This window comes from Drosophila mauritiana, unplaced genomic scaffold (assembly GCF_004382145.1).
Source record: "Drosophila mauritiana strain mau12 unplaced genomic scaffold, ASM438214v1 Y_03, whole genome shotgun sequence".
Classification (NCBI taxonomy): Eukaryota; Metazoa; Arthropoda; class Insecta; order Diptera; family Drosophilidae; genus Drosophila; species Drosophila mauritiana.
In genome coordinates, this window is record NW_022881542.1 from 71,738 (window position 1) to 143,826 (window position 72,089).

Here is a 72,089-nt window from a genome sequence, read left to right on the forward strand (position 1 = left end):
GGTCGAGAAGCTATTCCACCTCCTTACCAAAACAAGTGGCGAAGCAAAAGCCATCGTGGCGAAATCTCCTCTCACGAATGATGGTTTTGCTTCGGCTTGGGAGGCGCTTCGAGATCGGTTCCAAAATAAGCGACTTTTAGTCAACAGCCAGCTCAAGCTTCTTTTTAACTTGAGCTCAATTTCGCAAGAATCTGGTCATGCTCTAAAAGAGCTACAATCCACGATTCAGGGGTGTTTAACAGCACTAGAGCATTCCCAGGTATCCACAGAAAACTGGGATTGTCTCTTGGTTTTCCTTTGCGCGAGCAAACTGCCCAAGCAGACCCTGTCCTTATGGGAACAGTCGCTAACTGCCAAATCCGAGATCCCAGCTTGGGAAGAAATGAATGCCTTCCTGAGCGAAAGGTATCGGACATTGGAAGCCATCGAAGATATGAAACCGACTCAGGCAGTTCCAAAAAGGCTTCAATCCTTCGAGACAAAGGTCAGCACCAAACAGAAAGGGTGTGACTTATGTTCTAAGGAGAACCATCCGGTAAGATTGTGCCCGCGTTTTCTTCAAATGTCTGTTGACTCGCGCTCCGGGTATATCAAAAAGAAGCAGCTATGTCTGAATTGTTTTGCCAGAGGTCATCAGCTACGTGACTGCACAAGCACGCACAGGTGCTTTACATGTAAGGGCAGGCACCATACGCTGCTGCATCGCAGCCCCCCAAATTCCGAAAATGCGAGTTCCTCAACCTCGCCCCCTACACAGCAACTTCCGAGACCCTCTAGCAGAAATGCATCGGCAAGCACCTCAACGGTGCAAACTTTGTTCGCGTCCGGCACTTCAGCCGTCCTACTGAGCACAGCGATGATTGACGTGTGCCATTTGGGGACGAGCTACCGAGCCCGAGCCTTAATCGACTCGGGATCCGAGGCGACGTTCATTTCAGAACGCCTGTTCAACCTCATCAAGTTGCCATTCCGCAACACCCAGACCCAAGTCTCCGGGTTAAATCATTCAGTCTCCGCGAAATCCTCGAAGCTGTGTCACTTCGGGATTCGCTCTCCTACTAAGCCAGGTCTACAGTTAGACACTGAAGCGTACGTCCTTCCGGAGCTCTCAGGCAAACTGCCCTCCTATCCGATCCCTCGGAATTCTTTGAAGGACCTGCCCGCACTCCGCTGGGCAGATCCTACCTTTTTTGAGAGCTCTCAAATTGATGTACTGATCGGGGCTGACATTCTACCATCCATAATGATGGATGGCACCCGACAAAATATTTGCGGCTCGCTCCTGGGCCAAGAAACTATTTTCGGGTGGGTGCTAACGGGGCCGATTTCCAAGGGTAAGCCGAAACGGGTCGCATCCTTCACGACCCAGGTGCACCAAAAGGCGACCCTGATTCGCCCGAGATAAAGGGCGAAGCCAAGTCGATAATAAATCGATGGCAACACCTCAAGGCACAACATCAGCAGTTTAGTGCACGGTGGAAAGAGGAGTATCTCAAAGAACTCCATAAACGAAGCAAATGGCAATTTCCGACCAGGAACCTACAAGCCGACGATATGGTAGTTGTCAAGGAGGACAATCTACCACCGAACGAATGGCGGCTCGGCAGAATTGTTTCTGCCTTTCCAGGAGCCGACGATCGCATTCGAGTCGTTGAGATCCGTACGTCTCGCGGCACCATAAAACGCCCTGTCCACAAAGTAATTCTGCTACCGATGGAGGACAAAGAGTCCTCCGTTCCTAGGGATTAGGGCACTTCCCCCATTCCGGGGCCCAAATAGTAGTCGGCTCACACTAAGCTTTTTCATTTCTTTATTGGCAGACTTACTCACTTCCTCCAATAATGGCTCCTCGTCCTCGTGCCACCCAGTCGTTGGAGAGCAGACGTACTCGAGGTATTAAATCCTACCGCTGCCGAGTCTGCTCTGGAATCCATCCTCTTCGAAAGTGCACGAGGTTCCACAAACTGAGCGCTGAAAAGCGCCTTCGGGCAGTACTTATTAATAAGTACTGCTCGAACTGCCTCGCCCATCAGCACTCAGGAGGAGACTGTCGCAGCCAAGAGGGATGCAAGAAGTGTGGAGGAGACCACCACACCCTACTCCACATGCACGAGGTCCTCTCCGCTCCGAACCCGGCAGCTCTACCAGCTCCGACGCGCAGAGAGCGCCATCCCGCTGCACCTCGTCCGGTCCGGATTTCCCGCACTCCGCCACCAGTCGCCAACAATCGCCCGCGTCAGCAGCAGCAGAAGGCTGTCCCCATACTGCCCACAGCCATCGTCGTGCTGGACACGGGCTCGAAGACCTTCGAGACCGGGGCCATGATCGACCCATGCATGCCGGTGAGCAGCATCGACCGGTCGTTAGCGGCTGCGTTCCGGCTGCCCATCACTCGGCTGGGAGGCAACGAGGTCTGCTCGGTGACACTCCGGTCCCGAACAAGCACCTTCCGACTCAACGTCGTCCTGAAGATCGAACCCAGCCTAAGGATCCGGATACCCATCCGAGCTCTGAGCGACGCCGCCAGGGCCAAGTTTGACGGTGTTCGTCTCGCGGACGAGCGCTTCCACCGGCCGGCCTCCATCTCCCTCGTGTTGGGATCAGATGTATATGCCAATTTGATCCAACCGGGGTTCCTAAAAATTGATGATGGGTTGCCCGTCGCGCAGAACACGGTGTTCGGATGAACCGTTTCTGGCAACGTGCACGAAATGAAGAGGCCGATCCTGCTGTCTAGCCGGCCAGGGATACCTTTGCCTACGCAAGGGGGGGGAGAATGTTCACGCCGGAAGGGCGCAAACAGTTGAGCGGCAGTGTAAGCGGCCAATGCTTGCACTCAAAGCTCCTCCACGGCTCGCAAGCACCGCTGCTCGCGCTCTCCTTCTCTCCTCTCGCTCTCCTCCCTTTCCGCAAGGTATTCACCTCTCCGCGGTCCCGCGGTATTTCCACGGTTAGTGTTAAGGTAGTCTTAAGTTACAAGTGCGCGAATAAAGTACGGAATTTTCGTGAAGTCGATCCCGAGTGTTTCATTTCAGGGAGAATCAGCAGCAGCCGCAGCAACTACAACCACGGCAATTTTCCGCCCACTCCATTTCAATATGTGATTAAGGTTTCGGACATTATCTCGTCATGTTCGCTACTGAGTTTCTGTTGTTTCCTGGCGTCAAGTATTATTCTGTAAATCTCAGTTAGTGTCGAGTGAAGCCGTTCAACGGGAGAGTTACTAGAGGATTGTTGAAAGGACGTAACGTGCAGGTCAATGTTAAATTGAGTACAGAACTTATTGAACATATCACTAGCGAATTCTGCTCCCTGATCATAGATCAGCTTATTGGGAATACCAAATTGAGAAATGAACTGTTTTAAGGCTTTAACTATGTTAATACAATTCCTATTAGCTATAGGGTAGGCAGACGCAAACTTAGAAAATTTATCGATAATAGTAAGGTTATAATTTTTGTTAATGGTATAAATATCTATATGTAAGATGTCCAACGGTTTTGAAGGTAGTTCGGGTATTTGGTAGGTGATCTTCTGAGGTTGTCTGTCATATTTTAATTTTAAACATGTTTCGAATTTCTTAATTAACTGAGTTATTCTCTCTTTCATATGTGGGAAGAACTGTTGTCGTTTTATGTGTAAATATGTTTCATCGATCCCTCGATGGTTACTATTGCAGTGATAGTCGGTTATAAATTTTTCGATCTCCGTACTATCAGTTATTTCGGGGAGGAAGATCAAACATCTAATAAGTTTAAATACGTTATGGTTGACAGAGGCCTCTGGTCTACTGAGAGCATCAGCGATTACATTTTGAGAACCTTTCTTGTAGACGACTTCGAAATCGTACTCCTGAAGCTGGAGTCTCCAGGAGGACGTTGGTGTACCACATCTCGGCAGTTATTAACTCCAGACCGTTAGTTCCCATTTCAGAAAACCCTGCCGATCTGGATGTCCTCACATTTTCTCAATGGTGGTCCGCCTTCGTCGTTTGACGAGCCGGATATAACGGGCCTAAACTATAATCGGCTTGACTCTTGGCAGCGCATCTCCTTTCTTCAGGAAATATTTTGGTCGCGATGGAAGGAAGAGTACTTGAAGTTGCTCCAGCAGCGTTCCAAGTGGCGCACCCCAAAGCCTGGCGTAGCCGTGGACAACGTCGTTCTTGTTAAGGACGAGAATCTACCCCCAATGAGATGGCCTTTGGCGAGAGTCATGCAGCTGATTCCTGGCAGAGACGGCGTCGCTCGAGTTGCAGAATTGAGGACCGCGTCTGGAGTAATAAGGCGGGCAGTGAACAAGCTGTGTCTGCTTCCCCTTGAGGACTCTGTTGGAAGCCAAGCTTCCAATGGGGGGAGGATGTTGGGTCATGCAGCCGCCAAAACTGTGCAGTAGACTAAGCTCATATTCTGTAATATTATAAGCCAAATTAGGCAGTGGTAGCAGTTGCGATGCCCATAGTGCAAACCGCTGCTCTCGCACGCATTTATCTGTACGGCGCTCATTCCTTGTTTGTTGTTGTTAGCTACCTACGTTTAGCTTGGGCGCTGCATTTCGGCTGCCTGCCCCGCCAGTTGCCAATTCTTCGTGTTTCGGAAAAGACCAAACTTACGCATTCAATTATCGCTATCGTAAAGGAATAACTATTCGCAAAATAAAAACTGTCGTTATAAAAGCAAAATTTCTTCGGTTTTTTATTATTCGCAACAGCTATTGAAAAAGCTCAATAGCTAAACATTTGGTGACCCCTACGTAATGCACTTATCCCGTTTATAAATAAATATAAATACCTTAAATCGCAATCGGTTGGACAAGTGAGTGGAGATTTCGGTGATAGTGGCTGTGTTTAAGCGAGCTAGCATTGCATATATACATACATTGCTACATATATCGTTGCGTGCATTGACCCCGCTTGCATTTTCGGCATCTATTTTGTGCTCATCTTCCCGCTAAACCGAATCAAAGACGATTTGTTGCTATGCCCGCTGAAGGTGAAAAAACAGGGTGACCTTTTTAAAGCGCAAAGCCAATGCGCTGTTCAGCAGGTTCCAGAGGCTACAAACGTCGCTGTCTAATGAGACGCTTAGCGGATACGACGAACCCACTCTTTCTGTGAGGCTGGAGCAGATTGATGAGCTGCAAAGTGCCTTCAATGTTCTGCATACAGAACTGGAGGAATTGGACTTCGACGAAATTGGCAGTGAAATGAGCGAGTCTTTCGATGAATTCATCGTTGAATTTAAGGCTAGTGTGCGCGCGGAAATGGCCAAACGCAATGTGCATTTCGCGCCGCACTCAACGCTTGCGGAAGGTGTTGTGCCCCACCAGTGTAGTGGTCCTCAAACGCAGCCGATGCCGTTGCCGCCTGTGCAGCTGCCAACGTTTGGCGGAGGCTACGCAAACTGGGCTGATTTTTACTCCGTGTTCACGAGCATAATCGACAGCCATCCGGACCTCTCCAACATTGAAAAATTTCAACATCTGCGGTCATGTTTGAGGGATTCAGCGCTGGAAACTATCCGATCATTGGAGATTTCAAACAGCCATTACGAAGTGGCTTTAGAGTTGCTTCAAAAAAGGTTTGATAATCGGCGTCTCGTTTTTCAGGCGCACATCACCGAGATTCTGGGTTTAAAGGTAGTACGGAATGGTTCAGTAGCATCGCTTCGGGAATTGTCGGACAAGTTTAACGCTCAAATTCGTGCGTTGAAGGGTTTGGGCACCACTGAGCAAATCGCTGGCTGCATCATAGTGCAAGTGCTGCTGCAAAAGCTGGATGCGGCGAGCCAAGCTAAGTGGGAGGAGCGCTTGGAGGATCCGGTCTTTGCCAACCTTATTCGATGGCTGCATTACTGGAGCAGCGATGTAGGACTTTGGAGGCCGTGGATTGCGCCGTGGCAACCTATGCGCCAGGCGTTCAGGTGGGCAGAAATCGTTCGACGCTAGTTGCTACCACCCAAAATTCTCTTGGTTGCATGCTTTGCCATAGTGTAGAGCATGCCATATATTATTGCCCGCAATTTAGAGACTTAGCGCCAGTAGATCGTCTGCGCGAGGCAAAGAGACTAGCACTTTGCCTAAATTGCCTAAAGGCAGGTCATTAGCTACGGCAATGCAGCTCGAGCCGCTGCCGCACCTGTGGAATCAGGCATCACACGCTGCTCCATCTAGATGGTCGGCCTTCCTCGCAGCCACGTGTTCCGGTGTCTTCAAGCTCCCACACTGAGCCTTCTGCCCCGCTTTCGAATTCTTCTACTCTAATAGCCCAGGATCTCGGTAGTGACCTTGTGCTGCTATCCACTGCAACCGTTCTAGTGCAGAATCGATCGGGACTGTTCGTTCCCTGCAGGGCCTTGTTAGATTCTGGCTCTCAACTGCACTTGGTCACCTCTCGGTTTGCAAATCAACTGCAACTTAAGAGGTCGAGGTCGTCCGGCTCCGTCACTGGAATCGGGGATTCCAATTTCGGAACTGATGGAGTCTCGGTAGGAATTGCGATTCGGTCTGTCGCTTCGGACTTCTCAACGAGCATAACAGCAGTTATCGCTCCCAATATCACGGATCGCCAGCCAAGTTCTAATGTGGACATTGAGGACTGGAAGATTCCAGAAAACCTGCAGCTCGCCGACCCGGAATTTCATAAAGCTCAGCGTGTTTACATGTTAATAGGAGCTAGCCTGTTTTATGAGCTGCTGTGCGTAGGTCAGATAAAGTTGTTGCCAGGACTGCCCCTGCTTCAAAAAACTCGTCTGGGCTGGGTTGTGTCTGGAGGCTGCGCGCGCCCTTGCGGTAGCGCCTTAATAGCTTCACGCGTTCCTTCTTCAGCCAGCAAGGAGCTGTCAGGAGCTGACAGATGTCACGGCTTGGCGTTATGTTCCAACAGCGTTAAATCTGGCTGACATCTTATCCAGAGGATCCCTGCCGTCTGAGCTTAGCGAATCGTCACTCTGGGCGCATGGACCCGCCTATCTTACGGAGCCTGAAAGAGATTGGCCAACAGCTGTTTGCCCTGACAAACCGGTGCTTGAGCTTCGTCGAAGTGTGTTCATCGTAAAGTCGCCGTACGTGGATGTAATTGCTAGCTCCAAATTCGCAAATTCTTACCCCTCACTGCAACGAGTATTTGCATACATTTACAAATTTTGTAATGGAATTCGTCATCCTAGGCTCACCGTCGCACACATTCAAGAGGGTACTCATATGATGCTGCGGTTGGTGCAGCGCGCGCATTTATGGGAGGACCTGCAGTCCCTAAAAACGCTGGGAAGAGTTTCGTCGTCTAGTCCCATATCATCGCTCTCGCCGTTCCTGGATCAATTTGGACTTCTTAGAGTAGGCGGTCGCCTGCATCAGATGTTTTCGGAGTAAGCCGCAGCTGATGGCTATGTTTCGAAAAATTCGTCAACTACCGTCTGCAGCAGGATCGTGCCGAAGCTCTGTTTGATAAGACCACTAAGGGTAGGCAGTGCACCAAATTTGGAGGATTCAAATCTTTAATTTCCGTTCTTCCCATTTTTCAGATGGTTATATTGACTATATATATATATTATATATTCACAGCACTTTCTTAATAGAATACTTTATCTCTTGTTCCTCCATATATGTAGATTAAAAAGCGGTTTCGAAGCACTTTAACAGCTAGCTTATATTTAACTGCATTGATTTTTGTAATGTTGTTTTTTTTTTTGGTTGGTTTTGCTGGTTAGATTTCCGTGCTCTTATGTTTTATTCTAAATTTTCTAAGAGGATTTGTTATTCAATATTTTTAGGTTATGTGTTTTGTTTAGTAGTGAAAGTGTAAGTATTATATATGTCGGAGCACAATTATTATTCTCCATTTCGCGCAGCGAGTTTCGAACGCACCGAAGATCTACACACAATTAATTTGTGTCACTCACTTCTTCTCCGTGCTAACCTTCGAACCACACTCGGCGACAGCGACCACACGCTGCCGCCGCGCTGTAACGGGAGATGCCAAAGCTACAAAAATACAGCCGACCAATAGCAACGCAGTATGCATTAATGTAATATGATGAAATACCAATGATTTCCCCGAAATGATGAAATTACTGTATTTCTAGAATATTCTAACACATAATACAATATGATGACATACCAATGATTTCCCCGAGCTGATGGAATTATTATTCTTGTGAAATATTCTAGCACATCACCAGCTTACAAAATATGCGCCGACACGGCCATCCTGACCTTTACACGTCCTCGTGAAATATTACCAAAATGATTCGTTCTCTACATTTTATTGTAAAACTATTTTTACATCATTTTTAAAATAAATATTAGCAATTGACAAATCAAATTTCCAAATTAAATTTCCAATAAAAATTTTTTCTTTAACATAATTATTTTCTTCATATTCATATTAATGCGCAACACGCCATGATCAAGACATTTGCCTTGCACTTGTTCTTACATTATACTTAAAATTTCATTATTAGCCCTTCAGGCATCATACTGTTCTTTCAACAGCTTCAATCATTTCAACAGCTTCAATAATTTCGCTACTGTCTCTTTCAACAGCTTCAACATTTCGCTACTGTCTCTTTCAAATTCATGCTGTTCTTGCCAATTTCGCTACTGTCTTTTCAACAGCTTCAATCTATGTCTCGCTGACTTTATTCGTGACTTCATATTTTTATTATTTTATATTTCTATTTTTGTCAGTGACCTGAGCATATACTGTCTCAGTCTAACAATTCAGTATTGAAAAGGCCCTCTGAACTTCGGGCTTAATTTTGTTTGATGCCTCTCTTCATTCTTTAACAATACAAAATCTCCACTTGAATCTATCACTTTAGCTTTGTTTTTATCAAATTCGCCTTGTTATATGCTGCTGCAGCTGAAATACTCTGAACTGCACGTGCTCTTACTTCTGCTAGATCAACCTCATCTACCTCATCGCAAGGTGGAACCCCCAACGGCCGAGCAACTTTGCCAATAAACAATTCTAAAGGGCTTGCCTTTGTCACTCGACTAACCGTACAGTTTAATGCTAACTGAACCTCACCTAATGTCTCGACTGCGGTTAGTAAGTTTTTTAAGGTGCTCATAATGCGTTCTACTTGACCATTTGCTCTACTTGCACCAGTCGCAATCAAGTGCAAATTTATTTTCTGTTGCTCACAGAAGTCACTAAATCTACTGCTGGCAAAACACCTACCCTGATCTGCAATATATATATGCAATATATAGCCGACGTCACTGCACTTACGCAATTCTCTGCGTCAATTTTATGCGTGTGAGTTAAATAAACAAATTGGATGAAGGCTAGCTTGAATTTTTCCCGAGGAGGTCTTTGACATTTTACACGTAAGCAGTTTTCAACGAATTTTCGAATATATTTAGACATGTTATCGAACCGGTAATAGTCATAGGCCTTATCTAACGTCTTTTCCCATCCCAATTGCATGATTGACTCATGAATTTGGTTTATAACAGACCATCTAAATACCTTTGGAACAATTGATAACGATCGAGTTCTACCATTTCGCTGAATTTTTCTATATAATATTCCTCCTCTTAACTCATAAATTTTTGCAACGTCCTCAGCCAGGGAATTGTCTTTCAATTTATTTACAATATTCACTATTTCGAAATCTTGACGCTGTTCAGCCAAAAGCCAATTACTTGATATTTCAGCCAAATTAATTCGTTTTTCAAGAACTTTGGGAGTTGTAATACTCAAATCAGCTGAAGGCACATTTCTTGAAAAGAAGTCAACATGCGCCATTCGTGTGCCTTCCCTATATTGTAAATCAAATGTAAATGATTGTAAATAAGACCACCATCTCTGTACTCTTGGAGATAGGTCATGTTTTGTCCTTGAGGGCTTAAGAGAGTTACAGTCAGTAAAGACAACAAAGTTTCTACCCAGTAAATAATGGCGAAAATGTTTCATTGCTAAAACAACAGCAAGAGTCTCCAGTTCATATGAGTGGTAACGTGACTTAGCCGGAGAAGCTGCCTTACTAAAATATTCAACGACATGAGACTTGTTGTTAATTTTGTGTAATAAGATGGTACCGTATCCACGAGAACTTGCATCTGTATGCAACTCGATGGGATGCTGCGGATCAAAAATTACTAAAACTGGCTTCTGGGTAAGAATAGAAATAACCTTTTGTCTTATTTCTTTGTGCTCTGGCTTTCAAATAAATTCATTCCTTTCTGAAGGTAAAATATATAACGGCTTCATAAAACAAGAAAATCCTTGCATAAATTGTCGAAAGTAAGACGCTAATCCTATAAATTGTCGCAATGCAGGGACCGACTGAGGAGGTGGTAAAGCAGTTAACGCTGCAATTTTAAGCGAATTTGGCCGGATTTCACCTGCACTCACTTCGTATCCCAAATATTGAACTTTTGACTTTAAAAAAGAACATTTATTTATATTGAATGAAAATCCAGCTTTTGTCAGACAATCAAGAGTAATCTGCAACATTTCTAAAGCTTCACTTTTCGTTGAAGCAGCCACCATTACATCGTCCATATAAACGACAACAAATTTATTTGCAAGGTTTCCGAGAGCTTGCATCACTGTACGCTGGAAAACAGATGGAGCATTTCTGAGCCCAAACGGCATTGCCAAGAATTCATATTGTCCATCTGGGGTGACAAAAGCTGTACACTCTACTGAATCTGGGTGTAATGGAATTTAATAATATCCACTTGCCATGTCCAAACATGAAAAATATTTCGCTCCATGAAGTCTCGCTATGTGGTCTGATAAAAGGGGCAAGGGGTATCTGTCTGATACCGTATTAGGATTTAATTCTCTATAATCAACACACAAACGATGAGAGCCGTCCTTTTTGTTGACTAACATTATGGGACTTGCAAAAGGTGAACAGCTTAGTTTTATAATGTTACACTCTAATAATTCATTAATTTTGTCTCGCACTAATTCCCTTTCATTTGGGCTAAGTCTATATGGTCGTCTTTGAACAGTTCTTTTTGGGTCAACTAATTTAATTTTCATTTCACCTGAGCTAACTCTGAGCTTTTCCACTAAACTTTTTAGTTTATCTCTGTTTTCACCAACAAGATCAGTATTTAACTCAGAAAATTTCTCATTATTAGAACAATAGTTTACAGTTTTTGCTCTGACAATTTCAAATTTACCAGGTGATATTATAACATTAAATTCTGGAAACAATACTTCGCGACCAATAATTATGTCATTTTTCAAATATATGTCATTCAAGACATAAAACATTATTTCGATACAATGATTGTTAATTATTACGTTACTATGTATCTGCAATGTGCTACAAATGCTACCATTGCCAATACCTTTCAACATCACTACATTGTTAATTCTTTTACCAACTAATTTGCTACTTAGCTTTTGTTTAATTTAAGAACATTCCGCTCCAGGGTCAAACGTTGTTGAAAATGTCTCGCCTTGATGAACCATCTCTCCCTTGGGTTCAACAACCTCGCATAGTTCCAACCTTTTCTCTTGATGCGTGCCTTTGTCCTTTTTGGGCTTGCTGCAGTGTGTTGAAATATGACCGCGCTCGCCACAATTAAAACAAGTCACATCCGATTTTTGACGGTGACCAAAAGGGTTCCTGTCGTTGCTGTCCTTGGCATTAGATGAAAATTGCTGCTGCTGTTTAGCTCTACATTCGATCATCTTGTGACCGAGTTTTCCACAGAAATGGCATCTCATTGTTGAAAGTCGCTGGCGCTTTATGTCAGCTGGAGGCATTTCTTCTTTCGGAGTTTTCTTTCGTTTATTAAACGTAAATGCTTTAAGCTCAGTTTGTAATTCACTTCTTGTGCGCACATTTGAAGTAAATGTTTATCTTTACATGAGCCAACTTAGCAAGCGTCACAGAAACAGCTATTTCCTCCACATCCATCTCACGCCACTTCGTAATAAGCGACGTCATCATGCGACTAGCATAATTGGAGAGGCATTCGCCGTCAGTTGGACAACCTGCTAGCATTGCTAAAAACATAGCAGCTGGAGTTTCCACACTAGCAAAACGTTGCACGAAAAGTTCTTTAATCTCAGACCAAGTTATTTCCGGATAGCATATTTGAGCAAACCACTGCGACGCGCTTCCTTCCATCGCTGCACTTAAAGCCATAACTAACGCGCTGCCTTTTATAATTGATTCAGACAAAATTATATTTGCCGTAGAGCACCTCGACGTTGCGTCTGCGCCAACAAGGTCCGCGTTGAATTTAGGTAACACCACAATATTTTTGTTTGTTGCTTCGGATGCCCTTGATTTTATTGCTTTAACAAGTTCGATCAAGTTTTTATTTTGCATTTCCATTAAAACGCGCCATGGCCCATCTATGGTGTTAGGTAGCGAGCCAGAGCCCACTTCTGATGTCGGAGCACAATTATTACTTTCCATTTCACGCAGCGAGTTTCGAAGGCACCGAAGGTCTACACACAATTAATTTGTGTTACTTACTTCTTCTCCGTGCTAACCTTCGAACCACACTCGGCGCTGAAACGGGAGATGCTAAGGCTACAAAAATACGGCCGACCAATAGCAACGCAGTATGCAATAATGCAATATGATGAAATACCAATGATTTCCCAAAATGATGAAATTACTATTCTTGTGGAATATTCTATGATGAAAATACTATTCTTGTGGAATATTCTATGATGAAAATACTATTCTTGTGAAATATTCTAAATATTCTAAAAAAAGATGACATTACATTGAGAAATAAATATTTCATTAAAATAATAATTATTTTTTAATTTCAAAAAAAAATTTTATTAATCTATATATATAAAAATGAAACCCGTTTCGCGTTGTCACGGCATCACGTGTGAACGGCTGAACCGATTTCGATAATTCTTTTTTTTAAATGTTTGTGGAAGTCCAAGGATGGTTCTTACGGAAAAAAATATTAAGAAAATCTCTCAGAAATATTAAAAAGGATTCATTTAATTTTGCACATTTTAAAAAACGCGCGTTCAGTGTTGGCTAATGAATTTTCACCACCACATTTATGGGTGATTTTGCGACCAGCCGCGTACGGTCACACCATTGGCAAAGCACAAACAAAATACGTACATTTCTGCTAGAAGAATTACAAATCAGTTGATTCCGTTACTAATGAAGATGAAGTTGTAAATTATCCAACAGAATTTTTAAATTCGCTGGAATTGCCCGGGTTACCACCTCATAATCTGCAATTAAAAATCGGATCAGTAATTATTATGTTACGGAACATAAACCAGCCACGTCTGTGTAATGGCACCCGGCTTGCGGTGAAGAAATTATTGAACAACGTCATCGAAGCCACAATTTTGAATCCCTATGATACCAAACGATATGTCATCCAGCTTTAAGCGTTTACAGTTTCCAGTGCGGCTTGCATTTGCAATGTCAATAAATAACTCACAAGGGCAGTCGCTAAGTGTATGTGGCATCAATCTAAAAAATCCATGTTTTTCACATGGCCAATTATATGTCGCCTGTTCCCGTGTCGGAAAACCATCAGCACTATTTATTTACGCTCCAGAACATAAAACTAAAAATATAGTGTACCAAAAAGCATTAGATTAAAGAAACAGCAGCATTAGAATAGAGAGAAACAGTGAAGGGTATAGAGGCTATTAGTTGTTTTCTAGAGCGCGCGTGGTGTTAAGCTCAGTATTTACTTCAAAATGCCAAGTTGTTCAATAGCGATTTGTAAAAATTTAAGTGGAATTATTGAATCCTTTGGAATAAACACTATTATGAAAATATATATTTTGTTTTGTATTTAATAAAATTGGGTCCTTTTCAGATATGGCGAGACCAGGGAAATAGGGATTAATTTATATATGGAGGATATTATAGATTCCAGTTTAAATTGAATAGGTACTCATACCTAAGATAGGTCAACTATACAAAATAAAGTAGTGCATCAAAGCTAAGCTAATGCGGTACGAAGTTCGCCGGGTCAGCTAGTAAATAATAAAAATAATAATATTTCATAATAATAAATTATAAAAAATAATAATACGAAATAGAAAATAAAAATTAATAAAATAAATAATAATATTAAAACTGTTTCTTACAAAAGTCATATCTGGAGGCGCGAAGTGCGGACACAAGCACTCAACAATCACTGCCTTATTAATTTTTCTCACTTCGCAATTCTAATATAATGTCATTTTCGAAATTTAATTTGTGATGTACAAAGCTTTATTTAAATAATAATAACGTTAAGGCAATGCAAAATAATAATTTTTCGCATGGTGCCAATTGATAAAAAATAATATAGATTTAAAGTCAACGAACTTCTAAGGTGAAGGGCATATTTTGTCAAATTTACAATGCATGAGCATACGTGTGCACACATACAGTTGTCTGCTATCACTGTATGCGTAGAAAAGAGCTGTTTGCTGTAGCGCTCTCCGCTCTTTCTCACTCGAACAAAAACTCGAAAGAGCCTGGAGCCACCTCTAGAGCCACTGCCAAAAAATCGCGTGCCAAAAAATTGTATGGCGTTACGCATCTTGTTAATCTAGTGTCTTTGATTTAACCCAAGAGAAAAATACGTTATGGTAAACAATAAACAGTTTTTATCTTGCATTGACGTTTATTCCAAATTCTCCTCTTTAATAGAAATTAATAGTAGAGATTGGCTCGAAGCTAAGCGAGCTATACTTTTAGTGTTTACCAATATGGGTAAACCAGTACAAATCAAGGCAGATAAAGATTTAAGCTTTAAAGTGCGCAGCTTTACAATCAGAAGGCGTAAAAATTGCATAACTAATAGTAAGAATGGAATTTCTGAAGTTGAGAGGTTCTATAAAACAATAAATGAGAAACTAAGGATAGTTCATACAAAAATAATAGAAAATAAGTTAACCAAAATCGAAACCATACTTTATACATACAATCATAAAACTAAGCATTCACAACTGGAAGAACTCCAGCCGATATCTTAATGTACGCAGGAACACCTGCTTACGATACCCAGGAAAATAAAGTAGATAACATACTTAAGTTAAATGAATCACGAAACGAATTCGAAGTATATACTACCATTAGTAAAAACCAGGACAACAAACCCATTTACTACAACACTATGATGAAAAGTACAGAGGAAGAAAAATTACTCATTATAAATCGAAATATAAAAAGAAAAAGCAAATTAATAAAACTAAACATGATAATAATTCCAGCACAACCACAAACAAATCAAGATCCAACATAACTACACATTCTGGACGATCCCTTACTATTTGATTAAATGTATAACAACTTAGTAAAACAATCAGAAGAACATTAAACTCTACCCCAAGTTCAATATTTAGTAGAAAAATTAAAAAGAGTAATGAATGGCATAAGAGTAACAAAGCGCGGCAAACGCGGCTTAGCTAATTTTATGGGCACAATGTTAAAATACCTTTTTGGAACATTAGATCAAGCAGATAAAGAAGAGTTCGAATTAAAAATTTACAATTTATCCGAATATAGCGTCCAAGCTAAACAAGTAAATTGGAAGCTCTTTCTTATATATTTTTGCAGTGCGAGACTCTCAGTCAAGCGTGGAACACATTCATGCAGGCGTTCCACAGGGAAGTGTGCTTGGACCCTTCCTGTATACCCTATACGCTGCTGACATGCCAACACCCGTCAACAACAGCGATGAAGCGTCCCCTGCTCAGCTGATTCTGGCCACCTACGCTGATGACACCGCCATGATTGCGTCGCAATTATCCTTGCAATTCGCTTCCAATGCAGTTCAGGAATGGAAATGGATGTGTGCAGTCAAGTTATTGAAAGGGACTTAAACGTTGTGCCATTGGGAGACCAAATAAACTTCCGACAGACTTAGCGCCAACCCGAACACGTTGGCGAATGATCTTGTCGACACTATTCCCTCCGACGTCTAAAGAGAATATATCCCCATGAACTCCTTACACGTAAGATAGCATAATCTCTCCACGGTACATTTGTATACACTATAATTAAGGAACAGAATCCATAATATCTTCTAAGCTACATACTAGGTTAAGTTCAGAAGGAACTGAACGATTCCTACTGAATAATGAACAATAATAAATGATTTAAACTCAAAAAAAAAGAAATCCATAATAAAACAAATAACACATTTCAAATAATAACAATTACTATTATAATAATCTTAGTTTTCATAATAATATTTTATTATATTTATAAATATAAGAACATACCTAAGAAAACTTTAATCAAGTACAAAAAACCAGCACCCACTCTTATCGAACCACCAAACACTGTAAACAATGATGTAACAGAATTTCAAAATAATACGAACCCTATTTTGTATCCTAAGTTATCCGCCTAAAGACGGGCTAATTTTTTAAGGATGGGGGTAGTATATGCGCCATAATATAACACTTGACTACAGACACACAACACATACATTACTACATAGCAACAGCCATACACCAAATCATTAGGATAGCATTAGGATATAAGTCATAAATTCAAGTATCCCAAAATAACCCCAATTTTGGTGAAAATAATAAATACAGCTTGCCCTAATGTAAATATTACCATCCGCTTCCAAATCCGTTATTCCCACCAAAGGGTCAAAACCGCTTACGCAGCTCAAGTTCTCTGCTGATCAGTATCCATGCGCGATCCACTCAAGAGAGCGCCCAATTCATAGAAATACATAAGAGAGCCTCTTTACGCTCAATACATAAAGAAGTAAATAAGTCTCAGCCAAGGGTTTGCTAAGCCTTCGCTTCGCAACTTACAATAAGATTTAATTCTTTCTTCGAATTAGGCGTGAATTGTCTCCGATTCTACTTTTGTAATTTTTTTTGAATAAAGATTATATTTTTTTCTTAATAAATTACCGTGGATTCGTTATTATATATAATACTAAATAAAACAAATTCATTAGTAAGTATTACTTAGTAATTCATGCTGGCCCTGTCTTACAGTCCGACTTGACCATTCAAATTCTGAAGTGGCGCTATTTCCGATACGTGTTCAGCGCCGATATCGAAAAAATGTATCGGCAGATCTGGGTAGATCCGAAACACACTCCATTCCAGCGAATACTTTTCCGTAAAAATAGAGGGGAAATCAGAGATTTCAAATTGAAAACAGTAACCTTTGGAGTCAATTGCGCGCCTTTCCTGGCCATCCGAGTACTGCAGCAGCTAGCAGCTGACGTAGAACTCAGCCATCCAAAAGCTAGCAATGTCATTCGAAATTTCATGTATGTGGATGACGTTCTAGCCGGAGCGGACTCCACTGAAGAAGCTCAGCTCATGGTTCAAGAGCTCCGAGACGCTCTGAATTCCGCCGTATTTCCATTGAGGAAATGGACCTCTAACCAAAAGGAAGTATTAGCGGCCATTCAGAGCAACCATCTTTTAAATACTGATTTTCTCGAGATCGATGCAGAAAGTACTGCCAAAACCCTCGGTATTCGCTGGAAAGCAACCTCCGACGAATTCTTCTTCGCCCCGCCAGAGTTGGCTATCGAAACGTCCTTTACAAAACGCCAAGTCCTGTCCCAAATAGCCGAATTGTTCGACCCTGCAGGCTGGTTAGCGCCGTTTATCGTTCGAGCTAAAATGTTCATGCAGGAGCTTGGGTGGGACGAAAACATTCCAAATGAGCTTTTTCAGCGATGGCTTAATTTTCTCCAAAGTTATTTGGTATTAGAACAGATACGCATTCCACGCTGGCTATCGTTTCGTCCAGATTTCAAGGTCGAGCATCATAGCTTTTGCGATGCATCGCAAAAGGCTTATGGGGCGGCAATATATGTCCGCGTAGAAGTGGGCAGCACCATTATGGTGCAACTCCTAACCGCGAAAACCCGGGTAGCACCAGTCAAAACGGTTTCGCTCCCAAGACTGGAGCTGTGCGGAGCGTTATTGCTTTCCGAAATGGCTGCAGCCATCGTTCCGCAGATGCCTACGATTAACTCCGAACTTTACTGTTAGACGGACTCCACGATAGTGCTTGCATAGTTAAGCAAGCCAGCGTGCCAGTGGACCACATTTGTAGCCAATAGGGTGACGAAGATCGCCCAGGCCACAAAAACAGAGAATTGGTCTCATGTTCAATCTGAGCATAATCCAGCAGACCTGGCAAGTAGAGGAGCTCCCTCCAAGATCTAGCCGATAGCCAGTTATGGTGGCACGGACCGACTTGGTGGCAAAATCCACGCAACCAATGGCCAACTCAGGTCGACAACGATCCGGTGACCGACCTGGAGAAGCGTGCTCTAAAAGTCCATCTCGCAAAAGCTCCTTCTGAAGAGTTGTTGGCACGTTTCTCCAAGTTAGAGATAGCTCTACGAGTCCTTGCTTATGTTCATCGCTTCATTCAGCGGTGCAGGAAGCAGACATCTTCATCTGATGTGCATTTGCTGGCCTCTGAAATCGCCGCCGCCGAGCGGTTCCTAATTTCGAACACTCAGCGCAGAGAATTCCCTGTGGAATATCACTGCCTAAGCGAAAAGCGTCCAGTGCCAAATTCAAGTGCCATCCTAAGCATGAACCCGTTTCTAGATCCGCAAGGACTGATCAGGGCATGCGGCCGTGTGGCGGCTTCCGAAAGCCTTCAATACAATGAACGCCATCCAGTGATTCTTCCGTATAACTGCCTGCTTTCTCGCCTCCTTGCAAATTTCACTCATCGCATAACTCTCCATGGTGGTAACCAGTTAATGGTGCGCCTCATCCGGTCGAAATACTGGATTCCGAGAATTAAGAACCTGATGAAAGCAGTAGTAAATTCGTGCAAAGTATGTGTGATCCACAAAAAGCGGTTGCAAAGCCAACTGATGGGTGTCCTGCCCAAAGAAAGAGCATCGTTCTCCCGACCATTCACGTATACTGGCGTGGATTACGCCGGTCCGTTCGATATAAGGAACTATACGGGAAGAGCATGTCTCATTACAAAGGGGTATGTGTTAGTGTTTGTTTGTTTCTCCACCAAGGCCATCCACTTGGAGATTACATCTGACTTAACGACCGAAAAGTTTCTTGCCGCTTTCTCTCGTTTTGTATCCAGAAGAGGGTGTCCACGTCAAGTCCAGTCAGACAATGGCAAAACCTTTGTTGGCGCTGCCACCCTGCTTTCTCGCGATTTCCTTCAAGCCGTAAAAGAGTCGGTGACGAATGCCTATATTCATCAAGAGATGCAATGGCAATTTATTCCTCCGGGGGCACCCCATATGGAAGGCCTTTGGGAAGCAGGCGTAAAAAGTTTTAAGACGCTATTTTACAAATGCATTGCCACACGAAAATACACGTTCGAAGAGCTCTCCACGCTCTTGGCAAAAATAGAAGCGTGCCTTAACTCCAGGCCGCTCTCTCCTATGTCTGAGGATCCGACAGATTTGCTGGCTCTGACGCCAGGTCATTTCCTTGTCGGGGGACCCCTTATGTCCACGGTGGAACCCGAAGTAAAGGGGGAAACGAAGTCCATTCTTAATCGGTGGCAGCATTTGAAAGCTCTCCATCAGCAGTTCCGTGTGCGATGGAAAGAAGAGTACCTCAAAGAACTCCACAAACGCTCTAAATGGCAGGCCCCGTCCAAAAATCTCCGCATCGATGACATTGTCGTCATCAAGGACGACAACTTACCCTCTAATGAGTGGCGGCTCGGCAGAATTGAGTCTGTTTTCCCAGGAGCAGACGGCAACGTCCGTGTAGTAAATATCCGTACTGCACGTGGAGTTGTTAAACGTCCAGTGGCAAAAGTGGTGCTTTTGCCGACGGAGTCTTCCGAATCTCCACAATACTAAGCGCTCCTTGCGTCCCTAGTTGTAGTTCACTAGCACTAATCATCCATTATTTTTCATTTCGTTTTGATCTCCTTTCAACATTCAACTACGCGCAGCATGGCCCCTCGTCAACAAAACGCACGCAGTGCTCTGCTTGGAGAGCAGACGTACCATAGGTATTCAATCCTACCGATGCCGAGTCTGCCGCGGAAGTGCTCTTCGGAAGTGCGCGAGGTTCCTAAAGCTCAGCGCTGAAAAGCGTTTGCGAGCAGTCCTCATCAACAAATACTGCGCCAATTGCCTCGCTCACGAGCATTCCACGGGAGACTGCCGAAGCGGTGATCGGTGCAAGAAGTGTGACCGATCCCACCACACGCTGCTCCACATGCACGAGCAGGTTAGCATGTTGTCGCGGTCGCGCGCTCGCGTCTCCAACCGGTGCCAACCCGGCAAGCAGCTTCGGCCTCGTCCCAACGTTCCCGCTGGCGAAATCCACCAATTCAGCGTAGGAGTTCACCGCCACATGGGCCGCCAGGCCCATCCCTCTCGTCGCTGCTGCAACGCCACAGCGTGAACATCCTTCCGACAGCGCTGGTTAAGTTGGAGACCGGGACGAAGACCTTCGAGACCGCAGCACTTATCGATCCGTGCACCCCCATGAGCTGCATCGACGCTTCGTTGGCGTCAGCCTTTACGCTTCCGATGACCAATGTTTGCGACGAGAAGGTCTGCGATTTGCTCCAGGATCGACGCGAACACGAAGCTGGAAGTCGTGCTCAAGATCAAGCCCAGTGTGCGGTTCCGCACACCTGTCCGGGCATTGAGCGACACCGTGGTGTCCAAGTACCGCGACATCATGCTGGCTGATGACCAGTTCCATTGGCCTGTTACCGTCTCCATGGTCTTAGGAGCAGATGTTTATTCAAAGGCCATCCAATCCGGATTCCTGACCTTCGACGAGGGAATGCCGGTCGCTCAGAAAACTGTTTTTGGGTGGATCGTGTCCGGTGCCTGCAGCCTGCCATAGGATGGCTTTGTTGCAACCCCAGTGATTGCAAGGGGGGCGGAATGTTCAAGTTACGGGGTTTGGACTGTCACCCGCTCTCCGCTCCCTCTTACGCTCTCCCGCTCTTCACCACAAAGTCTCCAAGGAGTCTCCGCTGCGCTTGGGAGAACCCAACTAATTAGAATAAGCGTCAGTGTAAAAACTAGCCACGAGCAATAAAGATACGCCCGGTCGCGCCCGCGCATTTACAAAAGTCAAGTGTTCGCTTTTCTCCGAGTGTTCTATTTTCAGCATTCTTGGAAAATTCCAGGACCAGCAACCCCCAGCACCCCAACAATATATAATACTAAATAAAACAAATTCAATCGTAAATATTACTTAGTAATTAGTAAACAGTAACAATTAGTAACAATAAGATTTAATTCTTTCGCTCTACGAATAGGGCGATTCTACACTTGTAAATTTTTTTGAATAAAGATTATATTTTTTTTCTTAATAAATTACCGTTATTATATATAATACTAAATAAAACAAATTCATTAGAAAATATTACTTAGTAATTAGTAAATATTAAGATACAGATTTCATCGATGACACAAATTATGCACTTTTGAATGATGATCAGTATGAGAACGTAAATTTAATCGCCACTCCAGGGGTAACCAACACAACATCCAAGATCATAACATCGATGATCCTAATTCATATTGACACAATCGCAATGATCGTAACTTTGAGGGCATTAGGCGCCAGATTGATCCAGAACTCGATCGACGCAACTTAAATGACAACTTCAGTCAGCGAAACAACTCTTCGCGTGGCGATGACACCCTACGCTTTCCCCCAAGGGAGGATGACACATTCCAAGGCTCATATAACCCTAATTTTCCACCGAACTATCAACACACTATTCTCCGTAGATCGGGTTCTGGAAATCGTTGCCGCTACACGAGTTTTAACAGACCCATGTGTACGAAGCGTACCAAATGCTGATGAAGCTGCACCAAGAGTGGCCCATTCTGGGGGTCCCATACAAGATGGAACAAATTTAAATCGTAAAATCAATACAAATTTAAATCCTGGTAAGGTGCCAAATCGCATCAGTGCTGAAATTCAAACACGAAATGTAAATCCTAGTATTCCAAACAAAAATGTCAAGAAGTCGGCGGTTCCACACGACAATCGTGCACCGCAACCAAACAAACCTATGAACACCAATCCTGGTGCATCCAAACCTGGTCAGCCGGTAATAAAACCAAGACCACAGGCAACACTTGTTGCCATGGAGAAACTACTCGCTGGTAAGGGATAATCTTTTGAATTCTTAATAAATTATAAATTTTAAACAGACCAATTACAAGCTAGCTAATAAAGCTTTTGTATTGGTTTTAAAGTGAATAAATGATTTCAAAGCATAATTTGGAATGCAAACCCGTTAAAATTATATATTTTTTTTTAATACCTTAAAATAAGGATCGTCCTCTAGCTTCCAGAATTTTTGATGAACCAGCTTTGAAACTAGTTTTCTTGGTTTTTAAACCCGATTCGAAGTACTTCATATTTCAAGAAGCTACTCATATGTAAATATGCTTTTGTTTTCTTTGCATTCCTAACTTATCGGGTATTCCCACAAAACAATACATGTTCAATTTAGCAGGGCAACAAAAAAACCGGAGACTCCAAAGTTAAGGGGGGGCTACCAAAGCCGAGCCAAAACGCCACAGAGCGGAAACAGATCGCAGCTTCATTATATTCGCCATTAGTCTGCCCTATATCAACAGCAATACCAAGGAGCTGCCACAGCCGGAGGAGATGTCATACGCGGTGCCCTTCTTTAAGCAAACGCCACCGACGATGACCATTTTAATGAAGACGATGCCGAATCACTGGACTCGAACCGATCTGGTGCTCTGTCCATGTGAAAAAGACGCAGTTCCAAGAAGAAGGCGCGAGTTATCGATGACGGCACAAGCATGCATAAATATGTGAATATAGCCACACTGGAAAAAAAGGGAAAGCATAACGAAGCCTATATACCACAACTTAATAATTGCCAGTGCTCCGCCATCTAATTAATGCATGTGTGAATATAAGTGCGGCCGATCATTTCTTTCTGTGTGCCAGGCAAAAAAGGGGAAACTGGCACAGACAGCAGTTCGTAGGGAGGCCCTCCAGGCCTCGGCAGCCGCACTGGATAGTCGACCACTTGAGTTTGTTTATGTGGGCGCACATACTTGCATGCACGCCGCAGCGTCCGGCCGCTACATTGTGGATGGTGTCGCATAACAACATAAGCTGAACTCAGTAAAATCGACAAGACGACCGCCGCGGAGTCGGATGCTTTTGCGCATCGGATCATAAAAGAAAAATATACAAGTAATCAAATCTTATGGCTGAACAATGTACACTGGAAAACACTTAAAAGTAGCATTGTATTGAGACCACTTGGCCCGGCGGCTTTAATAGTTACATTTTCTTTATGTTATAGACACATATAAATAATATTAAATTACAGATCCCAACGTATTCCTTAGGATCGACAACGCACCCCACTAACGATAAGTACAAGCAAACAAGATAGACGTACTCAAGAAAAATATCAAAAAAAAATTTAAGGAAAAGGGAAAGAAAAAGAATACGCTTCATCCCTAAAACTATATATTATCCGTATTATTTTTAAACATATTCATACATCATTATACACATATTTATACAAATTTCTATATATTTTTTTTTGCTAATTCAAATTTTTTTATTATACCCTTATTACCCCAATATTCCTATATAAATTTTACCAGGGTACAACAACCCCTATACCAATACATATAAATACATATATTTCATTCTCTCAAACTTCTAAGTACCCTTGCAAATGTCCAGAAAAAAAATCGTGGATAAGACAAAATCTAGGCTAGGCCTTAGAAGTAGCAGCACTTTACCAGAGATAAGGGAGGAAGAAATCATAGTTATGGATTCCGGAAACGGGTCAGGGGGATCGGGGACGACTAGTCCGGCACCCCACGTAATAAACATGGCCAACGCTAGCACACTACTAAACATCTCAATGAATACATCAATTATAGCAATACCGTTCAACGGTACGCAGATAGTAAACCTACCCAACTACATACTAAGAAATAACGAAGAATTAAATATTGTACAAGACCCATGTATCAAAGTAAACTCCGAATTTGTATGCGAAACCCCCACCACCCCCGGTAACCAGCCCTGCCTCCACAACCTACTCAACAACAAACCAGCGACACGGTGGAAACCGCAAGGAACCAGCAAATCTACAGCCCAATAGAAGGAATACTCATCATCACCAACGCAGTAAGCTACAACATAACAACAAACTGCGCACCGGAAAGAACAGTAAACAGCTCGTTTATCGTAAGATACGACAACTGCTCTATCCTGGCAAATGGAACGAGATATGCCGACACCATCACCACAATCACAGAGAAACTACAGATTAACTTGATCAAAGCCGAGGAGATAAAAACTATACCCGCATGAGAACCACTCTGCCTGCGGAAACTACAGTCATCTACGTCCTGCTTGCCGGCTCTACGGCATTGGCCGCCGCCGCCTGGACGTTAAGGAAGAACAAAACGAAATACTCCACCACGCATGTCCTTCCTACCGCAACTCCGGCCATACCTTCGCTATGGGCCTCGTTCGGTCTTGAGGGGGAGGAGTTATCGGTGACGACACAAGCTTGCCTTCACCTCCCCCGAAACCCCCACGGGCAGCGACCTACTTATGAGACACTCAACCCGGACACACAACGCAGCGAAGTCATCCACACTGGATAAGCGGAGTCAGGATTCCAAGAATCAAACCGAAGCACTGGAAGGGGCATCCGGGCGAAAAGCGCTAACGCAAGGGGTTTCGCAGAACAAAAAGAAATTAAAATTCATTCTGTTACCGAACTTCGAGGGACTTACTTCAATATCGAAAATCCTCCTCGCGATCAACATAAAAAGAAGCAGGAATCCTCAGACCACGGCTTAACTCGTGCACCCAGCTGCGCAAGGAATGGACCAAAATCTATAGAACCAATATCTACACGGACTGGTACCCTTGATGGCGGAATTACATGTGGTGCGGCAGCGAGATTAACAAAAAGCCGGAGAAGTTCAAAATTTGCTCTCTTTCCGCTCGCTTACGATGAGAGCGTAAGAAATCTAAAAATTGAATTTACTTGCTTGTGTGAGTAAAAACAAGAGACTAGAACGCGTATATATGTGTGCGTGTTGTGCTAGAAGACGATTTCAATTTTGATCGAAGAAACGAATTTACATATATGAAGTTATGGACAATTTCGTAGCAATATGATGAAATTGCGCGCTTTTTACAAATATCAAATTGGATAATAAAAAAAATTGAAACTGAAAAACAACTGAATCTAAAAAAAAAAAAAAATAACATTGTTAATTCTTTTACCAACTAATTTGCTACTTAGTTTTGGTTTAATTTAAGAACATTCCGCTCCAGAGTCAAACGTTGTTAAAAATGTATCGCCTTGATGAACCATTTCTCCCTTGGGTTCAACAACCTCGCATAGTTCCAACCTTTTCTCTTGATGCGTGCCTTTGTCCTTTTTGGGCTTGCTGCAGTGTGTTGAAATATGACCGCGCTCGACACAATTAAAACAAGTCACATCCGATTTTTGACGGTGACCAAAAGGGTTCCTGTCCTTGCTGTCCTTGGCATTAGATGTGCTGCTGCAATTGCTGCTGCTGTTCAGCTCTACATTCGATCATCTCATTGTTGATCATTGTTGTTTATGTCAGCTAGAGGCATTTCTTCTTCCGGAGTTTTCTTTCGTTTATTAAACGTAAATGCTTTAAGCTCAGTTTGTAATTCACTTCTTGTGCGCACATTTGAAGTAAATGTTAATCGTTGCAGCCTGCTATCTACATGAGCCAACTTAGCAAGCGTCACAGAAACAGCTATTTCCTCCACATCCATCTCACGCCACTTCGTAATAAGCGACGTCATCATGCGACTAGCATAATTGGAGAGACATTCGCCTCAGTTGGACAACCTGCTAGCATAGCTAAAAACATAGCCGCTGGAGTTACCACACTATCAAAACGTTGCATGAAAAGTTCCTTAAACTCGGCCCAAGTTATTTCCGGATAGCATATTTGAGCAAACCACTGCGACGCGCTTCCTTCCATCGCTGCACTTAAGGCCATAACTAACGCGCTGCCTTTTATAGTTGATTCAGACAAAATAATATTTGCCGTAGAGCACCACGCCGTTGCGTCTGCGCCATCAAGGTCCGCGTTGAATTTAGGTAACACCACAGTATTTTTGTTTGTTGTTTCGGATGCCGTTGATTTTATTGCTTTAACAAGTTCGATCAAGTTTTTATTTTGTATTTCCATTAAAACGCGCCACGGCCCATCTATAGTGTTAGGCAGCGAGCCAGATCCCACTTCTGATGTCGGAGCACAATTATTATTCTCCATTTCGCGCAGCGAGTTTCGAACGCACCGAAGTTCTACACACAATTAATTCGTGTCACTCACTTCTTCTCCGTGCTAACCTTCGAACCACACTCGGCGACAGCGACCACACGCTGCCGCCGCGCTGTAACGGGAGATGCCAAAGCTACAAAAATACAGCCGACCAATAGCAACGCAGTATGCAATATTGTAATATGATGAAATACCAATGATTTCCCCGAAATGATGAAATTACTGTACTTCTGGAATATTCTAACACATAATACAATATGCTGACATACCAATGATTTCCCCGAGCTGATGGAATTATTATTCTTGTGAAATATTCTAGCACATCCACCAGCTTACAAAAGTATGCGCCGACTTATATAATACTTAATAATACAAATTCATTAGTAAATCTTACTTAGTAATTAGTAAATAATAAGATGCAGATTTCATCGATGACACAAGTGATGCACTTATGAATGATCAGTATGAAGAATATGAATTCAATCGCCACCCCAGGGGCAAAGAAATTTTGATCGAAGAAATAAATTTACATATTTGGAGTTTTGGCCAATTTCTTATCAATATGATGAAATAAAATAATAATTAAAAATTCATGCCACGACTATTATAATATTAAAGTTTTGGAATATTCGCTCGTAAAAATCGATGCTCGAATTAACTACCGTTAACATATTTATATTTAAGTTTAGCCACCTACAGGTGGCTCCAGGCTCTCTCGAATTTTTGTTCGAGAGCGAGTTAGCGGAGAGCGCTACAGTGAACATCTCTATGCCCTTCACCCTAAAAGCTCTTAGACTTTAAATCTATATTATTTTTGATCAATTGGCACCATGTGAAAAATTCTTGTTTTGCATCGCCTTAACGTTATTAATATTCAAATATAGCTTAGATATAGTAATAGCTGAATCTATGTACATAATATACCAAAATAAATTTCACAAATGACTTTATATTAGAATATTTGTCATTAGAGTATTCAGCTTGCGACGTGAGAAAAATTATTAAGGCAAAGATTGTTGAGTGCTTGTGTCCGCACTTCGTACCTCAAGATATGACTCTTGCAACAAACTGTTTTCATATTTTTATTTATTTTATAAATTTTTAATATTTCGGAAATCTAAAGGCACAAATCTCTTTTTTTATATTTGTAAAATACACATTAAAATTTTTGAAATATTTTTAAAAATAATAAAAAACAAATGTGTATAAAAAAATTTATTGTTGAGCATTAAGTGCACAAATAAAAGTAGTGCTTTCTCATTATGGTTTTTGTAAATAATGAATGTTATATGTATATATTACACATAATTAAATATCATCATAAATATAAATATAAAAAGGGTAGCTAATTCGAGCGGCGAGCTTACCAAACGAATTTAATAACTTAAAAATTATAATAGTCAGGGCGCGAATTATTAATTTTAAATTTTTTTATCATATTGCCAAAACTCCAAATATGTAAATTCGTTTCTTCGATCAGAATTGATTTCGGGCCGAAAATGGTCTTCTAGCACAAGTACGCACACATATATGGTACACTTTCTCGTCTCAAACGAGCAATAGCAAACTCCATTTTTAGATTTCTTACGATCTCAGCGTAAGCGAGCGGAAAGAGAGCAATTTTGGCCTTCACCAATAAAGTGGATGCATAGTGCCAAACCAATGTATGGCTGTTACGCATCTTGTTATTCTAGTGTCTTTGATATGAATATAATGTGGAATAACTATGTTAAATATTAGTGTTAGTAGGATCTAATTATGTAATAGAAAAGATAAAATCGATTGCTTTAATAGGGGTAGAGAGTCAATATTACAGATAATAGGATAAAGTCTATTATAGTCAGAACATAAAACTCTTTAAGGGTCATGCAACTCATAATTAGATTTACAATGATTTAAGATAAGGGGTATATAGTTTCTAGTGAATCTACTTGGAACCGAGAAGTTAAGCCGACTAATCAAGTCGGGACTCTCAACATCCCCACGAATAAGATTACAAATAAAGACTGATCCAAGCATAGTTCTACGGTTAGCTAGGGACGGTAAATTAATTAAAAGTAGTCTACTGGAATAAGCAGGTAATATACGGTTTGCATTACAATTTAGGCGCCGCAAGGCAAAAAGTAAGAAGTTTTTTTTTGAACGATTCAATGCGGTCTGAGTGGACTGCGTATTGTGGACTCCAAACAGGTGATCCGTACTCGAGAATGGGACGGACTAACGAAATAAATAAGGTTTTAGTCAAGTAAGGATCATCAAATTCCTTTGACCACCTTTCTATAAAACCAAGCACACCCCTGGCCTTATAGAAAAAAATTTTAATTTTGGGTCCAGAAGAACACCAAGAACATCAACTCGTGTTATTCTGTCCAAAGAGCACCCACGGATGTAAGTCGTGCGTATTGGGTTGACACGACAAAAGGTCATAACTTTACACTTGGAGCCATTTAAGTCTAATATGTTATCACGGCACCACATTTGAAATCGGTCTATATCGGATTGTAAGTCCAAATGGCACGAAGTGTCCTTGTACTGGAGGCATGATTTAACATCGTCTGCGTACATAAGTACACGCGAATGTTTTATTATTAAGGGGAGGTCGTTAATGAATAAGGTAAAAAGAAGCGGACCAAGATGGCTCCCTTGTGGGACACCGGATGTGACTCGGAGAATAGAAGATAACGAATTTTTAAAGAGGACTTGTTGTGTCCTGCCATTCAGATAGCTTGAAATCCAATTTAGAAGATCAACAGCGAAACCTATAAGATCAAGTTTTTTTATTAGAAGGTAATGATTAACAGAGTCAAATGCTTTACTAAAATCAGTGTAGATGACATCTGTTTGAAGATTATTTTTGAAACCCTGTATTACGAAAGAAGTTAGCTCCAAGAGGTTAGTGGTTGTTGATCTGCGTGTCATAAAACTGTGCTGACACGGTGATATGATTGATCTACAAAGGTGCAGCAAATGAGGAGTGATAACATTTTCGAAAAGTTTTGGGATAGCCGACAATTTAGAGATTCCTCTGTAATTGCTTGCATCTAGTTTGCTACCTTTTTTATGAAGAGGAATCACAAAGCACTCCTTCCATATATGAGGGAAGATGGGAAAATAAGATAAGGTAAACAGTTTCAGTAGAGGCTTGCACAAGGCTTCCGCACAGAATCTGAGCACACAGCCAGGGATTACGTTGGGACCTGGCGAATAGACAGGTTTAATACGCTAAAGATCGTTAAGCAGTGAGCTTTCGTTTATAGTGCGGCAAAATATTATATTCGACTTAGATACCGCATAAGAGTATGACTGTTCGGAATGAGGTAAAGTTGAATATGTTGTTTGAAAAAACTTGGCAAATAGATCGGCTATTGCCTGATCCGATGTAACCGTAGTGTTTTCAAAAAATAGCGAGGAAGGGAAAGAACTTATTTTTCGCTTAGTGCTAACGAAATTATAAAACTGTTTCGGATCCTGTGCAAACTGGAACTTACAACGGTTTAAAATTTTTTTGGAGCACTGGGCAGGGCATTAAGCACGGTAAAGTTTAACCGAGCGCTTAAATATTTACAAAGGATGGACTGAGAGCCGGTATTTTTAAATTTCATATAGAGTCTGGACTTTACATTTCTTAGGTGTGTCAACTTTTTATTAAACCAAGGAGGTTTAGAGATTGATGGATAGTACATCGGAACACAAGAGTCAAAAAATGATTTAATTGCGGTATAAAACATATTAATCGCATCTGCCATTATGTTGCAGGAGTAAAGATCGGACCAATAAAAGCCAGCTATAAAACAGGGAATTCGCTTTGTTGACTTCTCTGAATTTACTTTTATCATAATACCGTACCTATGTCGATTGCCCCCTCGAAAGTTGGATGGTATGGATCTTCAGGTTGAGTAAGAGGTACTACCCTGGACAGAAACACACTTTTCAAAAGTCGACCAAGAGAATTTGGAATATAATTAACTTGCGACAGCGATAAGTCGAGCAAGCCGTCAATAAAGTCATGTTGTGCTAAAGGGAGAAGGATATTCGATTGTTTTTCTGGGGACCACATTGTGTCAGGTATATTCAAATCACCTAGAACTACCAATTGGTCCCTGTCAGAAAGTTTATTCAATATGGACTGGATAGCGGACAGATGATTCTGATATTCCGGGAATTCAGAAGATGGCGGAATATAGGAGCACGTAATATAAACTAATCTGTCGGAAAAAGACAGCTTTACACGTACGAATTCCGAGTTACAGGAATCGTCCAAAAGTAACTCCTCCGACGCGAGGGTAGATCTAACCGCAATTAAGACTCCACCTCCCCGTCTGGAGGGACGGTCAAACCTATATATAGTGTACATACCTGGGAAGACTTCGGAGTTGAGTATCTCCGGCTTTAACCAAGTCTCTGTGAGCACTATAATATGGGATGCAAATGAAAGACTATCACAATACAATTTGATTAATTTGCTACGCAAGCCTCTAACATTTTGATAGGAGATAGTAAGTTTTGTAGTTAGTTTTTTGAAGAGGAAGAAGATGAAGAGGCGGATGGTGCAGTGGTCTGGCCACGTGAGGGAAGTTTAATTCCCACGGGCACCTTTTTCTTATTTTTGATCTTAGCTTCAAACTCTTTTACCACCATACTATCCGGCCAAAAATCACCCGAACATATGGTCGAAAAGAGCTCGTTTGGGACAGTTATCTTGAATGATGATATGTCCCTAGCGTAAGAGAGATTAAATTTTTCCACTTTTATATTATCGGCTTTTGTTTTGTCTTGTATATAAGACAATACATCCGACGATGTTTGATCAGGGGAAAGCCGAGAAACAAAAATTTGTTTCTTTAGTGGAACCACCGCGAGGGGTTTTGGCGCTGCAGATTGTATTTCTGAAGCGCCAACTTGTGCCGGTAGTCCGGACTCAATGTTCCCTTGTGGTGGTAAACTAATCGAGACAGGTGGAATCACTGGTTGAGAAACCAGTGCAGACAATTCGGAATTTTTAGCAATCACAGGGTGGGGTCCATCCACAACTGATTGATCGGATTGCTCCGAATCTTTTTTAGCTGCCGATCTTAGCAGCATATGTGGATTTGCTGCGATTGACAGCTGATCAGTTGTGGAGTCCTGTTGATCATTTGCGCGTGGTTGCGGGGCCTTAGGCAGCCTACCACCAGCGGCTTTTTTGCGCTTTGGAGATTCATCTAATAGCTTAAGGCCATTAAACTGTGAATTAAGCGCGGAAAGAAGATCATCGGCTCGACGAAAACTATCTCTAGCTACGCCAAAACTGTTGATCAGTTCTTTCAAGCCACCTTTAGTTTGGCGCATAAACGATTTCATCTCGTTCGCAACCACAAGGCAAGCATCACAACAGTAATTTAGATTTTTACCCTTTGCTAGGTCATCACTTGTACGGCCATTAAAACCAGCGCACTTAGTATGCACCATTCTATCACATAGCCAACAAGTCATTTTTGGCTGCTCAGGTTTTATAACCTGGCAACAATTTTTATAAAAGCAGACAACATTTACGGTTTCCATGTTTAACTGAAATCAGACCACTGTGCGTGCACGAAAACACAAGACCAAAACTTTCAAGCGAGCTGTTAAAAGAACCGCACGAGAGCAGTCTGCACGCTGAAAAATTTAGATTTTGTGTGGGAGAGCGAAAGAGAGAGAGTGAGAGCGAAAAGTGCAGTTTATGTGCATGCAAAAAAACAACACCAAACACCACTGCGAACAACGCACAAAAAGGGAGAATAAACAAAACAAAGAGACGAAAAATGCAAACTACTTTGTATATTTGTTTAAACTACTGCACAAATCACAAAAGAATCACTCGCGAAGCGAACGGATCTTTAATAATTATGTTTAAATATATGATAATTAAAGAAAATTATTTAAAAACCACGGCTGGTTTAACAAACACAAAATAAAAACCGGGGAGCGAAAAAAACACGACCGTTCGCTTTGAAAGCTAATAGACGCCTGACCTTCTAGTTTAGTTTTCAATACTTAGCAATTACAATTTGCGCTTATATTTCCGTACTTTACTATTGCAGCAAAAAGACAAAATGCAAAGGAAATTATTATAACTACTGTAATTTAAAACATAAATTTTTCAAAAAGAAGTCATTACATTGAGAAAAAATTATTTTATAAAACCGACCACTTTATGTGCGCTTTTTTGCTTTATTTCGAACTCCGCCCCTGTTTTTACCCATCACACTAACACTCTACTAACTCAGATCGCCTCGAATGCCGGGCGTGCTGATTTTCCCACGTTCAGTGCTTGCTGATGGAAGTTGAAAATTAACACAAGCGGTTTCCTTTTGCTTCTGATAGAGCTTATAACGGTCCTGTCACGGTCGCCATGTAGTTGCATTCTTCCAAAATACAGTTGGTTTTTATTTCATATCTCCCTTTGACCAGTAAACGGTAACTTGTTTTTGTCTTTTGTAACAAGTACCGTGTGGTCGTCCATTTACCGCTTGAATTGAAGTCAACTGCGCAATATCTCTTTCGATAATATTATTTTCATTTCAATTTTTAGGAGCAGGGAAGGTCCCGCTCCGTTCGAAGTCAAATCGTAATTGACTGCCTGATCTGCATATAAAAATTTCATAGCCTAGGTCGGGGAGCAGCGCTGCCGGCGTAGCCTGCAGCTTAGCGATGCTTTTCTATGCTTATTATCGATGCTTATATACGTTATAAATATATATATAAACGTGGGAGCTTTGTATTACGCATACACTAGGGCTTGACTGTATATGTACACATTGTAAGGGAGTGCTACAATGTGCTTGTATGTTATGCAGTATATACATATATATATATATATCATATATATATCATATACAGTACAGTAATTAGCCGATATGTGTGCATACTACACAAGAAGAATAATAGTACGCTAGTCAATTAAATAAACTAATTTCGTAAAAAAAAAATTAAAGTTGGAAGCTGAACATTGCCGTTGTCTATGTCATCAAGAGTGTCTGTTTTTTCTTTGTTTGATCTCGCCCATATAGTTGAGTTCGTAAATTTTTTGGTCGCTTTACGCAGGGAATAATTTGTAGATAAGGAAGTTCAAAGTTTGCTAAGGTAGTATTGAAGCCGGTTATCTTTGTCTTCCCTGAGAATTTTCGAAACATGTTCCAATTTGTTTTGTGGGTAAATAAACTGGAGTCATTGTTGTTTTCTTCTAGCCCACCATGTAATGTAATTAATATTGCATGATTTTATTGTTAGGTTCTCGAATGTTATATTTCTTGTAATGCAGAAGTCAATTAAATTAATCAAAATTTATTTGTGTCAGTTGGCCAGTAAGTCGGGTCTCCTGAGCTTAGAGCACGGCTATAATTGTTTCTTATTGCTTCATACAGTTGACGTGCCCCAGACCCCTACTGAATTCTTTTTAAATTCGAAGTGTAAAAACTAATTGGCTTTGCGTGGAGTTTCAAAAAAATTTTTCTTGAGTGTCAATTATTTTCGTATGAAATATATTTAATTTCCAATAACAAAATTTTGATTTGCATTGGTTTTTTTCCACCAACAAAGCGCAATATGTCACTGCAAATGACGACCCTTACGGAATTAAACAATATTGATCAGCTTATTTTGCGAATTATTGACACTCGCCGTCTCAAGCAGCTTAATTTAACTGAAACGGATATACGGTTATTATGTAATAGATCTCGGGAAGTTTTTATGTCGCAATCAATGCTCCTCGAGCTTTCGGCACCGGTTAAGATCTGCGGTGACATACACGGTCAGTTTACGGACCTTTTGAGGCTGTTTGACTATGGCGGATACCCGCCAGCGTCCAATTACCTATTTCTTGGAGATTATGTGGACCGCGGCAAACAATCTATCGAGACCATGTGCCTATTGCTGGCCTATAAAATAAAATACCCAGAAAACTTTTTTCTCCTTCGTGGAAACCATGAGTCTGCTGGAATTAACCGCATATATGGATTTTACGATGAGTGCAAGCGGCGTTACACCATAAAACTTTGGCGAACATTTGTCGACTGTTATAGTTGCATGCCAGTTTCCGCCATCGTTGACGAAAAAATATTTTGTTGTCACGGCGGTCTCAGTCCCGACTTATTAAATATGAATCAAATTGGACAATTAGCCCGACCATGTGACGTTCCTGACAAGGGCTTACTTTGCGACCTCCTATGGTCAGACCCCGACCCAAAGATAATGGGATGGAGCGACAACGACCGAGGCGTCAGTGTTACTTTTGGTGCTGACATAGTGGGAAAGTTCGTGCATCGTCATAAATTCGATCTCATTTGCCGAGCACATCAGGTTGTTGAAGATGGTTACGAGTTCTTTGCAAAGCGACAACTAATTACTATATTTTCTGCACCAAATTACTGCGGCGAATTCGACAATGCAGGTGCTATGATGTCAGTCGATGAGACATTAATGTGCTCGTTCTACGTCCTTAAACCTTCAAAGAAGGCTGGCTTAAGGAAAATCCACTCAAAGAGTTAAATTCGCTTTGAGGGCGGCACGGGTTATATACCAGCAACCCCATATATATTCCGGTATAGTTTAATATTTGTACCTGACCGACATAAAAATTTAAAGTTTTCTATGTAAATTAAAATATTTGATTGATCTCTGGTTTCAATACGTGGTCCAAAGGCAAGCATGAAAACACAATTAAGAGGCCTTATTGAAATAAATTCAAATAAAATAAAGAGCAATAAAATCAATCTAGTGAGTTACAGGTCGCCGTTTTATTTTAATTAGAAATTGTTGTGCTTATTTGGAATAGGGCTAGATTTTTGAGGCACAGTCAGGTGGTGACCAGAAAATAAGAAAATAAGGAAATAGTAATAAATAAGAGAGAAGACCAAACATAAATTTAGTTAGGTCGCGCAGCGATGAGCACCAGTTACGCTGGCGCAGTGACCACCTATTTTCACCTTCACATTCACATTTTATCCCTTTTCCCTCCCTCTTCCACAATATTAAGCCCCATACTGCTTCCGTCTTAAAATATCATTATTGATATTGTTTTCGATTCGAAAGTTTGTCCGAAGGGAAATACGGTGCAATGAGTAACAACAAGGCACCAGGCGATGATGGTATTGATGCGATTGCATTAAAACTACTCCCACCCTCAAGCATAAAGTTCATCACTCACTTTAACAAGTGCCTTGAATTTGCATACTTTCCGGCACCTTCCTGTGGTAGTAATGATACCTAAGCCTGAAAACCCTGAGACCAATCTCCCTTCTTATCGTCCCATAAGCTTGCTGCCGTGGCTCTCTAAGATACTCGAAAGAGTATTTTTAAGCAGAGCATTGCCAGTTATGGACGAAGCTGGCCTGGTCCCCGATCACCAGTTTGGCTTCAGGCGTCGCCATGGTATCCCAGAGCAATATCACAGAATCGTTTAATGCATTTTGGACGCATTTGATAACAGAAAGTGTTGCAAGCCTTTGATCGGTCTGGCCCCAGCCGTACTTATAGTTTCTGGAGACCTTCCTCGAGGGTCGCAAGCTTGCGGTGAAATGTTGTGAAGCGCGCTCTGACCATAAAGTCAATTTTGGGCAGGTGTCCCCCAAAGCAGTGTCCTTGGCCCTCTGCTATACAATGCATACACGGCATACCTACCTGTGCTGCAGAGCCCGCGCTGACGCTGACGACACGGCATTCCTGACCTTGGGAGACACTGCAACCTAGGCCTCCGAGCTGATACAGAAAGAGCAGTTGCACGATGTCGATTCGTTCTTCTGCAAGTGCAGAACACAGCACCCTACCTCTGGTACACATCCTTTAATTTCCCCACCATCTGTGTTTTACGTTCCAGTCACTATTTCTACCTACAGTTGCAGTAATAATAATAGCAACATAAGCACATTTCGTGTTTGTCCCAGCGATTCTGTATTTTCTGACATTTTTTCACTAAACTTAAATATTACAATGATTTTCAATCGTTTTTTTTTCTTTTTTTTTGTATATTTTATTAATTGGAATTAAACAAGTTTACTGCTACCTATGTGGCAGCTTTACCAGGTTTTACATAAAATTTTACAGCATAGGCATACCAATATATATGTCGGCGCATACTTTTGTAAGCTGGTGGATGTGCTAGAATATTTCACAAGAATAATAATTCCATCAGCTCGGGGAAATCATTGGTATGTCAGCATATTGTATTATGTGTTAGAATATTCCAGAAGTACAGTAATTTCATCATTTCGGGGAAATCATTGGTATTTCATCAAATTACAATATTGCATACTGCGTTGCTATTGGTCGGCTGTATTTTTGTAGCTTTGGCATCTCCCGTTACAGCGCGGCGGCAGCGTGTGGTCGCTGTCGCCGAGTGTGGTTCGAAGGTTAGCACGGAGAAGAAGTGAGTGACACAAATTAATTGTGTGTAGAACTTCGGTGCATTCGAAACTCGCTGCGCGAAATGGAGAATAATAATTGTGCTCCGACATCAGAAGTGGGATCTGGCTCGCTGCCTAACACTATAGATGGGCCGTGGCGCGTTTTAATGGAAATACAAAATAAAAACTTGATCGAACTTGTTAAAACAATACAAACAACGGCATCCGAAACAACAAACAAAAATATTGTGGTGTTACCTAAATTCAACGCGGACCTTGATGGCGCAGACGCAACGGCGTGGTGCTCTACGGCAAATATTATTTTGGCTGAATCAACTATAAAAGGCAGCGCGTTAGTTATGGCCTTAAGTGCAGCGATGGAAGGAAGCGCGTCGCAGTGGTTTGCTCAAATATGCTATCCGGAAATAACTTGGGCCGAGTTTAAGGAACTTTTCGTGCAACGTTTTGCTAGTGTGGAAACTCCAGCGGCTATGTTTTTAGCAATGCTAGCAGGTTGTCCAACTGACGGCGAATGTCTCTCCAATTATGCTAGTCGCATGATGACGTCGCTTATTACGAAGTGGCGTGAGATGGATGTGGAGGAAATAGCTGTTTCTGTGACGCTTGCTAAGTTGGCTCATGTAGATAGCAGGCTGCAACGATTAACATTTACTTCAAATGTGCGCACAAGAAGTGAATTACAAGCTGAGCTTAAAGCATTTACGTTTAATAAACGAAAGAAAACTCAGCAAGAAGAAATGCCTCCAGCTGACATAAAGCGCCAGCGACTTTCAACAATGAGATGCCATTTCTGTGGAAAACTCGGTCACAAGATGATCGAATGTAGAGCTAAACAGCAGCAGCAATTTTCGTCTAATGCCAAGGACAGCAACGACAGGAACCCTTTTGGTCACCGTCAAAAATCGGATGTGACTTGTTTTAATTGTGGCGAGCGCGGTCATATTTCAACACACTGCAGCAAGCCCAAAAAGGACAAAGGCACGCATCAGGTGAAAAGGTTGGAGCTATGCGAGGTTGTCGAACCCAAGGGAGAGATGATTCATCAAGGCGAGACATTTTCGACAACGTTTGACTCTGGAGCGGAATGTTCTTTAATTAAACAAAAGCTAAGTAGCAAATTAGTTGGTAAAAGAATTAACAATGTAGTGATGTTGAAAGGTATTGGCAATGGTAGTATTTGTAGTACATTGCAGATACTTAGTAACGTAATAATTAACAATCATTGTATTGAAATATTGTTTCATGTCTTGAATGACATATATTTGAAAAATGACATAATTATTGGTCGTGAAGTATTGTTTCCAGAATTTAATGTTATAATATCACCTGGTAAATTTGAAATTGTCAGAGCAAAAACTGTAAACTATTGTTCTAATGATGAGAAATTTTCTGAGTTAAATACTGATCTTGTTGGTGAAGACAGAGATAAACTAAAAAACTTAGTGGAAAAATACTCAAAATCTTTTATTGCCGGAATTCCATTGACCAGAGTTAGCTCGGGAGAAATGAAAATTAAATTAGTTGACCCAAAAAGAACTGTTCAAAGACGACCATATAGACTTAGTCCAAATGAAAGGGAATTGGTGCGAGACAAAATTAATGAATTATTAGAGTGTAACATTATAAAACCAAGCTGTTCACCTTTTGCAAGTCCCATAATGTTAGTCAACAAAAAGGACGGCTCTCATCGTTTGTGTGTTGATTATAGAGAACTAAATTCTAATACGGTATCAGACAGATACCCCTTGCCCCTTATATCAGACCAAATAGCGAGACTTCATGGAGCGAAATATTTTTCATGTCTGGACATGGCAAGTGGATATTATCAAATTCCATTACACCCAGATTCAGTAGAGTGTACAGCTTTTGTCACCCCAGATGGACAATATGAATTCTTGGCAATGCCGTTTGGGCTCAGAAATGCTCCATCTGTTTTCCAGCGTACAGTGATGCAAGCTCTCGGAGACCTTGCAAATAAATTTGTAGTCGTTTATATGGACGATGTAATGGTGGCTGCTTCAACGAAAAGTGAAGCTTTAGAAAGGTTGCAGATTACTCTTGATTGTCTCACAAAAGCTGGATTTTCATTCAATATAAACAAATGTTCTTTTTTAAAGTCAAAGGTTCAATATTTGGGATACGAAGTGAGTGCAGGTGAAATCCGGCCAAATTCGCTTAAAATTGCAGCGTTAACTGCTTTACCACCTCCTCAGTCGGTCCCTGCTTTGCGACAATTTATCGGATTAGCGTCTTACTTTCGACAATTTATGCAAGGATTTTCTTGTTTTATGAAGCCGTTATATCTTTTGACTTCAGAAAGGAATGAATTTATTTGGAAGCAAGAGCATGAAGAAATAAGACAAAAGGTTATTTCTATTCTTACCCAGAAGCCTGTTTTAGTAATTTTTGATCCGCAGCATCCCATCGAGTTGCATACAGATGCAAGTTCTCGTGGATACGGTGCCATCTTATTACACAAAATTAACAACAAGTTTCATGTCGTTGAATATTTTAGTAAGGCAGCTTCTCCGGCTGAGTCACGTTACCACTCATATGAACTGGAGACTCTTGCTGTTGTTTTAGCAATGAAACATTTTCGCCATTATTTACTGGGTAGAAACTTTGTTGTCTTTACTGACTGTAACTCTCTTAAGGCCTCAAGGACAAAACAAGACCTATCTCCTAGAGTACAGAGATGGTGGTCTTATTTACAATCATTTACATTTGATTTACAATATAGGGAGGGCAAACGAATGGCGCATGTTGACTTCTTTTCAAGAAATGTGCCTTCAGCTGATTTGAGTATTACAACTCCCAAAGTTCTTGAAAAACGAATTAATTTGGCTGAAATATCAAGTAATTGGCTTTTGGCTGAACAGCGTCAAGATTTCGAAATAGTAAATATTGTAAATAAATTGAAAGACAATTCCCTGGCTGAGGACGTTGCAAAAACTTATGAGTTAAGAGGAGGAATATTATATCGAAAAATTCAGCGAAATGGTAGAACTCGATCGTTATCAATTGTTCCCAAAGTATTTAGATGGTCTGTTATAAACCAAATTCATGAGTCAATCATGCACTTGGGATGGGAGAAGACGTTAGACAAGGCCTATGACTATTACTGGTTCGATAACATGTCTAAATATATTCGAAAATTCGTTGAAAACTGCATTACGTGTAAAATGTCAAAGACCTCCTCGGGCAAAATTCAAGCTAGCCTTCCTTCCAATACCAAAAGTAAATATCCCTTGGCACACTGTTCACATCGACATAACTGGAAAGTTAAGCGGCAAGTCTGATCAGAAAGAGTATATCATCGTTCAAGTGGATGCCTTTACTAAATTTGTTTATTTAACTCACACGCATAAAATTGACGCAGAGAATTGCGTAAGTGCAGTGACGTCGGCTATATCTCTGTTTGGAGTACCAAATCGCATTATTGCAGATCAGGGTAGGTGTTTTGCCAGCAGTAGATTTAGTGATTTCTGTGAGCAACAGAAAATAAATTTGCACTTGATTGCGACTGGTGCAAGTAGAGCAAATGGTCAAGTAGAACGCATTATGAGCACCTTAAAAAACTTACTAACCGCAGTCGAGACTAGCAGTCGCTCTTGGCAAGACGCATTAGGTGAGGTTCAGTTAGCATTAAACTGTACGGTTAGTCGAGTGACAAAGGCAAGCCCTTTAGAATTGTTTATTGGCAAAGTTGCTCGGCCGTTGGGGTTGGTTCCACCTTGCGATGAGGTAGATGAGGTTGATCTAGAAGAAGTAAGAGCACGTGCAGTTCAGAGTATTTCAGCTGCAGCAGCATATAACAAGGCGCAATTTGATAAAAACAAAGCTAAAGTTGATAGATGTCAAGTCGGATATTTTGTATTGTTAAAGAATGAAGAGAGGCATCAAACAAAATTAAGCCCGAAGTTCAGAGGGCCTTTTCAAATAACTGAATTGTTAGACGGAGACAGGTATATTCTCAGGTCACTGACAAATAATAGAAAATATAAATATGCTCACGATGACATAAGGAAAATGCCAAATTGGCAAGTACCAGCAGAATTTGAAAATTGTAATGAAGCTGTTGAAAGAGACAGTAGCGAAATTGTTGAAGCTGTTGAAAGAGACAGTAGCGAAATTGTTGAAGCTGTTGAAAGAGACAGTAGCAAAATTGTTGAAGCTGTTGAAAGAGACAGTAGCGAATTTGTTGAAGCTGTTGAAAGAGACAGTAGCGAAATTGTTGAAGCTGTTGAAAGAGACAGTAGTGAAATTATTGAAGCTGTTGAAAGAGACAGTATGGATGCCTGAAGGGCTAATAATGAAATTTTTAAGTATAATGTAAGCACAAGTGCAAGGCAAATGTCTTGATCATGGCGTGTTGCGCATTACATATGAATAAGAAGAAAATGAATTATGTTAAAGAAAAGAAATTTTTATCGGAAATTTAAATTTGGATATTTGATTTGTCAATTGGCTAATATTTATTTTAAAATGATGTAAAAATAGTTTTGCAATAAAATTGTAGAGAACGAATCATTTTGGTAATATTTCACGAGGACGTGTAAAGGTCAGGATGGCCGTGTCGGCGCATACTTTTGTAAGCTGGTGGATGTGCTAGAATATTTCACAAGAATAATAATTCCATCAGCTCGGGGAAATCATTGGTATGTCAGCATATTGTATTATGTGTTAGAATATTCCAGAAGTACAGTAATTTCATCATTTCGGGGAAATCATTGGTATTTCATCATATTACAATATTGCATACTGCGTTGCTATTGGTCGGCTGTATTTTTGTAGCTTTGGCATCTCCCGTTACAGCGCGGCGGCAGCGTGTGGTCGCTGTCGCCGAGTGTGGTTCGAAGGTTAGCACGGAGAAGAAGTGAGTGACACAAATTAATTGTGTGTAGAACTTCGGTGCATTCGAAACTCGCTGCGCGAAATGGAGAATAATAATTGTGCTCCGACATATACATTACTTATACATCACTTTACAAATAAAGTTATTCTAACAATATTTAATTGATTTCTTCTTTTTCATGAACAAATAATTATAATAATCTCGATGGGAGATCATGTGGGTGGATTTTATTTAGCCTTGGCAAAATTGGAAACATATATTTTTAAAAATAATTGGTAAAACAAATTATTTACAAATACAGATATTTTGGCTCGTTATCCTGTTGAAATGCCCAAACCAACGGCATTTCCTCCTCGGCATATGGCACCATCATATTTTCCAGGATATCTGTGTAAATGTGCTGATCCATGATGCCTTGAATCCTATGGATCGAATCTACTCCATAGTATGAAAAACACGCCCATACCATGATGTTTGATCCATATCTTGGCATATTCTATTCGCTTTGCCACATGCTTCACATAAGAAGCATTAATACGAGCATAAAAACAACTGGGTCTTGATATACTATTATGTCCCGTGTTTGGTTGGAAAATTTGAAGACAAATATAATATTTGCTAATGTACCAGCGTTATATCTTCCTCCGAAAGTACACATTAAAACAAGATCACCTCGGTAGCATTTTCCTCCTATTGGATATAGTTCAGTATATAAGTTTTTATCCCAAGAAACGGATTGCATGCTATAAAATATATATATTATTACAAATGAAGCTAAAGAGAAAAAGAATATTATTATTTGATAACTTTGGCCCACTATAGGCCGTTCCAGGTGACATTTTAAATTCATTGGGACTACAATGATTGGCATACCATCTGCATCAAAGTCACTAATATAATTACAACGACAATGTATTCCAAAGTATATACTTTTGTTTAATTCAGGCATGCAAGCAAAGTTTTGCCATCTCGGTTCGGGTCGGGCATAGTTCCAAATTCGACAACTACGTATGTCAGTGGTGAAGGCAAAAAAAGCTCCAGAATGGAAAAAGTTATTCCACGGTTCAGATATATTAGCAGCGCGAAGATAAATATAAACAGGCTGAGATTTATCGCAGCGATTCCTTAATAACAAAGTGGTTGATTGTAGGACTCCAGCTCTCACTAGACAAGTAGAGCTTTCTCTTTCCATTTCATTTAATTCTGGTATATTAGTCATCCGTATTAGCACGCAATAATCTATATCCGCTTGAGTAAAAGTAACTCCGAGAACTGAATGACCAAATAGTTCAGTTCGATACATACGAACTTCTAAAGGAGTATACACACAATCATGAATGACATTTTCGATATCTTCCTCAGGGTCATCAAAGTCTATACCACGATTAGAGATCTGTCGTGACGGCTCATTTATTGAATCACCTTCCGAAAAATTCATTTTCAATTTTGAAATATATTGAAATGGTTCGGCAACCTCTTGAGATTTTTTCCAAATATTATTTATTGTATATGCATTAACTACGAGTACTTGAGCAAAGACACTAGAATAACAAGATGCGTAACGGCCATACATTCGTTTGGCACTATGCAGCCACTTTTTTGGTGAAGGCCAAATTTGCTCTCTTTCCGCTCGCTCACGTTGAGAGCGTAAGAAATATAAAAATAGAATTTGCTTGCTTGCGTGAGTAAAAACAAGAGACGAGAACGCGTATATGTGTGCGTGCTGTGCTAGAAGACGATTTTCGGGCCGAAATCAATTCTGATCGAAGAAACGAATTTACATATTTGGAGTTGTGGCCAATTTCGTAGCAATATGATGAAATAAAATAAAAATTCCCTGACTATTATAATAATTATTATAATAATAATTAAAGCAAATACAAAGGAAATTATTATAACTACTGTAATTTGAAACATAAATTTTCCAAAAAGAAGACATAACATTGAGAAATAAATATTTCATAAAAATAATAATTATTTTTTAATTTCATAAAAAAATAATAATTTAATTAATAAATAATAAAAATAATAATTTTATTAATAAATAATAAAAATAATAATATTTCATAATAATATTTCATAAAAAATAATAATACGTAGTAGAAAATAAAAATTAATAAAATAAATAAAAATATGAAAACAGTTCGTTGCAAAAGTCATATCGTCAGGCACGAAGTGCGGACACAAGCACTCAACAATCATTGCCTTATTAATTTTTCTCACGCCGCAAGCTGAATACCCTAATGACAAGTATTCTAATATAAAGTCATTTTCGAAATTTATTTTGTGATGTACATAGATTCGTCTATTACTATTTCTAAGCTTTATTTAAATAATAATAACGTTGAGGCAATGCAAAACAAGAATTTTTCGCATGGTGCCAATTGATAAAAAATAATATAGATTTAAAGTCAACGAACTTCTAAGGTAAAGGGCATATTTTGTCAAATTTACAATACATGAGCATACGTGTGCACACATACAGTTGTATGCTATCACTGTATGCGTAGAAAAGAGCTGTTTGCTGTAGCGCTCTCCGCTCTTTCTCTCTCGAACAAAAACTCAAGAGAGCCTGGAGCCACCTCTAGAGCCACGGCCAAAAAATCGCGTGCCAAAAATTTGTATGGCCGTTACGCATCTTGTTATTCTAGTGTCTTTGACTTGAGTGTGGGACTCCTGCTCAGGATACCACCAGTATTGACTTTGCTTGTGACTTCGTATAGAAATTAGCACTTCGTCAGTTCGAAGTCGTCGTTTTAATTCATCAAGAAGTTTGTCAGTAAAAATAAGAGTATGCATAGAATCCGCGGATTGAAATTCTATGCTTCTATCTTGGTCTAAGTCAAAACTTTCCATACGCATACTAAAAGTAGATCGCTCTATTAGTTTTGGACCTTCCTCAGGATGAAGATGGCGTGCTGTGCCCATTCCCATATAAAATAGGCAGCTGCTTAACTTCCAATGAGCATGTAACCAGTTATTAATATGCTCTAAACCTTGAGGTCTTAGAACAGACATTTGCTCAAGCCTATTTCTGAAGTTATCAATGTTTAGGCAAGATTCAGATTATGCACGACATTGAGATTTCGGTATGTACTCCCACTCTGTATTCAATTTGTTAAGAATATCGCACAGTTCATTCACCATCGTTTCATAATATATATCCATTAAAGTATTAAGTTCATTACTAATAATTATTATCCTAAAGGTGGAGGAAATTAATTGTAGCATTCTTGCAACTACATTAACTTCCATGTCATCAAGTGGTTCCAAGGACAAAACAACCCTCTTTGTAAGGCGAACGAGGTGAGCGAGCTGGACTGTTGTTTGTGGTTCATAAAAGTAAATTGTATCAATAAAGTTAAGAAGCCGTCCTTTTGACTTTATTAGCTTCGCTACTTGATATAATAATAAAAAAGCCTTTTGCCAATCTGCATATTCAAACCAATGACGTGACAGAGATAGGGCCTCTTTTACAGTGTTATCTGAATCATCCATTTCCAATCGACGTACCTCTACAGTTACTGTAACGTCGTCACATACAAAAAAATTATGGCATATCTATAAAAAAGTGTACGATGAATTTTAAAATCTTGTTTAGAAACATATCATTTCGTTGGAATCAGTTAAGAGGAGCTAGAAACTACGCACAAATGCCTACCTGCTGACACATAAGAGGATCTATAGAACTACAGTTTATAGAAACACTATTTGCGAGCAAATAATAAAACTGAAGTAATAGGAAAAATTTTTGCACACGATCTTTTTGGGTTGCTATAAAGCTGGATCTATTGAATTTTGGTTCCAAAGCTGTCGCAGTCGAGCACACGTGCTGAAACACACTATCGATTTCTTCTCGCTACGAAATAATAAATAATAAATAAATAAATAATAAATAAGTTCTGAATGTTTGCCTTTTCCGGAAGATATTAGGCATATCAACAGCTCTTGATGCGGTCTTCGGCGTTCTTTGCCGTTCAGCGTCGTTCTCTCGTCACCGTTCGTCTTCCTTGATATTCCGAAACGTACCGGCGCAAGCGTAGCTCCAAAACAGTAGTTAGAACAAGCGCACAAGTAAGTCGAATAAGAATCAATACGAGAATCAGTTGGTGTCCTGCGATATAATCGGTCCTAACAGACCCCGTTTTCATATATTCGGACAGTGTCTTCCTCATTTCCTAGACTAAGCCGTCCAGATTTTTGAGGAGAGCACTTGCTATGGCGGAAAAGTAATGCATTTGAGGCTTGGCGCGAACTTTTGGTAACGAACTGTTTTTTCACGTATTACAAACTACAAGTCGATGCGGCTAGCTCAGACATGTTCAAATTCAAAGAATAATATAACCCATCCAGCTTACATACGACCTCACTAACATCTCGAATGCAACTCCCCCTCCTATTGCTATTCTTCTTAACACAATAAAAAAAAATCGAAAAAGAAACGGACGTACAGAAAGACGGGTAAAATGAGAAATAAATTAAAAAGTGTTGAACAGAGTGGGCGTGACTCATACTTGAGTGTTCTTTTTTTGTTTTCGTGTTCAATATCAAAAGATTTTTTATTTGTTGTAGAACGAATGCTCTGATTGAATTCTTTTGCGGCACTAATAAATTTTAATTTCTCTTAATGCGTTTTCTTAAAGTTGCCTATATGCAGAGCTCCCCATTTTTTTGAAATTTTCGGTATATAACCGAGTTTATATTCAATTAAAGCCGGTTTGTTTCAATACTCGAAGGTCATATAAATGTAGTAAGTTTACTTTATAGTGTTACTTTATTGTTTAATGACAATTGTTTTTAGTACACTTTATATTGTTTAATGACAATAGTTCTTGCTTATTATTATTTAATTGTTTGATGACAATTGCTTAGCTCTAGTTGCATAAGTATATAGCGCGATTGAAAAACTCGTGACTGCACTCGTTCACCATTCTACTCCAACTGCTTCTTTTGTTTTTTCCGTTAATAAGCGTTGCCCCTGCGCGTTACTCTCTTGCTCTCTGTTTCATAGTTCATTTTAGTTCCCTGATCTGGTTCATTTCCCACAATCGGCCCTCCTGATACATCATTCGACCCGAATTTATTTCCCCACGGCTTCATATATTCTGCGACTGTCGATGTCTTAAAAGGTCCATCGTCGTCTCCGAGATTTTTTACGTCATACCTTCCGTGCTTGTTTATCTTAACAACTTTGTAAGTTCCTAGAAATTTTCATTTCAACTTCTAGGCGGTGTACTATTGATTATTTGCTGCACTTTACGGAAATGCTTATACCAGTCTCCTGCACTCCCATGACTTAACTTCGACAGCATCAACACTACTGTCTTATGAATTCTCTCAATCTGACCATTTCCACGTGGTACACCTGTTGTAATCACTAGATGCTGAATTTTCTGCTCCTGACAATACAACTTAAATGTCTGTGCAGTGAACGCAGTTCCCCTATCAGAGATAATACGTAAGGGACTTCCAAAATTAGTAGCCTGACGCTCTAGACAACTTATAACTTCCTTTGCTTCTGTGCTACGGGTGGGATACAACCATACAAATTTAGAAAAACCGTCGACTATAGATAAAATGTGGTGGTAGCGCTTGCTCGTCATTTCCATTGGCCCAACATGGTCAATGTGATACGTCAACAACGGTCTATCTCCCTTTTCAATCGGGGTCAAGAAACCTTCTTTCTTCCCAGCTTTCGAATTAAATACAATACACTCCACACAACTGTCCACAACACGAACAACCTTTTCTTTAAGTTTTGGTATGAAGTAAGATTTCTCAACAAAATCTTGCGTTTTCTTCCCAGCAAAATGTCCATGCTTATGAACAATTGTGATTATTTCATTTTCCATCTCTGACGGTACAACAACAAGCTCGCGATTAGGATCTTTAAAAAGTATTTGGTTTTCTGTATAAAAATCTTCATAACCTTTGTTTTCTACAATGCTTCTCACTACTTTCGTCCATTCATCGAGAAATTGTGCTTGTTTCAAGCGATGTACAAAAGTATCGCTCAGCATAAAACATGATACTCTACTCAACGCATCAACATGTCTCATTCTCGTCCCTGAGCGATGTTCAATTTGATAATCAAAGTCTTGAAGGTATAATGCCCACTTAGCTACCCTCAAAGGAACGTCCTTCTTCTTCATGGTCATAGTGAACGCGTTGCAGTCAGTCACAATTTTAAATTTCAAACCTAACACATACACACGCCACTTCATTAATGCACCGATAACTGCAAGAACCTCAAGCTCATAAGAATGATAATTTTCTTCGCATTGGTTAGTCTTACGACTCATGTATTGAACCGGATGAAACAAAAAATCTTCTGGGTCTTTTTGTAATAATACGCCACCGAAACCATATTTTAAAGCGATTGTATGGATTTCCGTTTCTAATTTAGGATTGTACAATTTCAATACGGGTTTAGAAGTTGCCTTAACAGGTCCGACAAAGGCTTAGCAGTCACTGCAAAATCCTTGACAAATCTACGAAAATACGACGTCAATCCTAAGAATCTTTGAACACCTTTTTTATCATTTGGCAACGGAAAATTAACGATTTCACTTGTCTTCTCTCCAGAAGGCTTAATAGTACCACACTCAACTATATACCCAAAAAGTTAACTTTCTTTTGCAACACCTGACATTTTGACCAATTTATTTTTAATACATTTTTACTGGCAACACTTAACACCTTCTCCAGCTTTACCAATCCTTCACACACATTTTTACTGGGCACAATCATATCGTCCATTTATACTACTACATCTCCACTGTTGTTTAGTTCCCTTTAGACTGCCATTATGAATCGAGTAAAAACTGCAGGTGAATTTGTAATACCAAAGGGCACATACAGAAATTCGTACTGTTGTGGTTGCTATAAAGCTGGATCTATTGAATTTTGGTTCCAAAGCTGTCGCTGTCGAGCACACGTGCTGTAACACACTATCGATTTCTTCTCCCTACGAAATAATAAATAATAAATAAATAAATAATAAATAAGTTCTGAATGTTTGCCTTTTCCGGAAGATATTAGGCATATCAACAGCTCTTGATGCGGTCTTCGGCGTTCTTTGCCGTCTACTGTTCAGCGTCGTTCCCTCGTCACCGTTCGTCTTCCTTGATATTCCGAAACGTACCGGCGCAAGCGTAGCTCCAAAACAGTAGTTAGAACACGCGCACAAGTAAGTCGAATAAGAATCAATACGAGAATCAGTTGGTGTCCTGCGATATAATCGGTCCTAACAGACCACGTTTTCATATATTCGGACAGTGTCTTCCTCATTTCCTAGACTAAGCCGTCCAGATTTTTGAGAAGAGCACTTGCTATGGCGGAAAAGTAATGCACTTGCGGCTTGGCGCGAAGTTTTGGTAACGAACTGTTTTTTCACGTATTACAAACTACAAGTCGATGCGGCTAGCTCAGACATGTTCAAATTCAAAGAATAATATAACCCATCCAGCTTACATACGTCCTCACTAACATCTCGAATGCAACTCCCCCTCCTATTGCTCTTCTTCTTAACACAATAAAAAAAAATCGAAAAAGAAACAAATTAAAAAGTGTTGAACAGAGTGGGCGTGACTCATACTTGAGTGTTCTTTTTTTGTTTTCGTGTTCAATATCAAAAGATTTTTTATTTGTTGTAGAACGAATGCTCTGATTGAATTCTTTTGCGGCACTAATAAATTTTAATTTCTCTTAATGCGTTTTCTTAAAGTTGCCTATATGCAGAGCTCCTCAATTTTTTGAAATTTTCGGTATATAACCGAGTTTATGTTCAATTAAAGCCGGTTTGTTGCAATACTCGAAGGTCATATAAATGTAGTAAGTTTACTTTATTGTTTAATGACAATTGTTTTTAGTACACTTTATATTGTTTAATGACAATAGTTCTTGCTTATTATTATTTAATTGTTTGATGACAATTGTTTAGCTCTAGTTGCATAAGTATATAGCGCGATTGAAAAACTCGTGACTGCACTCGTTCACCATTCTACTCCAACTGCTTCATTTGTTTTTTCCGTTAATAAGCCTTGCCCCTGCGCGTTACTCTCTTGCTCTCTGTTTCATAGTTTATTTTAGTTCCCTGATCTGGTTCATTTCCCACAATCGGCCCTCCTGATACATCATTCGACCCGAATTTACTTCCCCACGGCTTCATATATTCTGCGACTGTCGATGTCTTAAAAGGTCCATCGTCGTCTCCGAGATTTTCTACGTCATACCTTCCGTGCTTGTTTATCTTAACAACTTTGTAAGTTCCTAGAAACTTTCATTTCAACTTCTAGGCGGTGTACTATTTATTATTTGCTGCACTTTACTGAAATGCTTATACCAGTCTCCTGCACTCCCATGACTTAACTTCGACAGCATCAACACTACTGTCTTATGAATTCTCTCAATCTGACCATTTCCTCGTGGTACACCTGTTGTAATCACTAGATGCTGAATTTTCTGCTCCTGACAATAAAACTTAAATGTCTGTGCAGTGAACGCAGTTCCCCTATCAGAGATAATACGTAAGGGACTTCCAAAATTAGTATCTCCCTTTTCAATCGGGGTCAAGAAACCTTCTTTCTTCCCAGCTTTCGAATTAAATACAATAAACTCCACACAACTGTCCACAACACGAACAACCTTTTCTTTTAGTTTTGGTATGAAGTAAGATTTCTCAACAAAATCTTGCGTTTTCTTCCCAGCAAAATGTCCATGCTTATGAACAATTGTGATTATTTCATTTTCCATCTCTGACGGTACAACAACAAGCTCGCGATTAGGATCTTTAAAAAGTATTTGGTTTTCTGTATAAAAATCTTCATAACCTTTGTTTTCTACAATGCTTCTCACTACTTTCGTCCATTCATCGAGTAATTGTGCTTGTTTCAAGCGATGTACAAAAGTATCGCTCAGCATAAAACATGATACTCTACTCAACGCATCAACATGTCTCATTCTCGTCCCTGAGCGATGTTCTATTTGATAATCAAAGTCTTGAAGGTATAATGCCCACCTAGCTACCCTCAAAGGAACGTCCTTCTTCTTCATGGTCATAGTGAACGCGTTGCAGTCAGTCACAATATTAAATTTCAAACCTAACACATACACACGCCACTTCATTAATGCACCGATAACTGCAAGAACCTCAAGCTCATAAGAATGATAATTTTCTTCGCATTGGTTAGTCTTACGACTCATGTATTGAACCGGATGAAACAAAAAATCTTCTGGGTCTTTTTGTAATAATACGCCACCGAAACCATATTTTAAAGCGATTGTATGGATTTCCGTTTCTAATTTAGGATTGTACAATTTCAATACGGGTTTAGAAGTTAGTTAGGTTTAGAAGTTGCCTTAACAGGTCCGACAAAGGCTTAGCAGTCACTGCAAAATCCTTGACAAATCTAAGAAAATACGACGTCAATCCTAAGAATCGTTGAACACCTTTTTTATCCTTTGGCAACGGAAAAACGATTTCACTTGTCTTCTCTCCAGAAGGCTTAATAGTACCCCCTCAACTATATACCCAATAAGTTAACTTTCTTTTGCAACACCTGACATTTCGACCAATTTATTTTTAATATATTTTTACTGCAACACTTAACACCTTCTCCAGCTTTACCAATCCTTCACACACATTTTTACTGGGCACAATCATATCGTCCATTTATACTACTACATCTCCACTGTTGTTTAGTTCCCTTAAGACTGCCATTATGAATCGAGTAAAAACTGCAGGTGAGTTTGTAATACCAAAGGGCACATACAGAAATTCGTACTGTCCCTTTTGTGTTACAAAGGAGGTATATTTCTGGGATTCCAACTCAACGGGCACATGAAAGAAACCGTTAGTTAAATCCAAAGTCGTATACACCAAAGCACTCTGAAGCTTTTCGATAACAACGTCAACCTGCGGCATTGGAAAGTGATCACGAATTATCTTTTCATTTAATTTCCGATAGTTACAACACAATCGTTTTTTCCCATTCTTTTTCGAAACAAGCACCACTGGTGATGCGTATTCCGACACACTCAGCTTTATAATCTTGTCTCGCAACCATTCCTGAACTTGATCATCCACAATCTTTTGTTCACACTATGCCAAACGTCTTGGTTGTTGGAATACTGGTAAATCATCGGTTAAAAGTATTTTCATCTTCTTCTTTTCCACAAGCCAGGGAAATCAACCCCCTGCAAGAAGGCCCGCAGAGTAAGGGAATCCAGCCCGAGCAGCGACTCCAGCACCTCGCATTCGGAGCCTGGCAAGCGCAAACCTGTGAGCAAACCCACGCCCAACATCAGCGCAGCCTATCGTCGAAGGCTGGCAAACAGATTTGCCATTCTCTCGAACGAAGAGGACGGCAATGACGACGACGAACAAGGCATCCAAGACGGAGAACCTGGACCTGCTGCCACCAAAACCCCGGACAAACCCAAGACTACTCTCAGGACTTTCAAGCCACCACCAATCTTCATACCGGATGTGACCAATATCAAGGCTCTCACTAATAGCATTGCTGGAGTACTTGGCAATGATGTGGAGTTCACACTGAAAATGGCAAGCAACAACAACGTTCGCGTGATGACCCCGGACAAGGAAAGCTTCTCCGCCCTGAAGGACTTCTTGGCCAAGTCCAATAAAAGGTTTCAAACCTTCCAGCCCCGAGACGAACGTGCCTATAGAGTAGTCATCAAAGGTCTTCACTACTCAACGGACCCAGAGGAAATTCGGGATGGGCTAAACCGTCACGGACACAAGGTCAGAGACCTCTACAACCCCACCCAAAGAAGTACCAAAAAGCCTCTTAACATATTTTTCGCCAATCTCGAGCCGGCCAAGAACAACAAGGAGGCCTATAAAGTTACGCGACTTTGCAGATCAGTGGTGACAATCGAGCCACCGATAAAGTTTAATGACGTGCCGCAATGCTATCGCTGTCAGGGATTTGGACATACCCAACGGTACTGCCACCTAGAACACAGGTGTGTCAAGTGCGGAGACAGCCACCCAACCGTTGAGTGTAAAAATAATAATAAGCCGGCCAATTGCTTGCACTGCGAAGGACCGCATGCAGCCTCATATAAAGGTTTTCCCGCATATAAGAAGGCCAAAAGCATGCTCGCTCCAAAGCTGGCTTCAGCCCCACGCGCCCATTACACTGTGAGCAGCAGCAAGGTTACTCCTAACGTTAGTTTTGCCAACGCTGTCAAGCAGGCAACTGATGAGACTCATGCCATCCCTCATACTCAGGCCAATATTGACAACCTGATGGAAACAATAATGGGCAGAATGGAAGCCATGTTTGAAAAAATTATGGAGAAGGCGATGAGTCAAACGAATCAGATGATGGAGAAGGTAATGAGTCAAATGAATCAGATGATGGCAACCGTCTGCAAGTCCCTATGCAATCAGCACTAGACATAACCATCTGGAACGCAAACGGCCTGATCAACAACAGGCCAGAGGTCGAGCTTTATTGCAAGACCAACCAAGCAGATATTCTCCTCATATCCGAAACCCATTTTTCAGACAGGTCCTACTTCACCTTAAGGGGGTATGACCTCGTGTCAGCCATCCACCCTAATGGTTCAGCACGCGGCGGCGCCGCCATCCTTATTCGCAGCAGCATCAAATTCGACACCCAACCAATTCAAGAGGATTGGGTGCAATGCGCCCGAATATCGGTAAGCACCACCCACGGAGACATTACCTTAGCTGCTGCCTACTGCCCACCCAGATTTAGAGCCACGGACGATTGCTTCTCTTCGCTTTTGGACAGCCTAGGCCCCAAATTCGTCATAGGAGGTGACTTTAACGCCAAGCACACTTGGTGGGGTTCCAGAGTATGCAATCCAAAAGGACGCGCGCTATGCAGGCAGGTTCTCTCCCGCAACCTCAATTGCCACGGAACTGGGACGCCAACATACTGGCCCACTGACCCTGCAAAAACTCCAGACATCTTGGACTTTGCGATCTCTGGCGGCCTGGACCCGGCAAGAATCCAGACCAGGGAGGTGGAAGACCTTCTCTCGGACCATAGTGCCATTGCCGTTTCGGTCTACGCCTCAGCCATGTTGAAATCCGCGGGTAAAAAGTTAATCTTCAAAACGTCCGACATCAGCAAATACCACCACTGGCTGAACAACTCGACAGTCACTAATCAACCATTGGATACCCCTGAACTTATAGATGCGGCCGTTGTGAACCTCACCTCGCAAATTCAGGAGGCAGCAACTTATGCTGCTCCAAGGTTCTCTAACCAAACGAGGGACAGAAGTAGAGACGTCCACTTTTGGAATCCGCGGGTTAATGAGCTCAAGTCAGAGAAAAGGCGTCTCCGACGGGTTTGGTTCCTCTCCAGGAATCCTAGAGACAAAACAGCTCTCAACAGAGCCACCAAGGAGCTGAAGGAAACTCTGGTCAGGCTAAGGAAGGAGGCCCTCGACAGCTTTGTTGGTAATCTCGCGCCGGGTGATCCCCACCACAACCTGTGGAATGTTACCAAGCGCATCAAGAGGCCACTGAAGAGGATCCCGCCCATCAGAAGACAAGACAACTCATGGTGCAGAACTGAGACCGAAAGAGCCAACGCATTCGCCGAGCACTTGGAGGAAGTCTTCACACCAGCCAATCGATGTTCCCCAAATGAAGCAGCCGAAACAGCCAGGCTCCTGTCAGAACCTCTCTCTGACTCCGAGTCGATACCCCAGGCCACGGAAGAGGAGATCAGCAATTTAATAGCGGCAATGGGTAACCACAAGGCTCCAGGCGATGATGCCATCAATGCCATTGCTATAAAGCTCCTCCCCCCTAATAGCAAGTCACTAATCACGACCATAATAAATAAGTGCTTGCAATTGGGGCACTTCCCTTCATCATGGAAACGCGCCGAAGTAGTTATGATCCTGAAGCCTGGTAAACATGAAGCCAATCCCGCCTCCTACCGCCCGATCAGCTTACTACCAGTACTCTCCAAGATACTCGAAAGAGTATTTTTGTCCAGAGTATTGCCGGTGATTGAGGAGGCTGGTCTGATCCCTGATCACCAGTTTGGCTTTAGGCGCCGCCACGGGACACCAGAGCAAGGCCACCGAGTAGCGCAATATATCCTGGACGCCTTTGAGAATAAGAAATACTGCCTAGCAGTAATGCTGGACATTAAGCAAGCCTTTGATCGTGTTTGGCACCCCGGTCTCCTCCTAAAGCTCCAAAACGGCCTGCCCCAGCCATATTTCAAGTTCTTGAAATCGTTCCTGGAGGGCAGAAGATTTGCCGTCAGGTGTGGAGAAGCGCGAGTTACCAGTCGTGGGTTAGGGTAACTATGTTTCCTAGTAGTATTGGTTATGGAATGTTTAAACTGTTCTAATTAAACACGTCTTCGTTGGTTGAAGTGAACAAAACGAATGTTTTTTAATAGTGATAATTGTGCTGCTCACAGGCAGCTCTTAGGAAGAGGAACACTGAAAGTGGTAACTCTCTGTCCCTGTCTCGCATACTTCTGTACGTTGTGTGTGTTGGTGCTGCTCAGAGTCCCGGTTGATGGCATAGGCGTAGTACGGGAAGTCTGCAGGGGAACACTGAAAGTGGTAACTCCTCCCCCCTAGAATGTCGTGACGGCCAGCGAGATGGAATGCTTGACGGAACGACTTGCGGTGTAGCTAGTGTACTTATAATTAACATTAATATTGTAGTGCTTATATGTATATATGTTCGTGTGTGTTTTTGTAATAAATATTATTATTATTTACATTAATAATGCTTATCGTGTTGTGTGTTCTATTTGCTTCTTGCAACAGGGTGATGTGTTTTTTTTTTTTTTTTTTTTATTATTTTGTTTGTATTTTATATCTTTATTTTATTTATTTTATTTTTGTAGAACTGTTTGTCTATCTTTAAATTTTCTTTTTATTTTTTCTTTATGAACTTTTTGTCCTTTTTTCGTTTCAAAAGTTATTCCTTGGTCTGTTCTAACTATATGCTTAGAAAATCTTGGCGTTATCTTATTTCTTCTATTTTCTTTTCTAAATACTATATCTTCTGCTGTTAGTGGTAGTGGGTCTGTCCTTGTTTCATTCTGTTTCTGATTTCTCTCTATGGCCTTTGCTGTCATTTCTGTTTGAACTTGGGTGTATAATTTTGTCTTAAATTCGTTAAGTTTCTGTAAATAATCGTGTTGATCTGAATACTCTACTGTTCTATTGAATACATGGGTCTTTCCTGTAAATAATTCGAATGGTGTCAATTTTGTTGCCGAATGTATTGCATTGTTGTAGGTTATTAAGGTTTCGGTTAGTATTTCTTCGTGGTCACAGTTTATTTTATGGTCTTTTTTTACTTTGTAAATTATTCTGTACGTTTCCGTCAGAGTGGAATGTAGTCTTTCTACTGTGGAATTACTACTAGACTGCTGGAATGAAGTAAAATGAAGTTGCATGTTATATTGTTTACAAAAATCTTTGAATAGTTTAGAGTTAAATTCTGCCCCCTGATCACAAATAATTAGTTGAGGTATCCCATAATTTAAAACGAATTTTTTCAATTCCGTAATAATAGTAATGGTATTTCTATTCTGGATTGTGTATGCTGATGCAAACTTAGAAAACTTGTCTATGATTGTTAACATAATTGCGCTGTTAATAAAATACAAATCTATGTGAACTATCTGTAGCGGTAATGCTGGTATTTGAGGTACTTGAAATTTAAGTTTCTGAGGGTTTCTGTCGTATTTCATAGTCTGACAAATGTCACAATTATTAATTATTTTTGTTACAACTTCTTTTACTCTTGGGAAATAATACAATCTTCTTACATGCAATATGGTCTCATCTATTCCCCTGTGATTACTATTTTCGTGATCTTGTATTAATGTGGAATTTTGTTCTTCAGGGTTTAACACCTCTTTGAGGAACAGTGTCGCACGAATAATTTTACAACCCTTTTTTTTAAAGTAATCCTTATATATCATAAATATTCTGTTGAATATATCGTTGCTTGTCATAATCGCACAAAGCCTTCCTGATTTTAAGGTGTCCTTAAGTATTTTTAATATATTGTCGTCCGTATATTGTGGCTGTACGAATGTTATCCTTATTTTGTTTTTAAAAGGTGTTTCAGTTATCTTGTCTACAATTTCTCCTATTTTCAAAATTAATTGCATCTTAAAATCGTTTATTGGTTTTTCCGTTATTTTCGCGATTTCTCCTGAATCCCCAGGGTCATCCCCGTTGACTGCTTCTACTGACTCACTTTCATTTACAAATGTTTCGACTTGCATTCTACTTAATGCATCTGCGTTAGTATTAAATTTGCCTTTCTTATAAACGATATCATATTCGTACTCCGTTAACTGTAGTCTCCACCTTATTAGTTTAGCGTTATTTTTTATATTATTTAAATAAATTAAGGGCTGGTGATCTGTATAAATCGTAAACTTTGTCCCGTATAAGTATTGTCGAAATTGTTTAACCGCCCAGACTATGGCTAGCATTTCTTTTTCTGAAGCGGAATAATTAACTTCAGCCCTATTTAGCGTCCGACTTGCATATGCTACTGGTTTGTCATTTCCTACTTTTCCTTGTGACAACACTGCTCCTAGTGCGTAGTTACTAGCGTCTGTCGTTAGTAAGAACGGTTTGTCATAATCTGGATATTGTAAAATCGGGTCGTTGCATAGTAATGTTTTTGCGTACTGAAAAGCTTCTCTAAATTCTTGGGTTATCTCCACCGCTTTGTTTTTTTTTAGTTGTACAGTCAAAGGTTTTATTATTTTTGCTAAGTCTTTTATAAATTTCCTATAGTAACTCAACAGCCCTATAAATGATTTTATTTGTCTCCTAGTTGTCGGTAAGACAAAATTTTGTATTGCCTCTATTTTTTTTGGATTAGGTTTTGTACCCTCGGGTGTCACTATGTGTCCCAAGAATTCTAGAGACAAAACAGCTCTCAACAGAGCCACCAAGGAGCTGAAGGAAACTCTGGTCAGGCTAAGGAAGGAGGCCCTCGACAGCTTTGTTGGTAATCTCGCGCCGGGTGATCCCCACCACAACCTGTGGAATGTTACCAAGCGCATCAAGAGGCCACTGAAGAGGATCCCGCCCATCAGAAGACAAGACAACTCATGGTGCAGAACTGAGACCGAAAGAGCCAACGCATTCGCCGAGCACTTGGAGGAAGTCTTCACACCAGCCAATCGATGTTCCCCAAATGAAGCAGCCGAAACAGCCAGGCTCCTGTCAGAACCTCTCTCTGACTCCGAGTCGATACCCCAGGCCACGGAAGAGGAGATCAGCAATTTAATAGCGGCAATGGGTAACCACAAGGCTCCAGGCGATGATGCCATCAATGCCATTGCTATAAAGCTCCTCCCCCCTAATAGCAAGTCACTAATCACGACCATAATAAATAAGTGCTTGCAATTGGGGCACTTCCCTTCATCATGGAAACGCGCCGAAGTAGTTATGATCCTGAAGCCTGGTAAACATGAAGCCAATCCCGCCTCCTACCGCCCGATCAGCTTACTACCAGTACTCTCCAAGATACTCGAAAGAGTATTTTTGTCCAGAGTATTGCCGGTGATTGAGGAGGCTGGTCTGATCCCTGATCACCAGTTTGGCTTTAGGCGCCGCCACGGGACACCAGAGCAAGGCCACCGAGTAGCGCAATATATCCTGGACGCCTTTGAGAATAAGAAATACTGCCTAGCAGTAATGCTGGACATTAAGCAAGCCTTTGATCGTGTTTGGCACCCCGGTCTCCTCCTAAAGCTCCAAAACGGCCTGCCCCAGCCATATTTCAAGTTCTTGAAATCGTTCCTGGAGGGCAGAAGATTTGCCGTCAGGTGTGGAGAAGCGCGAGTTACCAGTCGTGGGTTAGGGTAACTATGTTTCCTAGTAGTATTGGTTATGGAATGTTTAAACTGTTCTAATTAAACACGTCTTCGTTGGTTGAAGTGAACAAAACGAATGTTTTTTAATAGTGATAATTGTGCTGCTCACAGGCAGCTCTTATATATATATGTGTGTGTTTTGCTACATAGTTCCGCAAGTAGATCGCTCTGTCTCTGTCTCGCATACTTCTGTAAGTTGTGTGTGTTGGTGCTGCTCATAGTCCCGGTTGATGGCATAGGCGTAGTACGGGAAGTCTGCAGGGGAACACTGAAAGTGGTAACTCTCTGTCCCTGTCTCGCATACTTCTGTACGTTGTGTGTGTTGGTGCTGCTCAGAGTCCCGGTTGATGGCATAGGCGTAGTACGGGAAGTCTGCAGGGGAACACTGAAAGTGGTAACTCCTCCCCCCCTAGAATGTCGTGACGGCCAGCGAGATGGAATGCTTGACGGAACGACTTGCGGTGTAGCTAGTGTACTTATAATTAACATTAATATTGTAGTGCTTATATGTATATATGTTCGTGTGTGTTTTTGTAATAAATATTATTATTATTTACATTAATAATGCTTATCGTGTTGTGTGTTCTATTTGCTTCTTGCAACAAGGTGATGTGTTTTTTTTTTTTTTTTTTTTATTATTTTGTTTGTATTTTATATCTTTATTTTATTTATTTTATTTTTGTAGAACTGTTTGTCTATCTTTAAATTTTCTTTTTATTTTTTCTTTATGAACTTTTTGTCCTTTTTTCGTTTCAAAAGTTATTCCTTGGTCTGTTCTAACTATATGCTTAGAAAATCTTGGCGTTATCTTATTTCTTCTATTTTCTTTTCTAAATACTATATCTTCTGCTGTTAGTGGTAGTGGGTCTGTCCTTGTTTCATTCTGTTTCTGATTTCTCTCTATGGCCTTTGCTGTCATTTCTGTTTGAACTTGGGTGTATAATTTTGTCTTAAATTCGTTAAGTTTCTGTAAATAATCGTGTTGATCTGAATACTCTACTGTTCTATTGAATACATGGGTCTTTCCTGTAAATAATTCGAATGGTGTCAATTTTGTTGCCGAATGTATTGCATTGTTGTAGGTTATTAAGGTTTCGGTTAGTATTTCTTCGTGGTCACAGTTTATTTTATGGTCTTTTTTTACTTTGTAAATTATTCTGTACGTTTCCGTCAGAGTGGAATGTAGTCTTTCTACTGTGGAATTACTACTAGACTGCTGGAATGAAGTAAAATGAAGTTGCATGTTATATTGTTTACAAAAATCTTTGAATAGTTTAGAGTTAAATTCTGCCCCCTGATCACAAATAATTAGTTGAGGTATCCCATAATTTAAAACGAATTTTTTCAATTCCGTAATAATAGTAATGGTATTTCTATTCTGGATTGTGTATGCTGATGCAAACTTAGAAAACTTGTCTATGATTGTTAACATAATTGCGCTGTTAATAAAATACAAATCTATGTGAACTATCTGTAGCGGTAATGCTGGTATTTGAGGTACTTGAAATTTAAGTTTCTGAGGGTTTCTGTCGTATTTCATAGTCTGACAAATGTCACAATTATTAATTATTTTTGTTACAACTTCTTTTACTCTTGGGAAATAATACAATCTTCTTACATGCAATATGGTCTCATCTATTCCCCTGTGATTACTATTTTCGTGATCTTGTATTAATGTGGAATTTTGTTCTTCAGGGTTTAACACCTCTTTGAGGAACAGTGTCGCACGAATAATTTTACAACCCTTTTTTTTAAAGTAATCCTTATATATCATAAATATTCTGTTGAATATATCGTTGCTTGTCATAATCGCACAAAGCCTTCCTGATTTTAAGGTGTACTTAAGTATTTTTAATATATTGTCGTCCGTATATTGTGGCTGTACGAATGTTATCCTTATTTTGTTTTTAAAAGGTGTTTCAGTTATCTTGTCTACAATTTCTCCTATTTTCAAAATTAATTGCATCTTAAAATCGTTTATTGGTTTTTCCGTTATTTTCGCGATTTCTCCTGAATCCCCAGGGTCATCCCCGTTGACTGCTTCTACTGACTCACTTTCATTTACAAATGTTTCGACTTGCATTCTACTTAATGCATCTGCGTTAGTATTAAATTTGCCTTTCTTATAAACGATATCATATTCGTACTCCGTTAACTGTAGTCTCCACCTTATTAGTTTAGCGTTATTTTTTATATTATTTAAATAAATTAAGGGCTGGTGATCTGTATAAATCGTAAACTTTGTCCCGTATAAGTATTGTCGAAATTGTTTAACCGCCCAGACTATGGCTAGCATTTCTTTTTCTGAAGCGGAATAATTAACTTCAGCCCTATTTAGCGTCCGACTTGCATATGCTACTGGTTTGTCATTTCCTACTTTTCCTTGTGACAACACTGCTCCTAGTGCGTAGTTACTAGCGTCTGTCATTAGTAAGAACGGTTTGTCATAATCTGGATATTGTAAAATCGGGTCGTTGCATAGTAATGTTTTTGCGTACTGAAAAGCTTCTCTAAATTCTTGGGTTATCTCCACCGCTTTGTTTTTTTTTAGTTGTACAGTCAAAGGTTTTATTATTTTTGCTAAGTCTTTTATAAATTTCCTATAGTAACTCAACAGCCCTATAAATGATTTTATTTGTCTCCTAGTTGTCGGTAAGACAAAATTTTGTATTGCCTCTATTTTTTTTGGATTAGGTTTTGTACCCTCGGGTGTCACTATGTGTCCCAAGAATTCTAACTCTTTCTTTAAAAACTCTGATTTATCTTGTTGTATTTTAAGATTAGCTGATTTTAATTTATTGAACACAACTTTTAAATCCTGCATATGTTGCTGCAACGATGCTGAATAAACGATGATATCGTCCATATATACTAAGCAACTTTTTCCTATGATTTCGCCTAATAACTTGTTCATGAATCTTTGGAAGGTGGCTGGGGCATTGGTTAGTCCGAAAGGCATTCTTATAAACTCATAGTGCCCCCCTACCGCTGTGAACGCTGTTTTTGGGATATCTTCCGGGTTCATTTTTATCTGGTGATACCCGCTCTTTAAGTCTAATGAAGAAAAGTATTTAGCTTTGCCTAAAGAATCTAATACCTCACTGATAAGTGGTAAGGGATACTTATCCTTAATAGTTTTCTCATTGATTTTTCTGAAGTCTACAACTAATCTACATTTTCTTTCTCCGGAAGCGTCTTCCTTTTTAGGCACTAGCCATACAGGTGCACTCCATGGTGAATAACTATTTTTTATAATATCCTGGTCTAATAGGTCTGTAATCTGTCTTTTGATTTCTTGATTTTCTTTCAGCGAATATCTAAAGGGTCTTACATAAATTGGGTTTTCGTCCGTTAGTTTTATTGTATGGTTGGCGCCCTTTGTTACTGTTAATTTGTCCCCTTTTTGGTAAAATAAATTCCTATATTGTTTGCATAGTTTTATCACCGCGAATTTTTCTTCTTTATTTAGGTGTTCTATTCTTAATTTTAACTTGGTTGCTTTTTCTGTATTTACTTCCTTTTCAGTTATCTCATTTATAAATAAAAACTCACAGAAGTTTTCACTGTCATACCGCTGTGCAACTATTGGTTTATTAATTGTGATTGTCAAATCTTGTTCGGATGCGTTAATTATTTCGACTTTTGCCTTGTAGTTTTTTGCTCTATAAATTCCTTCCGTAATGGACAATCCGTCTTGTATATATATTTCGTTTATGTATACGAAAGTAGTGCTTATATGTATATATGTTCGTGTGTGTTTTTGTAATAAATATTATTATTATTTACATTAATAATGCTTATCGTGTTGTGTGTTCTATTTGCTTCTTGCAACAGGGTGATGTGTTTTTTTTTTTTTTTTTTTTTATTATTTTGTTTGTATTTTATATCTTTATTTTATTTATTTTATTTTTGTAGAACTGTTTGTCTATCTTTAAATTTTCTTTTTATTTTTTCTTTATGAACTTTTTGTCCTTTTTTCGTTTCAAAAGTTATTCCTTGGTCTGTTCTAACTATATGCTTAGAAAATCTTGGCGTTATCTTATTTCTTCTATTTTCTTTTCTAAATACTATATCTTCTGCTGTTAGTGGTAGTGGGTCTGTCCTTGTTTCATTCTGTTTCTGATTTCTCTCTATGGCCTTTGCTGTCATTTCTGTTTGAACTTGGGTGTATAATTTTGTCTTAAATTCGTTAAGTTTCTGTAAATAATCGTGTTGATCTGAATACTCTACTGTTCTATTGAATACATGGGTCTTTCCTGTAAATAATTCGAATGGTGTCAATTTTGTTGCCGAATGTATTGCATTGTTGTAGGTTATTAAGGTTTCGGTTAGTATTTCTTCGTGGTCACAGTTTATTTTATGGTCTTTTTTTACTTTGTAAATTATTCTGTACGTTTCCGTCAGAGTGGAATGTAGTCTTTCTACTGTGGAATTACTACTAGACTGCTGGAATGAAGTAAAATGAAGTTGCATGTTATATTGTTTACAAAAATCTTTGAATAGTTTAGAGTTAAATTCTGCCCCCTGATCACAAATAATTAGTTGAGGTATCCCATAATTTAAAACGAATTTTTTCAATTCCGTAATAATAGTAATGGTATTTCTATTCTGGATTGTGTATGCTGATGCAAACTTAGAAAACTTGTCTATGATTGTTAACATAATTGCGCTGTTAATAAAATACAAATCTATGTGAACTATCTGTAGCGGTAATGCTGGTATTTGAGGTACTTGAAATTTAAGTTTCTGAGGGTTTCTGTCGTATTTCATAGTCTGACAAATGTCACAATTATTAATTATTTTTGTTACAACTTCTTTTACTCTTGGGAAATAATACAATCTTCTTACATGCAATATGGTCTCATCTATTCCCCTGTGATTACTATTTTCGTGATCTTGTATTAATATGGAATTTTGTTCTTCAGGGTTTAACACCTCTTTGAGGAACAGTGTCGCACGAATAATTTTACAACCCTTTTTTTAAAGTAATCCTTATATATCATAAATATTCTGTTGAATATATCGTTGCTTGTCATAATCGCACAAAGCCTTCCTGATTTTAAGGTGTCCTTAAGTATTTTTAATATATTGTCGTCCGTATATTGTGGCTGTACGAATGTTATCCTTATTTTGTTTTTAAAAGGTGTTTCAGTTATCTTGTCTACAATTTCTCCTATTTTCAAAATTAATTGCATCTTAAAATCGTTTATTGGTTTTTCCGTTATTTTCGCGATTTCTCCTGAATCCCCAGGGTCATCCCCGTTGACTGCTTCTACTGACTCACTTTCATTTACAAATGTTTCGACTTGCATTCTACTTAATGCATCTGCGTTAGTATTAAATTTGCCTTTCTTATAAACGATATCATATTCGTACTCCGTTAACTGTAGTCTCCACCTTATTAGTTTAGCGTTATTTTTTATATTATTTAAATAAATTAAGGGCTGGTGATCTGTATAAATCGTAAACTTTGTCCCGTATAAGTATTGTCGAAATTGTTTAACCGCCCAGACTATGGCTAGCATTTCTTTTTCTGAAGCGGAATAATTAACTTCAGCCCTATTTAGCGTCCGACTTGCATATGCTACTGGTTTGTCATTTCCTACTTTTCCTTGTGACAACACTGCTCCTAGTGCGTAGTTACTAGCGTCTGTCGTTAGTAAGAACGGTTTGTCATAATCTGGATATTGTAAAATCGGGTCGTTGCATAGTAATGTTTTTGCGTACTGAAAAGCTTCTCTAAATTCTTGGGTTATCTCCACCGCTTTGTTTTTTTTTAGTTGTACAGTCAAAGGTTTTATTATTTTTGCTAAGTCTTTTATAAATTTCCTATAGTAACTCAACAGCCCTATAAATGATTTTATTTGTCTCCTAGTTGTCGGTAAGACAAAATTTTGTATTGCCTCTATTTTTTTTGGATTAGGTTTTGTACCCTCGGGTGTCACTATGTGTCCCAAGAATTCTAACTCTTTCTTTAAAAACTCTGATTTATCTTGTTGTATTTTAACATTAGCTGATTTTAATTTATTGAACACAACTTTTAAATCCTGCATATGTTGCTGCAACGATGCTGAATAAACGATGATATCGTCCATATATACTAAGCAACTTTTTCCTATGATTTCGCCTAATAACTTGTTCATGAATCTTTGGAAGGTGGCTGGGGCATTGGTTAGTCCGAAAGGCATTCTTATAAACTCATAGTGCCCCCCTACCGCTGTGAACGCTGTTTTTGGGATATCTTCCGGGTTCATTTTTATCTGGTGATACCCGCTCTTTAAGTCTAATGAAGAAAAGTATTTAGCTTTGCCTAAAGAATCTAATACCTCACTGATAAGTGGTAAGGGATACTTATCCTTAATAGTTTTCTCATTGATTTTTCTGAAGTCTACAACTAATCTACATTTTCTTTCTCCGGAAGCGTCTTCCTTTTTAGGCACTAGCCATACAGGTGCACTCCATGGTGAATAACTATTTTTTATAATATCCTGGTCTAATAGGTCTGTAATCTGTCTTTTGATTTCTTGATTTTCTTTCAGCGAATATCTAAAGGGTCTTACATAAATTGGGTTTTCGTCCGTTAGTTTTATTGTATGGTTGGCGCCCTTTGTTACTGTTAATTTGTCCCCTTTTTGGTAAAATAAATTCCTATATTGTTTGCATAGTTTTATCACCGCGAATTTTTCTTCTTTATTTAGGTGTTCTATTCTTAATTTTAACTTGGTTGCTTTTTCTGTATTTACTTCCTTTTCAGTTATCTCATTTATAAATAAAAACTCACAGAAGTTTTCACTGTCATACCGCTGTGCAACTATTGGTTTATTAATTGTGATTGTCAAATCTTGTTCGGATGCGTTAATTATTTCGACTTTTGCCTTGTAGTTTTTTGCTCTATAAATTCCTTCCGTAATGGACAATCCGTCTTGTATATATATTTCGTTTATGTATATATCTCCTTCTTTATTTATCACTGGTATTTCTGTCAAGGTTTTTGTTTGACCCTGTATTAACGTCGACGATTGTGATTTCTTCTCCTTTTTAAATAACTTAATCGTTGCGTTTATCGTTTCTAACTTTTCTTCCTCGATATCGATTTTAGCTCCTACTTTCGTTAGGAAATCCATTCCTAATATTCCGTCAAAAAATGGATGAAATTTAAATATAAGAAATGTAAAGTCTCCCTCTTGTTTAAATTCATTAAAAATCTTATACGTAATTCTATTATGAATATCGTGTGTATTCAGTACTGTTCGAATTTGTACTGGGTTTCTAAGTGATTGTTGAGTACCTTTCTGAACGAATTCGGGGCTAATTATAGATATAGTGGATCCCGTATCAATCAAGAATCTCACCTGTCTACCAAATGGTGAATTTATCTGGACATAAAGGAGTTCCTTTCCGAATCTTGATTGTTCGGTATAGTCTGTGGTTCCGAGGCATTTACTGAAAAATTTTCAGTTTGATTAGTGTTGCTAGCTTCTGTGTGAAACATATTGTTGTGTCCACTACTGCCAGATTGTTGGCTCCTGTCAGAATTAGTACCATTTCCAGATCTAGTTGATCCTTGATAATTCCGTCCTCTGTCCGAAGAACCTGAAAACCTTCCTCTCTTTTGGTGTTGTCCTCTGTTACTATTACTATCGTCATTTGACCTGTCCCGTCCTCTCTTGTAATTATTGTTTCGTTGTTCATCGTTATTAGTTGTGTTATTGTATTGTTGTTGTTCTGAATTATATCTATAACTATTATTATATTGTCCTCGTCCACGTCCCCGTCCTCCAGGGTTGTGGTACTCATCTCTATTTCTGTCTCTTATGTAGTCATCTCTCAACTCCTTTGCTATTTCGTTAGCCTGTCTGAGAGTCTTAGGGTTTTGTGCCTTTACTGTCCATCTCAATGGATTCTTTAAGCCTGCGATGAATTTTTGTATGTAAGTTTTTTCATACGAACTTTCTTTTATTTTTCTTATTTCAATATTAGTTTCATCTCTCTCTAAAACTTCTAACATTGCGACTCTTATTCCTGCAATCTCCTGATATAGATTCTTAATAGCTAGTTTTTTATAAGGAATCTCGCGGAGATCATCCATTAAATTTTCCTCGCTTCTCGATTCCCCAAAATTATCCGTTAAGGCTTGTTTAATGTCATCCCAGTTTAACGGCACTCTCTCTCGAATTAATATTTTGTCTGCATGTCCAATAACTTTGTCTCTAATTACTCCTAATAGTAATTCCCCATATGCTGTCTTGTCTATATTCGTGATCAACTTCAATACTCGTTCTACACTTGTAATGAATTTGTTTAGTAATTCTTTGTCTCCGTCATAAGTGGGTAATAGTTTTATTGCGTCGGGTATTTGTAGTTCGTCCATCACGTCTCTATTGGTTCTTTGTGTCATAGTGGTTTGGTTTATTAGGGATAAATTGTTTTCTTCTTCCTCTTGTTCTGTAAGTTGCAAGTTTCTAATTGCTCTTTCTCTTTCTGCTGCCCTAACTTGGTTTCTCGTTAAAGGTATGGTTCTTCCTTGTTTAGCTGACATGTATTACTATATGAGATTGATAAAAGTAGATATCGTAATGCGGATGTAGTGAAATATTATATATGTGTATGTGTGTGGATATATATGTGTGTATGTATATGTTTTTCAAATAAATGTGTATGTAGCATAGTACACGCTTAATATAATATTTGTATCTATATATGTGCGTTAAATTTATATGTATGTATGTGTATACATGTGGATATATATATATGAGTATATTTAGGGATTTATATATATGGGATTATATATATATATATATATATATATATATAGATTTATGCGTGTGCTTATTTTTATAATATATATATATTTTTGTGTGTGACGAGTAAATGTATATCTTTTCACGAATATGGTATATTTTGATTTTAACTTATTGTAATATGGTTTGTTGTTTGGTTGTGATAAATGGCGAAGAATTTTGTATCGATTTTACGATTTAGTTTCTTTGTGCACTTTGTTTCACTGTTAGCGTAAACACTTAAATGCATTTACAAATGTCACTTTCACGTCTTTTGCGTATAGATGTTTGTGTCACAATTAATGTTACTATATATTTTTATATTTGATTTGCGTTTTTTGCATACAAAATTGATATTTTCACAACGATCTTGCTTCACTGGAGGACAACTCTTGAATGATCTAAAGAATTTTAATATTGCCTTACCATAGCTGTGGTCTGTGGCAGCGACGTAGACGACGCTGGCTTAGGCGCCATAGATGTCGCGCCAAAATTTTTTATTATATATATTTTTTTTTTTTTAATTTTTTCCGTTACAAACCCTGTGGTAGTAGTTGTGTAATACCCGTGATCGGACGACATTTACCGTTTCTCGGCTTAGCTGTATTTAGCTGTTAGTCGTGAGTCGGCGGTGGCGACTCGCAACGCCAGCCAGGCGACGTCGTCGACGCTAGGTAGGCGCCGGAGTCGTCGCGCAGAACTGCCGAATTGATATACATGCTTATATGTGTATGTATGTATTATATGTGTGTTTGTATATATGTATTTTTTTTGTACGTTTTGTATGTATGTTCACATCAGCTACTGTAATGTAAGCGAACTATTCGACCGATATGAATTCGGCACCTCACACTGCCATATAGAGGATAGCGTGTGAACAAATAGAACACGGCTAACGAATACACTTGCTGATTGAACATTTCGTTGCGGATGGGCATAGGCGCCTGTTTCATCCGTGAGCCTAGGTGGCCCTTTGTTGATCGTTGCGAGTGGGCATAGGCGCCTGTTTCACTCGGGAACCTAGTTGGTTCTTATGCGATGCACTTAACTTGTATACATTTTGCTAATAATATTATTCCAATCTGCATTGCGTGGGGTCTTCGTCCTCGGCTCTTCTTCTAGTCCAATGACGAGTCCGACTGCGCCAGTTACCAGTCGTGGGTTAGGGTAACTATGTTTCCTAGTAGTATTGGTTATGGAATGTTTAAACTGTTCTAATTAAACACGTCTTCGTTGGTTGAAGTGAACAAAACGAATGTTTTTTAATAGTGATAATTGTGCTGCTCACAGGCAGCTCTTATATATATATGTGTGTGTTTTGCTACATAGTTCCGCAAGTAGATCGCTCTGTCTCTGTCTCGCATACTTCTGTAAGTTGTGTGTGTTGGTGCTGCTCATAGTCCCGGTTGATGGCATAGGCGTAGTACGGGAAGTCTGCAGGGGAACACTGAAAGTGGTAACTCTCTGTCCCTGTCTCGCATACTTCTGTACGTTGTGTGTGTTGGTGGTGCTCAGAGTCCCGGTTGATGGCATAGGCGTAGTACGGGAAGTCTGCAGGGGAACACTGAAAGTGGTAACTCGCGCTCAGACGTCAAAGAAGCCCGTGCAGGAGTTCCCCAAGGAAGCGTTCTCGGTCCGCTTCTCTACAACGCATATACGGCTGACCTGCCGGTGATACCGAGCCAGTACATTATGGCAGCCACTTACGCCGATGATACTGCGTTCCTAACAACAGCAGATACCCCAGCAGAGGCCTCCCAGACTATGCAGGAGCAACTAGATCTACTGAACACGTGGCACACGAGATGGAATATATCGGTAAACAGCGACAAGTCAACCGCTACCACCTTCGCAACTAGGCGCGGCACTTGCCAACCAGTCAGTTTCAACGGGTTCCCAATCCCAGAGGTAGCCAATCCAAATTATCTTGGCTTTACACTGGACAGGAGACTTACATGGAGACCACACCTGCGAAAGAAGCGGAAACAGGCGGAGAACCGAGTCCGTGAATTCTACTGGCTCATGGGCAGACAATCTAAGCTACCGACTTCCACTAAGCTCCTTATCTACAAAGCGATCATAAGGCCAATCTGGACGTATAGCATTCAACTGTGGGGCACTGCATCGAAAAGTAACATCAACATTATCCAGACATTCGAAAACAAAACGCTCCGCACAGTCACAAACGCTCACCATTTCCACGATAATGCCACTATACACGAGGTCCTCAGCTTCCCCTGGGTGAAGGATGAGATTAAGAAAAGCAGCAGGCAGTACATGCAGAGGCTTCAAGACCACCCAAACAACCTGGCACAAGACCTGCTGGACACCAGTCAAAGCACCAGGAGGCTGCACCGATCACACCCTTTGGACCTCTCTGGGATTAGACACGCAAATTAAATTAAATTATATACATACATTATTATATACATCATACATACAATATCGACAGTTATTGTATAGTTTATGTAATTTATGTAATCAATTAATTCTCTACCGTTAAGTTTAGTTATCAAATTTAATGATTGTCCGCGAAGGACAGTTTTAAATTAATACATCCAAAAAAAAAAAAAAAAAAAAAAAAAAAAAAATCTTCACTGGTGTCGAACAATTTCAAATTGGCTTATATTCTACAACTAGACTTAAAGCTTTTTCTTTTTGTACACTACTCAAATGTGATAAATCAACCTCATCAAATATGCCAGCCTGCTCCACCCCCAGCACATACTTTTAAATTCAACAAACAACTCAGCACATGATCCCTTGTCCAATGGCTGGATTCTCCGACTCTCAACCTTTTTTTGGTTTACAACTCGACTTATAAACTCTGTGCCACCTTTGGTTACTTTCAAATCCACCTGTTTAAGATTGTTCTTCCTAAAATCGAATCAAAACCCATATCCTCATCAGGAACTGCGTGAAATTCAACTTGCATGTCTATACCATCTACCTCAACCGAAATTACAAAGCTACCGAATGTAAGCGCCTGGCTATCACCTATGCCAGTCAAACACTTCGCTAAGCCTGTCAACTTATTTCTGCCCAACTTAGTATAAACACTTCTGCGTATAAGACAAAGGCAGCACCTGTATCAACTAATCCTTGAAACATCATTGACTTATACTGCACAGTTTTCAACTCTAAACCTGAAGGAGTGCTTAATGGCTTTAACTCTTTCTTCCTATCTTGTACGACATTTGTATTTTGATCCTGCTTAACTTTTCCATATATTTTACAGTCTGATGCGCGATGACCTGGTTGGTTACACTTAAAACAAACAAAATCTTTCTTCCTACAATCTTTTTTAAAATGGGTATCATCACCGCACTTAAAACATTTACGTGTCTTGTTGTCACTGCTAATCTTCTTGGACTCAGAACTCTGTTTATCAACGAATGATCCAGGCCTGTTTTAATGACTTGCTTGAACTACAAACTTTTTGTAACCATCCAAACTAAGTTTTAGCTCTTTTAATGTTATTGCTTGATACAGCACTACTTTGTTTGCAGGGAAATCCTGAATGCCACTACTGAAATAATCTATAATACTCTCAACTTCAACTTGCTGGCTTAGCTATTTCCATCAGTGCGTACAAGAATTCATGTAAACTCTCATCTTTTTTCTTTTGCCGTCTGTTTAATCTTCGATGTATTTCTGCTGATGACACTTTAACTTCGAACTCATCTAGCAATACAGTTTTCAATATTTCCCAACTTCGAATGTTTTGTTGATTTTTGACAAACGATCTAGCACCACCTCGTAAAAGCTGCATCGCATAGACAAACATTTGTAATTGGTTCCACTGAACTGTACTCCCACATTCTTCTACCTCATTTATTCGCTGATCAACATCAACACTACCTATAGTACCTGAGAATTCAGAAATACTACCTTCGACGTCTTTTAGAGTAAACCATGACCTATTATTTTCATTTGTCATAATTGGTGCAGTTGCTACTGTAGTGAGCAAGGAACCGTTGTTGTAGCATGCTTTTAGTACCACTTGTCTGCAAATTTAACTCAGACAGCTTATTTCGTAGGTCATCAACGCGCAACGCAAGAATTTCAATCCGATTCATTCCTCTCTAAAGTTTTTAACACTACTCAGCCAACTCTGTTAAGTCTATGTTAACAGCAAGCGATACACAACTTGCTGTCTCGTCGCTGTTGTTGCTCGTTCGCCTTCGTATATGTGGCGGCGTATTTCGTTCCGCCGTTATTCTTCTACTGCTTCTTTTTTGCTACTGAAGCGACTGTCGTTTTTCTTTTAATTGATGCGGCGCCACGTTCTGTCTCGCTCGCACTCATTAACATCGCACTTATGCATACACAACTTGGGCCATCCCAGACGTGCCCACAAAATTGTAGTAAGTTTACTTTATAGTGTTACTTTATTGTTTAATGACAATTGTTTTTAGTACACTTAATATTGTTTAATGACAATACTTCTTGCTTATTATTATTTAATTGGTTGATGACAATTGTTTAGCTCTAGTTGCATAAGTATATAGCGCGATTGAAAAACTCGTGACTGCACTCGTTCACCATTCTACTCCAACTGCTTCTTTTGTCTTTTCCGTTAATAAGCGTTGTCACTGCGCGTTACTCTTTTGCTCTCTGTTTCATCGTTCATTTTAGTTCCCTGATCTGGCCTCCCCGTGGTGTTCCATGTGTACCGATTATGACATATATTACATATAATTAATTATTAACATAAATATAAATATGTAAACGGTAGCTTATTCGAGCGGCGATTTCAAAAACTTTTAAATTATAATAGTCAGGGGGTGAATTTTTAATTATTATTTTAGTTGCTACGAAATTGGCCAAAACTCCAAACATGTAAATTCGTTTCTTCGATCAGAATTGATTTCGGCCCGAAAATGGTCTTCTACCACAAGTACGCACACATATACACGTTCTCGTCTTTTTTTTTACTCACACA

The 72,089-nt window shown here is 39.9% G+C and overlaps 2 protein-coding genes across 2 annotated transcripts; one reads left to right on the forward strand and one right to left on the reverse strand.

Moving 5' to 3' along the window:
* Window positions 1–33,694: 33,694 nt before the first annotated feature.
* Window positions 33,695–34,968, forward strand: LOC117149951 (serine/threonine-protein phosphatase alpha-2 isoform-like). The gene has a single exon (XM_033316850.1). The coding sequence runs from the start codon at window positions 33,802–33,804 to the stop codon at window positions 34,741–34,743; it is 942 nt and encodes a 313-aa protein (XP_033172741.1). The 5' UTR covers window positions 33,695–33,801; the 3' UTR covers window positions 34,744–34,968.
* Window positions 34,969–41,981: 7,013 nt separating this feature from the next.
* Window positions 41,982–45,014, reverse strand: LOC117149952. Its single transcript, XM_033316851.1, is given in 2 exon segments — window positions 41,982–43,013; window positions 44,147–45,014. Coding segments are annotated over 2 exon segments (1,848 nt in total). The 5' UTR covers window positions 44,971–45,014; the 3' UTR covers window positions 41,982–41,989.
* Window positions 45,015–72,089: the final 27,075 nt, after the last annotated feature.

Excerpts from the sequence above, each read along its gene's own strand:
- LOC117149951 (XM_033316850.1), top strand. The coding sequence starts at position 33,802 with ATGTCACTGCAAATGACGACCCTTACGGAATTAAACAATATTGATCAG.